This window comes from Sorghum bicolor, chromosome 4 (assembly GCF_000003195.3).
Source record: "Sorghum bicolor cultivar BTx623 chromosome 4, Sorghum_bicolor_NCBIv3, whole genome shotgun sequence".
NCBI classification, from domain to species: domain Eukaryota; kingdom Viridiplantae; phylum Streptophyta; class Magnoliopsida; order Poales; family Poaceae; genus Sorghum; species Sorghum bicolor.
The window spans coordinates 62,642,105-62,713,739 of NC_012873.2; the positions used below are offsets into that span (position 1 = coordinate 62,642,105).

The 71,635-nt window shown below is 45.4% G+C and overlaps 4 protein-coding genes and 1 long non-coding RNA gene across 9 annotated transcripts in view; 3 read left to right on the forward strand and 2 right to left on the reverse strand.

The window, feature by feature from the left end:
* LOC8076040 overlaps window positions 1-154 on the forward strand; it is a 676-nt gene extending 522 nt beyond the window's left edge. The window contains exon 1 of the mRNA XM_002452717.2: window positions 1-154. This exon is cut by the window's left edge and continues 522 nt beyond it. Within this exon, the coding sequence (XP_002452762.1) occupies window positions 1-8 (8 nt within the window). The 3' untranslated portion in view covers window positions 9-154.
* LOC110434953 lies at window positions 4,208-8,267 on the forward strand. 4 transcript variants are annotated; one of them, XR_002452553.1, is made up of 5 exons: window positions 4,208-4,837; window positions 5,006-6,206; window positions 6,851-6,962; window positions 7,467-7,571; window positions 7,933-8,267. It is a non-coding gene; the product is annotated as an uncharacterized LOC110434953 (long non-coding RNA). The 4 variants fall into 4 exon arrangements; XR_002452555.1 differs by lacking the exon at window positions 6,851-6,962 and having other exon boundaries at window positions 4,211-4,837; window positions 5,006-5,405; window positions 5,507-6,206; XR_002452554.1 differs by lacking the exon at window positions 6,851-6,962 and having other exon boundaries at window positions 4,214-4,837; window positions 5,006-5,096; window positions 5,432-6,206.
* On the forward strand, window positions 23,026-26,298 carry LOC8076041 (dof zinc finger protein DOF4.6). Of its 2 annotated transcripts, none has more exons than XM_021460174.1 (2): window positions 23,026-23,748; window positions 24,778-26,298. In XM_021460174.1, the coding sequence occupies exons 1-2, from the start codon at window positions 23,485-23,487 to the stop codon at window positions 25,885-25,887; spliced, it is 1,374 nt and encodes a 457-aa protein (XP_021315849.1). In that variant the 5' UTR covers window positions 23,026-23,484; the 3' UTR covers window positions 25,888-26,298. The 2 variants fall into 2 exon arrangements, with proteins under 2 accessions (XP_021315849.1, XP_002452763.1); XM_002452718.2 differs by lacking the exon at window positions 23,026-23,748 and adding an exon at window positions 23,755-24,450.
* On the reverse strand, window positions 31,031-35,930 carry LOC110434916 (ORM1-like protein 3). Its single transcript, XM_021459896.1, has 3 exons — window positions 35,403-35,930; window positions 34,444-34,592; window positions 31,031-31,540 (listed from the first exon to the last, which is right to left on the reverse strand). The coding sequence occupies exons 1-3, from the start codon at window positions 35,586-35,588 to the stop codon at window positions 31,402-31,404; spliced, it is 474 nt and encodes a 157-aa protein (XP_021315571.1). The 5' UTR covers window positions 35,589-35,930; the 3' UTR covers window positions 31,031-31,401.
* On the reverse strand, window positions 38,303-43,406 carry LOC8076042 (transcription factor bHLH157). Its single transcript, XM_002454446.2, has 10 exons — window positions 43,085-43,406; window positions 42,185-42,274; window positions 41,807-41,912; window positions 41,521-41,562; window positions 41,328-41,387; window positions 39,554-40,921; window positions 39,370-39,471; window positions 39,098-39,277; window positions 38,887-39,012; window positions 38,303-38,803 (listed from the first exon to the last, which is right to left on the reverse strand). Exons 1-10 carry the CDS (start codon window positions 43,165-43,167, stop codon window positions 38,627-38,629), a joined length of 2,334 nt encoding a protein of 777 aa, XP_002454491.1. The 5' UTR covers window positions 43,168-43,406; the 3' UTR covers window positions 38,303-38,626.

Below are 71,635 nucleotides of genomic sequence, written 5' to 3' on the forward strand. Positions count from 1 at the left end.
GTTGGTGAAGCTGAACCTGAAGCTTGTCGCACGCGCTTGCCTTTGGTATTGTGCAAGGTGGAAATGTACGCGTCCAGTCACTTGTTTCTTTTTTTCGAAAGATCCGTTACCGGCTTTCATTGATAAGTGGAGAGAATAATAGTTACAAGAGCTATTTACAAGTTTTTGTAGCCTCGCAGTTTCTGGAGGCCATAACACCCCTACTAATTACAGACTAGATTACAAATGCAGAGGAGCCTGCATAGCGCGTTTGACGGTGTGTGTGTGATCTGAGACAGAAAGTACGAGATATATGAGCATGGTATGACCGACCTTAGCTTTGTCATGCACGCGTCGTTTGGATATATTGCGAGAAACGCGAACTAATTGAATCGTGATCAACATATATAGCGTCGACTACGTGACCATGTTTATCATCTGAAACAGGGTGTGTTTCCGTCTTGCACCAATGTTGTTCTTCTTATAAACATGATGCTAACTGTCTAGCAGTTTGACTTGTTAGCTGTTTGCTACTATTCGATTTCATTGTAGGATCTTGCCTACAAATAATTCAAAGGTAATTAAATGGATCTATAAAATGCATGTGGATGCCTCCTTTATTTTAGATCAATTTGAATTAAGCTACTGGCATCTTTTTTCTGATTGTTTGATTTGTAGGTTTTTGACAAACTCCTTAACAACCTAGCAGGTCAAACTCAAAATGAACTCAATGAAGTTCATACGAACGTAAGGTCCATTCTTTTCTTGTGCTTGTTTGCCGACGCAGAGTTTGTTGGTGGCACTGCTGTCTTGTTCGTTTCCTTTTTCGTGTGTATACATAGTCTCAGGACTTGTTTCATAAATATCAGCGGCCACAACAAGTCTTCGCCTAATCCACGAGGAGTCTCTCAGGACTTGTTTGATAGATTAGGCTGTTCGGCTGAAGTACTGTGCCTAAATGTTTATACCAAAAACCAAAAAAAATAATTGAAAAAAAAATCATTCGATGTCCGCTGATGATCGATCCGAAGATCTCGAAGGCACGAAACATTTTTTGAGAGAACAAGGCACGAAACATTGCTGAGCTTATTATTATTGTGTACAAGTACGGCACCTGCTCGTTTCTTCTTTGATCGATCGATGAAACACTAGGTCCGGTATGTCTCAATTCCCCAGCAAGTGAGGGAAGAGCTGCTGCCTGCAAGAATGAAAATTACAGAGTAGATCTTTGATTTTTTTAAAAAATTCTTATCCATGTCTATGAACTTTTCAAGTGATCATCTGGATTTTAAACTTTTAAAGTGTTCATTATAAATCACTCTAGGTCTAATTAAGTATCTGGACTCACATTTCAAATGACCATTTGAAAAGTTGAAGCATGTGTATTTCAGTCAAAAAATAAAGATTACCCATGTTTAGTCTCGGCGGAAATTTCCTGAGAATTTCATTTGCATTTAATAGCCTGTCATATATGCATTTTTTATAAGTTTCAATGAACAGAGAAGAAATAAATTTTTATGGAGATGAAATTCTCTTGGCACGGTTACCAACTCTCTATGAGTCTTAGAATTAAATATATACTCTCTCTGTCCGAAATAACTGTTGTTCTCATTTCCCGAAAAATAACTTTGATTAAATATATATTAAAAAACATTAACATTTATGTTATATAATTAGTATCATTCATTCGAAAGATACAAATGTTGCACGTATTTTCTACAAATTGAGTCAAATTTGTGACACAAAAACTGAAAATAACACTTAATTTGGGACGGAGGGAGTATGAAATTATAAAACGAAACTTTGTATTAAGAATGAGTGTTTTATCTAAGTTTTATTTTATTTTCTATGACATGATAGTTTTGAAAATAATGCGATGATACAATTTTTTTTTATATAATCAATGATACTATCTATTGCCGTGGCCATATTTCGAGAGAGTTGGTTTCTTGATTGATCTAAGGTAAGTCGACCTAAATGGATTGATTGCGCTAAGGTAGACGGCCAAATGCATTTTTAGGCCCACACTCTAATAAAGATCACCCACCTTATGATAAGAAAAGTAGTGTGGCAAGTGAGTCGGTCTTCATTGGGCTAAGGTAGGTCGGCCCAAATGCGATATGCCCACGTCCAATCGTGTTTTACTTTGAAGCACCTGTTTGAAAAAATTCAGGTATTTTTTCTCTTCATTGCTAAACAAATGCTCATAGAGATAGAGTTTACATATGTGTAATCATAGAGGTGAGTATACATGCGTTGTGAGTGACTATGTTATACCGTATAATTCTAAAAAAAAGAAGTTATGTTCTCTTCTATATACAGAACTATGGGGTTGTTCTCGGCTACAGTAGCTGAACATCCCCATACATTCATAGCAATGATTAAGGTCCGATTAACTGTGACTTTTTATAACCTCTGTTAAGGTCCGATTAACCGTGACTTTTTATAACCTCAGTTAATGCTTTTTGTCCGTCTCCGTAAAGTTTTTGTGTAGTAGTATATGAAATGAAATTAGAATTAAACACCAACCTTTAATGGAGTGTTTCATTCTATGGTTTCAAAAGCATTTAGTTTTAAGACTTAGAGAGTTAGTAACTATAAAACTTATTTCTCTCTTTCATGTCATAAAAATTCCTATATGTTAACCTATTTATAATAAATAAATTAAATTCCTATTGAGACTAGCATTATGGTAACCTATTTAATAAATAAATTAAATTCCTATTGAGACTAGCTTAACAGCATTTCATTTTCATTGTGATTTGTAGGGCTTTACCCTGGTTAGAGGGTAAACCTACCAAAAATTCTGCCGCTCATATATACAAGCAATTTCATTGTGATTTATAGGGCTTTACCCTGGTTAGAGGGTAACCCTTCCAAAAATTCTACCACAAAGGGGGTTTGGAAATAGTTTTCAACCAGCAATTGACGCGCCTCGGTGCTACCTCACTAGCTGCGTCATTGCCCCAAGCGCAAGGACGAGTTCCAACGTTTGGCCGCAGCCTATTTTTATGTTTTGCCTCGTTCCGTAAAATTGACAATCCAGGCGATGTGGTACGAAACACCAACCGACCTAGTAGTACACGACCAGGCAGGCAGGCATCGTCACGTCTCACGTCCGCCCACCCCATAGGCCCGTATAGAGTTTTTTTTTTAGGAGAATAGGCCCGTCTAGAGCTGGCTGGCTGGGATCTTCCTTCTTCCACGTTATGATGATCAGGGGCTTGGTTGTCTGGCCCAAGTAACCACGGGGTATTCTAATTACTTTACTAGGACTAGGAGGATTCCTCACGCATTGCCACGGGTACGAAGAAGCAATATAAGAGCTTGTTTGGCACAGCTCAACTTCACTAGTAGAGCTGTTTTTTAAAAAAAAAATAGCTTCATGAGTGACTTTCTAGATGAAGTTGAGCTGTTTTGATAAAAGTGTTTAGTAAAATAGCTTCACCAACTATTTCATGCATAGTTGAGAGAGAAATGGGGGAGAGAGCTGCAATAAGCTACTTTTTTCAGCTTTATTCCAACTTATGTCTTTGTGAGAGGAGGAGAAAAACAGCTTCACCCATGAAGCTGTTTTGGAAATAAGTGTTTGGCAAAAAAAACAGCTCACAACAGCTCATGAAGCTGTTGTGAGTTGTACCAAATAGGCCCTAAATAAATTAGAATGTGTATTGTCTAGTTGTACAGCTTGCATATTCATAAAATAGTTGATTTGGTGACATGGACATTACAATTGTATGAGCTAGTGGATTTTAATTATGTGTGATAGTAGATTGCCTAGATAGATAGCTTATATAATAAGTATCGTAACTCAAAGTGGTCACAGAATGTAGCTGGCTACAAAATAACTTATTCTGTGGCCACTTTAAGTTACGATACTTATTATATTAATTTAGGAGATTATAGTAACTATATACTAAGTGGTTTATTATAACGTTATGGTAAATATCTCTATGTGTTATAGTAACCCAACTATTGTAAATATGTATTGATATTATCGTAAATTAGTATATAAAATTATCGTAAATGGAGGTGGCTACAGAACAACTTATTTTGTAGCTGGCTACTAAATATACTCTCTCTCTGTATATATATATATATATATTTATATTTATATTTAATATTTATTATATTATATTATATATATATATAATAATATAATATAATTAATATAACCCTACAAAGCGGAACGCGGGGCTGCGCAGGTAGCTGGTCCACGTTGCCAAAAAAATAACAGCCATCTGATTCTCAGTTTGATGGTCCGGATTTACCCAAACATAGGCAACTGTTTACCTCCACGTGTCTACTTCTAATTAGTGCTAGAGAAAAACAGTTCCCCGACCCAATCCGTCACCCCTCCCGTCCTCTTTCTCGATCCCTCTCGAAATAATGCCGGTCCGCTCTCGCTCTTCTCCTTCCCTCTCTCCTTGTGCAGGCAGGGCGACGGCAGCTTTACCTCCATTCTTCCCTCCCCCACCGCACGCGTCGCACGGGCGGTGCACCGGCGATGCCCGCCCGGTCGCTCCCTCCCGAAGCGAGCCGCGGCTCCCTCTCTCCCCCACGCAAGCGGCGGTGATGATGACCTTGGGATGCAGCGCCCCTACGGTGGGTGTCCCCGTCCCCGGCCATGGAGCGACGCGACCAGGCCCCGGCGGTGCCACACGGCGCGGCTTCCCCTTGGTGCTGCCTCTGCGCCCGCCTCGCGTATGCTCGGTGAAACCCTAGCTGCTCTTCTTCGCCGGCCATGAGTGTGGCTCCGCTCGGCGGCCGCAACCGGTGGCCGCGCCCCCCGCGACGGCAGCAGCGGCCGTCGTCCCCACGGGCTCCCCCGCGCTGTGGCGCCACCGGCACCCACCAAGTACGCCCACCCCTTCTCTTCTTTGCTTTTTGTGTGAAGCCGAGCACCCAGACCCTAGCTTTCCTCAACCTCTCATTTTCTGTGGCTCCTCATATTTCCATGGCTTATACTCTAGGGTTTCTATATTCATGCCTATTTATTCTACCCTTTCTATGTTTGCGGCTTCAGTTGCAGGTAAACCCAGATTTGGAGATGGAGCTAAACTCGCAAGGATGATCTAGGACATTTCAACGATAGTCAGTAAGATGTTTGGGAACTGGTAAGTTCATCCTACAGCCATCAAGTCAAATTGATTTAGAAACAATCATTACTCTGTTAAAAGAGCTATACATGGTGAGAAAAGATTGCATTGGAGAATTTGCGAACAGTCAGGATTGAATTGAAAATTTAATGTATCTGATTGCATATGGCTGCTATGTGACCATGTTCAGGATGAAAATAGATGCCTCTTGTATGAAATCGTCTTACAATGTGCTATTGTTTAGTGTTTGTGAATTCCTAACTGAAGCTACTGCAGATTTAATGCCGCTAGCAAAAAAAAGTTTTCGCTACTGATGTATTTACTAATGTAAGCATTTTTTTGGCTCTTGCAAGGAGTAAAAAATTTGACGATGCTTGGACGAGTCTATGCTACCATTCTCTAATTTGATTCGATTTGCAATTCTGCAGGACGAGCAAAATCTATCAAATGTGGTAACATTGCAGATTCAGTTTTTTGGACTTACTTTTCCAATCAAGAGCAACATCATACATTAGGATTTTGCTTCATTTTAGTTATTTTCTACCTGTGTTCCTCTTTTCCCATCATAGATTAGGATTTTACCACCCGATGGATGATAATATGCTCAGTATGTTTTCATACTTTGTTGCTATATATGTTCTCTTCCAGTACGTGTAGGAGTAGATGTCTATTACCGGTGCACCACCTTCGTCTCATATGTGTCATGCTTATAGTCAGACTATTTTACAAAAGACACATTCAGTTATTTATTTCTTAGCTTCTGTACTGAATTTACATACTCTTACTCCCTAAATGGTTCACCACACATTTACTAGGTGCTTTAACTCTAATAGTTGTTTATATCTTGGACTCTAACAGCATTCCCAGCAGTTCAATGATACTGTTGACATGCTCTGATTCAAATAGGGTATATTTCAGAATTATAGTTGTCCGTCCATGTTGCTTTCTACGTGCAAAAGAGCATATGACTGAACTCTGTTCTTTTATTTTCTTTATTTCAAAGACAAAAGTACATGTTGCCTCATCTTTGATTTTGTTACCTGCATAAACCTCATGATATTTATACAGCAGGACGTAGGATATGCAGGATGCTTAGGAGGCAGGGTATGCAGGATGCACGGCGTACAGGTAAATTAAAAAATCATTATGAACAACTGATTCTCTTCCTTGTCTTTGTGTCTATAATAGTTCTTGTTCTAGCCTTATAGGATACCACATCATACTGTCAGGTCCATCTACTATTTCTCAGTGATTTGTGCTTTGTTCTGGCCTACTTATTTTGTTCTCGAGATAATTCTAGATAACTTTAGATCAGTTATACACTTTACATTAATAAGGTTTCGTCAATGGGTTCTTAGCATGTCTCCAAAACTAAAACATATGTTCAGATGACAAATAAGAAGCATCTTGCAGGGTCATGATGCCTGAAAAATTTGTCCTTACATGTTAAAGATTTCTACCTCTGCATTTTTCTATGTTTTGTCCGTCGCAGGTCTATCAGGTTTCGTATATGTCTAAATCGATTTTGAATCACTATGGTTCACGTGCTTTATTTGTGGTATAAGTATCTTTTCGTCATAGGCCACACTGGTATAAGTATCTTTGATGCAGACATGTAGTTGTTGCAATGAGTTCCATATTTTACTGCTGTCTAAAAGTACTCTGGGGCACTACTCAGCTATTTTCAATTTTTATGATCTAACCCTATATCGATCCTATAAATAACTTATCAGAGCATCCTTACCTTTCCCCCTATCGCATTTCGTCTACAGATTATAAACCACGGACAGACCTTGCTGCAAACTGATGTTTCAAAATGCTTTATCAAATGCTCCACAAATGAAAATTAGGACGTCACTAGCTATTTTGGTTTGTACCTGTAAGGTATAGTGTCCCTTTGGATTATGAAGCTTTTGGATTTCCATTTCACGTTATATTGAGGTCACTAGCTAATTAGGTTTCTACATGTAAGGTATAGTGTCGCCTTTGAATTATGAAGCTTCTGGAATTTTCCATTTTATATTATATTGCTATATTTCTGACACCTGATTCAATGCTCATGCTCAATTTTTCTAGGCTTAGAGGCATCCTTAATTAATTTAGACTGAACTATTGGTTCAGATTATTATCTGCTACTCTATATTAATATGATTTGATAAAATATGCAACGAAAGTCCACTGCCTTATTAGAATTTGGTTATTTTATTCTAATCAGTCTTATTCTGGGCTTCTGTACATAAGTCTGCCACTGAGTTCCTGAATGATGTCTTAAATGCATATAACTGAAACTATATACTCCTCCATATTGTATATGTGTAGTCTTTGTATGCAGACATGCCTCGGTTTAACATGGCTATATTCATTTTATTTGCGTATAATTTTCTGCAGGACCATGATTGTTTCTGGTGTGTTCGTCTTTGTCACTGCTGCAGAACTGCCCAATTTCCTGATTCTTGTTTTCCCTGACAAGCAATTCCAAACGACTAACAAAAGGTGAACACTACATACTTCAGCTACTATGTCGATAACTTTGTTATGTTGCTTTAGCTCTCAAACTCAGTTTATATATCCACAACTCATTAGGTTCAGAGATTCTATTTTCCTAACTTAAAGATAATTAATTACTCAGGCTATGTAACTAACTGACCCCCCTTAGCCTACACTTACTACACCATACTCATCAAATAAAACTCATTAATAAATGCCTGATAAAACAATACATTGCTAATTTAGTTAACCTGTCGCACTCTACAGACCTCGGGCCCGTAAACTTATATATTATGCTCGTGAACTATTATGAGTGACTAACATTGTTTGATTTGTTCAATCCATAACTCAGTTCATTCGACCGCAGGTTCATGTCGCAGACACACAACCACCTCTGCTCCTTCACACAATAGTCAACGTCGAACCCCGCAGTTGATGAAACGCAGCAACAACATAGTACAACTAGCAAAGACTACTTCAATAGGAGCCTGTTGACTATGTAATATTTAGGCTAATATACCTACAATCATCCTTAGTGACTTAGAACCAATAGCGTCTATCTCAGACCAACAACGTGTATGTAATATTTTAGGCAAACAATGTCGGATCAATGGTCACAACCACCCCAACAATCTAATTATGTTCTGTAATATAAGAGCCGACAACCACCCTATATTGCTCCTATATGTTCAAGAAAGCCTAGCATGTATCGGACATAAAATGAATGGTCGCTCTATCTGCAGCCTTTCCTGGACGCGCGCAGGGGCGCGCGTTTCCTACTAGTATATATATATTCATATGTGGACCTCTACTCGGATATGGGCCTTAGGAAAAACCCAGCCCAGATATCATGACATAGTTTCTGTACCTATCAAATCATATATAAACATTGCTAAAAAAAATCATATTTAAACTACGCATAGAAACCATCATTCTAACGAAAGAGGCAAGTCAGCAGGGGACAGTTAGCAACTGAAGAAAAGCTCGCCTTATTGAAAAACTTAAGAATGCCCGAGCCCGCTCCGATAGCATCGAACTACGAACAGTAAATCAGGAAATAATCCAATAAATAAAAAGCCATGTACATACCCAAAAAAAAATCACAGTAAGGTAGAAATATGCCAAAGAGTTGACCTTAACAGAGGAATTACGTATTACTCCGTATTTGAGAAAGGAAGAAACACCTATTGCATACTAGTACAGGCATGGCAAAGTTCTAATGGAGAATAGAGAAGAGGTCCAAGAATCGACGACAAATATGCGGAGCTATGAGAATGGCCAAACAATGTTCGAGGTCAGAATCCCACCTGAGACATTTTATGCAGATAGAGACAATGTTTGTCGTGAGAGGCTGTGAAAATCAGTCCTTTTTATAGATGTTACTTAAGAACCGCCTATGTAAATATGAATATTTTTATAATGGTTGGAGAGGCGATGAAAAGCGATTTACGTGTCTATGGTCGGTGGGCCCAGAACATGGGAAGCGATGGAAGGCGATGACAGTAAGGCGATGGGAGGCGATAGGTGTGTCTATGGTCGGTGGGCCATATGCATCACGTCGTCTCTCATCGCCTTCGAAATTGAGGGGGATTAGGACCCCAAATAAAGAAATGGTAATTCCTTTTTCGTATTTTTTTGGTGAAGGGTAAAAGGGTAAATGCATAATTGCAAAAAAAATTGAGTACTAATTGAAGTACTAGATGAAAATGTTTTTTTAATTAAAAAAGAAAACTCGTTCTAGGGTTCCAATCACCTAACCCATGGGCGGCGGTCGACGCACGGCTGCGGCAGCGTGAGAGAGGGAAGGCAAGGACGAGGGCAGCTATGGCAGCGTGCAAGGGCGAGTCGAGGGAGCATGTAGATCCGGCGGCGACGCTGCCGCGGCGGGGCTTCGCTGGGCGGGTCATCCACCTCGACGGCTCGAGCGGCTCCTTCCTCGCAGATGTACGCCGGTGCCCTCCTCCAAACACTAGCCGAGGAGTCATGCAGGGAGCCGGGACGCAGGAGCAGCAACCGGCGCATTGGGGATCGGTCGTCGCCGGCCAGACTTTCGGCTCGTTTATTTGCAAGTCGTTGGAAGCTAGACGACGGAGATGGAGCTGGATCTGAATGTGGCCGTGGTGGCGCTGGAGAAGCCGGCGGCGGCGAGCGACTCGGGGTCATTGTAGTCGTCGTTGAGCTCTGCATCATCTCCGATGAGGCCGTATGCTTCCTTCCTTGCCTGCCTTGCCACGCTCTGCCATTTGTTGTTCAATTGTCAGCAACGATTGCCATTTGCCAGCATACAGTGGCGAAGCCAGGTCTAAATTCATGGTGGTGCACAGCTAAGGAGACATTCATAGTTTAGTAGAAATACATGGTGAAAATTTGTCTAGCTAGTGGAAATTTTTTTCTTACCGTGGTGCATTAGCACCAGGCAAGCTGAATGTAGCTTCGCCACTTCCAGCATACATCGTTCAATTGAGCATACATCGATCTACTAAGAGCTGCGCTAGCTTGTCATGCTGTCCAGTGTCAACATATAAGTATGCCAACAACACTTGAAGGTGAGGGCAGGGCGTCGCTGTGGGGCGAGGGCGAGGGCAGTGCGGCGTTGTGCGAGGACGACGGCAGGGCTGCGGCGGCGCCAGCCAAACACGCGAGCTGCGTGCGATTTGGGAGACCGGCGAGTTCGGGCGTGGGGTGGTGGAGTGAGAGCCCTATGCGAAATGACTAAATTGCTCTCGGACGAATTAAATCAAGAAAAAAATGATATTTAGCTGGGGCGATGAGAAGCGATTGGAAGCGATTCCAACTATTGTAAAAGGTCTCAATATGAATATTTATACTAGCAGTATTCTTAAGAATGTCACCAGTGTAAATTGATCTTAGGCAGAACGTCACCGGTGTAAATTGATCTTACTCAAACCACCAGTGTAAAGCATTTTCTAGAATTTGTCAGTTGACCAAAAACAAGCATTTTTTTAATCTAAAAGAGATCTAGCAGCCAACCTCTCCCATGGTCATGCAATGTATTTTAGTATTACGATTTTGGTATAGATCATTTCTCCGTCAAATTATTTGTACTGGTGTCAGGTTAAGAAAATCATTAGTAAAAATCATGTATTTACACTAATGGTTCTCTTAAGACTATCGTTAGTGTAAATCTTACACTAACGGCAACCGCTAGTATAAATACATAATTTCTACTGGTGTCATAGGCTTAAAAAACATCAATAAAAATGTGTTCACACGCGTTTCAAAGCCAAGGCCCAATAATTCTATTTCTACCGGCGTTTATACATTACGGGTCGCTTGTAGAAAAATAATCTAAGGTGTCAACAAAAAAAAATTCTATACTAGTGGATACCTTGATTTGCATTTGGTCTCGGATATAACTCGCACAAAGGATAGGAGAGGAGAGGAGAGGCAAGAATAATAGGAAGACGAAATAGTTTTAAACAAGGAATTATTTGAAGATAGATATACGAAGTCGTGAAAATGAATGTAGATGGGATGCGAGGAGGGAGGACAATTACACTCATACATATAACTCCCAAATAAAATAAATGTTACTACTATGAAACAAGCTTCTTTGGAACGCAGTTTTTTACAGGATTAATATAGGAGTATTTCTTTGACAAAAGATCGATATAGGAATTTTATCGGAATGAGTTCAATTTCATGTGAAAAACACAAGATTCGGGGAAAATTCCCGCAAGGGGACCTAAACAACCCGTGCGCTATAATGCTATTTGTACGGGTCACTTTAATTACTGCTCCAGTTGATAGTAGGTGCTACCACGGTCTGAATCATGCCCACCAACAAATTAGCAGCAATCGTTCTGAAAGGTGCTGTAGGTAGTGATAGTGGGTCTCTCCGTCCGAACACATACATGGCCATTGCATATGCCATGTCGGTTAACAGTTAACATTCAGGAATTGGGCTCTTGACTCTCGGTTAGGCTGCTGACCGGCATTTCAACAGGGGACGATGGTACGAACGAGACCCCCACCTGCAGTTGTCCTGATGCATGACTTCTTCGTCAGGGCACCCGACTACAGAGTCGTCTTCCTGTCTCGTCCACATCACAATTATCTGCCCTAAAGTCAACCGTAGACACAGTAGTATGCAATGGTCCTCCACCCAACCTGCTTCATTCCAAACCTAGATCTGATATACGAAGATGCTAACAACTTTGTCCGTACTCATTATGTGCTCTAGGCCTTGTTTAGTTCCAAAAAAATATCAAATTGTTTTCAAGATTTTCCATCACATCATCTTTAGACGCATACATAGAGCATTAAATATAGATAAAAATAAAAACTAATTGCACAGTTCATCTGTAATTTGTGAGACAGATCTTTTAAGTCTAGTTAGTCTATGATTGAATAATATTTGTCAAATACAAATGAAAATGCTATAGTACCCGAAACCAAAAAAAAAATTGCCAACTGAAGAAGACCCTAGTCAGTGTATGTTCGCATCCGAATCATGTGAAATTTTCTTGTTCAAAACGGGGTTTACAGTTGCTGATATGTGCTTTACAACTGAGCCACTGTTAAAATAGGGCCCTCGGTCGGTTCTCCTTTGATCCAACTCTCCGGGATGGATTGAGCGGATGGCCTGTGGTTACGCACTCATTCAGGGCCCTTGACTTGTAGACGGGGGGGGCCTGTGGACAGTGACATATTGGGTGTTCATGGCCCCCCGGCCCCCGGCCGCTTCTGGAGTTGGAGGTTTCGAGCTGGAGCTGTGCATGTGAGTCTTTGGACCTACTGAAAGAATGTCAACATCGTTCTTGACCTCTTTAGGTCATGCTTCACTTTGCACTCTGTGTGGAAGGAAGACAACTACAGCATACCCCATTCTAGTCATCATCCTCATGTAGTCCAAAATCACTTCATTTTTATCTGTACAATAGATATGCATGGTAGCTAGCTGCACACTGTACCATCAGTTGTATGTATATCTGCATATATATATAGATATAGAGGCCATTATATTGATGATTGATCTGTCTGGCCTGGTACTACTATACATGCTTCGAACGTACGTCTCTCTGCCACTGTGCATGGTTGGCGTGCATGGACTTTTAAATGGAGTTTTTAATTTTGTTTTGTTAGCTAGCAGCAGTATGATCTATCATTATTTCACACACTGGAAAGCAAGCAGCAGTATGCATGATCCCATAGGTCGCTGCCTCGTGGATGACGGTGCCCCCACCCTCCACTAAGATTTTGGGCTTGATGTGTACACCCGGCGACAGTGATGGCTCGTTTGGTTTTTCTCATTTGGCTGCGCCTTCGCAAACACGAGAGGTTGGAATTATTTTGTCCATCATGCATCAACAACAGCTTTAGCCTTTACAAGAGAAAAAAAAAAAAGAAATCCTGCTGAACGATAAACTAATGTAACAGCTAGCTGCTTCATTCCCACATGCTGCTCTTTTTTGGTTTTGGACAACTAAAACTTTCCAATAACTTGATAACAAGCTAGCTTTATTTGCTAGTTGCAAGATCAATGGGTCGATCACATGCATGTGTAGTACATATATAATGCAAGGTAGCTAGTAACGTTGTCTGCCGCGCGCCCCTGGGTCAAATCACAAGTTGGTGTAACTGCATCGATCCACACAGATCGATCGATAGGATCGCCGATCAGCTAGAGAGCAGCTAGCTGCTGGCCTAGCTATACTAGAAGAGACTTGGGTTGGGATAACACATGCCTGTTCATATGCATCCATGTTATGAGAGCTGATTACAGGAGGAGGTTATGAGTGCTTGTAATGATGGATTATGCCATTGGGTATGCGTGTTAGGTGAGCCAGATATGCGAGCGCGATTTGATTTGACCTAGCTCTCGCAGGGCTGCGCACGCCGGCTGTGTGTGTCATTCTTTTCTGATGCTCCTCAGGACCAAGTTTAACTATAAAATAACATGAGTAGTGGAGATGGTGAGGAATGAGGAGGAGATGAAGGTGACACTCGGAGACTCGTGTTGGAACTCGCCTGTCTCAGTTTCGGCCAAATTTCTTGCCATTCCACCAACGGTAATAAAGGTTAAAATAAAATAGGGAAACGCCTTTTCTTTGATAGGGGAATCCAAAAGGAAGCTGCGTATGCTTGCAATGTCGAGAAAAATCCTCTTGGACATCTACCTGTCTATATTTCATTGGTGCAATGCTTGTTTAATCTGACTTTTTTTAGCATTATTAAACAGAGAAGTATGCCTGATCGATGCGGTTAGAAGGAGCGTTTGCTGGGTTTTTACCTTGTCCTTTGCAGCCGCAGTACGTTATCTGAACCGTTTGCGTCTGAACGTTAGAAGGATTTTTATCGTGTGATACAGATCGATGAGACCACGCAGGCACGCACAATGGCTTTTTGGCAGTGCAAGTCTGCTTACATCTATTTGTCCCGACCAAAAGGAGGCGATGCAGCGTAACGTGCCCACGAAGCTACCGTAGCGAGCCTGGGGTCATGCATCAACCAACTCGTCGGTTCTCTAGCTTTTACAAGTGGAATGCGCGACACGCGAAATTGCGTCACTCCATCATCCTTCCAAAAAGACGAGGAGTTGCAAAGGGAGGATCATAGCATATAAAGCAAGTAAAATGATGATACACCATGCCTTCTCCTACATCTTTTGCTCAAACTACCAAATAACTTCCCCAGCAACATCAACCACATACCATAGGAAAAGCCTTTTACGAGCTTTTTTTTGAGCCAAGAAAGTTCACTAGATTTTGGCAGTACTTGCTTCCGTACCAGTACCACGTTCGATCTCAAGATTTTCGGTGGTGTCGCGTTGCGCTTTGCTAGAAATAAAAACCGCTTCAGCTACGGCCGGCATGCTTTCAGAGTTCAAAAGACATGCATGCTTTGGACAAAGATGAACGAAAAGGCCTCGAGCGCATGCTTTGTTATTTCAAACACGTGTCTTTTAGTAGTACAACGGTAATTAAGGAGTGATCGAGTACCATCAGTAGCCCTTTTTGGGTTTAAAGTATGTTCAAACACTTTGTGGCACGTATTCCAAAGCAGATATATATGTGTTCTTCCTGATTCGACAGCCGAAAGCTTTTGGAGCAGCTGGGTTGCGACAGTGTTTTGGCCATAGTATTTCCGAAGCTCGTCCTCGATCGGAAGCTTGTTGCTGCAGGTGTTTGCTTTGGCTCTGGTGTCCTTTTTCTGTTCGGTCTTGTTTAGATGCGAAAAGATTTTGAATTTTGCTACTGTAGCACTTTCGTTTGTTTGTGACAAATATTATCCAATTATGGACTAACTAGAATCAAAAGATTTGTCTCGTGATTTACAGGTAAATTATGTAATTAGTTTTTATTTTCGACTATATTTAATGTTCCATGCATGTGTTGAAAGATTCGATGTGACAGGAAATCTTAAAAACTTTTTGGTTTTGAGAGTGAACTAGACCCGCATGCATGCGCGGAGAGAACACAGTAGCGCTTGTGCTGTCAATGTTCGCCTGCAATCCAGAGATTGACATATGGACCTCGTTTTAAAGATTTACCATCACATCGAATCTTATGACATAAGCATGAAACATTAAATATAGACGAAAACAAAAACTAATTACACAGTTTAGCTGTAAATCAGGAGACGAATTTTTTTATCCTAGTTAGTCCATGATTGAAAAATATTTGTCACAAACAAACGAAAGTACTACGGTAGCGGAAACTTTTCACTTTTCGCAACTAAACGAGGCCTCGGTCGATCGAAGCGATTCGCTGAATATTTTCAGAGCCATCGAGGATCGCCACCTCTGGCTGTCTCGCTGGAGCACGCTTTTGACCTTTGGACATCCTTGTTCCAGCCGTCAGTCGGTCGGTCAATCAGCCCATGAGAGAGTTAAGGCCTTGTTTAGTTCGCAAAATTTTTCAAGATTCTCCGTCACATCGAATCTTGCGGCACATGCATGGAGCATTAAATATACATAAAAACAAAAACTATTTGCACAGTTCATCTGTAAACCGCGAGATGAATCTTTTGAGCCTAGTTACTCTATAATTGGACAATGTTTGTCAAATAAAAACGAAAGTGCTACAGTGCCGTTTTCACAACTTTTTGCGAACTGAACAAGGCCTAAGATTCGATCCGCCTCTGTACAACTTTCCATGATTCCATTGTCTCCCTCTCTCAGCCCCCCTGTAACTACGCATGTTTATCTGCAGTTTTCGGAACCAGTAGAAAATTTGGGCAACTTGGGTGAAGTTGATTGACCTTTGTTTAGACCTGCTTGACCTCTTGGCCGAGGGTCACGTTTGACCAACCACCATTTTCCCAGCAGCTAGGGCAAAGCAACCACTCTTGTCCTTTCTCGCTGTTGAAGCCTTGCAACGCCCCAAACCGCAACAGACAGCCCCAGAGAGCACGGAAGAAACACAGAACTCCTAGCTGACAACAGTGATGGAGGGAGCGATGACTACGAAAAAAAAAAACGGGAGGTGAAAGTGGCAGTTGGCCTGCCTGACAGAACAGGCTGCTGAGGTGAAAGCGGAGTCGCGCGGGGGTGGTGATGCGAGAATCCACTAGCGCAGCGCAGGGGAGGGAGGTGGAAGCGTGCACCTCACGTCGAGGTGCCGCGGGATTAGACAACACCTGGGACCCTCCTCGGATTTCGCCGCCGGCCGGATCCACCCGCCCTCGAGTCCTCGACGTCGACCGCCGCGAACGTGAACGACGGGACGGGGGCTGGTGTCGTACGCGGTGAAAGTGAGAGTGAAACCGAGGAGCAGACGCTGCCGATCCCTCAACACGACACGCCTCACCGTCGACGAGTAGTCATTCTAGGCGCGGCGGTTGATTTCTTCCAGTTCTGGCGACGACGTTTATCTCAGAGAGCTAATAGTGTTGCTAATTCTAAAAGCGAGACGAAAACACTCACAGAGAGCTAGCATGGGCACCGACCAGTGGGGAAAAAAAAAACGGCTTGGGAGGACGTCTTCGACCGAAATCTATGCGTTTGGACGATTTCTCCTTTTGTGGCAAGGAATCGCAGGATGGTGGCGAGCAGCACAGCAGCCTACCTGGTCCTGTGGTCCATTCCACCGAGTGACGACTCACACCGTCTCCTCTCCCGACCTAACAAAGCGCACAAACAAGACAGCCGAACCTCACGTTTGTCCCACACGAGAAAACGCCTGTAAATAGGTTGACTTGGGCATGCACTAGGCTACAAGCCGCAAGTTTTAAGTCAGAAGCGGCCGGCACTCGCTCCGACCGACCTGGATATGGCAAAACCACCGCTCGTTGCCAAAGGTTCGACGGCTTATATTCATTGATTGACGTGAGATAAAGGCGAGAGGGAAATAAAAGCCTAATAGTACATATGGTCATTGATGGATTTTTTCCCCCAAAGTAATCATTGGCCGGAGTTAAAGCCACTAAAAGAGAATTTTTTGTGTTAACTAACCGGTTTTCACGTTCTCCCTGCGATACCACCGACCGTATAATATCCACACCTAATTTTCATCTCCATCCTACCCCCACCCCCTCATCCGTAACCTTAACATGTGATAGCTTCACTTCTACTTCGTACATCAACTATAGCTGAGAGTCAAAATCTAAATGGGTATTTTGTAGGAGTCGATTGTGGTACAAATCCATATACTTTGAAAGCAGATGAAAAAATCAACGACATTAAGACGACTCTAGAGAGATTAGGATGCATGAGAGATGGTGTGTCCACGAATGAGTACCGGCTCTATGCCCATGTGAGGCTTGATGTCTAGCGCGTTGCCACGTTCCGGTGGCTCGCACAGCCGGCGGAATACAATGGGACCCCACCCAAGGCAGAGAGAGTGAGGCTAAGACTGTCTCCAACAAGGAACCTAAAAGGCTACGCATACCTAAAATACCTAGTGTACGGTGAAAAAATGTCCTCCAACAGACAACGCAATGCAAGCACCCATTTTGCGCCGGAGGTGAGAGGTAACCCAAAATTGCGTCGCTCTCTCTCCTCGACCTAAATTTGCACCATCGACAATGATGGGCCCACGACAAGGAGCTGCTGGCGCGACCACGACGGACCCGAGACGGGGAGCTCCGCCGAGGGGAGGTGGAGAGGAAGGCCGGCGTGGATCTGCTCCAGGGAAAGGCTGCGATAGGAAGGGAATAGAGGAGGAGGAGGCGGCGACAGAGTCCGAGCTCAGCGCTCGTGAGAGGAGGAAGGATATCTGTTGCGTCTGTTGTTGAAGAGGAAAAGTTATGGGTCTCACACCCTTTTACTGTGCTTGACTCAAATTGATAAATGTGTCGTTGGTATGGGCTCACACTGTTGGAGACAGTCTAAGCGAGGTTTATTTCTTCTTCATTTTCTCTCTGCTCGCTCTCTCAGCGCAAAAATCGAAGCTTCAGTGTTGAAGATGAGCGGTGTGGGAGTGTTTTGGCTGAATCTGCTCGCAAAGCGGCTTGTGAAGCCAAACGTTCCTTAACAAGTGCAGCCGTAGTGCTGTAAATAAATGCAAGGCTCTATGACTATGTTTGATCAAAATTATTACGAAAATTAACAAATTTGGAAACAGCTGTGTACCAACTATATATGTCTACGTACTAATTTATGATGAAATATATGTAAGCTGATTTGGTTATATCTGAATAATCATGCCAGGTACATCAGTCCATGCTAACCCGGCCTGCTGCGTACTCCTACGCTCTTGATATGATGCAGGAGTTGGACCAGCCGGCGCCCCTAAAAACCCTCTAGCGACCGTGGTCCTAGGCCAGAGTTGCTGCACGTACTGTTGTCGTCTAGCCTTGGGGCATCACATGCACGCGCCTGAACCCTCAAATAAGCACAGTACAGTACCACGTATGCACGCCTGCGACAGGTCCGCACTCCGCAGACACAGGCGCACAGCGACACGCCTACAGTTGCGTCGCGTAGCCAGAGTAGCCCCCCACCCCTATCGACGGCTCCGCGCTCGGTCGTGGCGCGATGATAGCCTGCACTGCACTGCGCCGGCGCTAGACCCTACTCCTAGAAAGCCGTCCTAGGGTTGGCTACTTGTACTACCACCACACACACACACACACAGAGGACGAGAAGCTTTTCGCTCGCGTGGCAGCAGGCTTCATTGAATTCGTAAAGATGTCAGCGCTTGGGCTCTCCGGCCGACGAGACGATGTGGTCCGATCCCCCCTCTGGCCCCGGCATAGTGGAATTCAGTGCATGCCCTGCCGGACCTTTGCGCCGCGCCACCGCGCCATGCATGCATGATCCATTCCCTCCTGTCCTGCTGCCATGCATGGCTTTCTTGCGGTCGCAGCAGCCTTGCAGCGGTGTCGGGGGGCACTGCCGGCTGCTCCCTCCGGCGGGCGGGCGGCGGCCAGTATACTACTACAGCGCCGTAGCAGTTCGTCGTTGTTTTTTACCAAGGGCAAGATGATGTACGCCGCCATCAATTCGATCTCTCGCGTATTGTGTCGCGGGTGGGCAGGAAAGTTGGCCAGCCTTGTCGGTTGCTGTTGTTTACGTTGCCGCGCCGGAGCGGAGCACACTGCGATGCCCTTTTGCCGTCCACGCGAGGAGGGGAGAGTATGGCTCAGGTGTACGTACGGCAGGGACGAACGTGGTGCGCTTTCACCACACGTTCAATCCATCCACTTAATCCAAAAAACGCAACAACGCAAAAATGATGGCTGATGCCTGATGGCAAAGTGCACCCGCGACTTGCGAGCACCACAATGACAAAAAGATCGCTGTGCAATTCTATCTACTTTACGGTGCGACTTGCGCAGACGCGAAACGCTAAACAAACCAGGCAAAGTTATTCGAATTTTGGTCGATCGGGTTATTGGGAGTTGTTGGGACCGGACCGGAACGGCCGCAGTACGTATTTGGGCCACGTACGTAGAGGAATTTTCAACGCGGCCAAAGTGGCGAGTTATTATACTGGAGTATGTGCTATTAAGTTACTGTATTAACTAATCGATGACCTAACAGATATCCTAGCCCTAGGCTCCATGCATCAAGCTACTCCAAAAAGGGAACCGTCCTGCGTAAATAGACGGCACAAGTCATGATTAAGGAACGAGATGATTGTCGCCGGGGGGGGGGGTTAAATTTAAATGTAGCTTATCCTCTCAACAGGAGCGGGGGTCAAGTCACCAAAGCAAGCGCGTAATCGGCGGCAGCTTTATTCCCTTCACACCAGTCACCACCTTTGCGACTAACCGGCCTCACGCATGCATCCCATATAATACTATTACTATGCGGCAGTGGCACTGAGCGCAGCATGCAGGCGAGGCGATGACAGGCGAATCCGTCTCAAAGCGAGCGAGGATAACCTGCGTGCGATCGTTAATTCTCCAAATTAAAAGTGCGCAGTTTCGTCTGCTGGCGTAGCTACTGCCTAGCTTTTGACAAAAAGCAGAGGCTTAATCGTTCGATGACCCTCGTACTTGTCCGGAAGCGCAGGCGCGGCTGATTATTACGACGACTGCTCGCTTTGCGTCGCGTTTGTTCCGGTCGGCGCCTTCTGCGACGAGACGATCGACGACGTGCGCCGTGCGCGGCTGCAAGGAATCGTGCTCCCAGAAAAGACAGCGAAAAGAGAGAGAGAGACGAAAGGGGGCGCCTGAACTTGAATGAACTGACGAGATGATGATCCATGGGCAAAGCAAAGCGAGGTTTATTTTCGTGTCTTTACCCAGATGTGTCATATCGTCCTTTTCCGGACCCTGCCTTTTGCAGTACACACGCGCTAGCTGAGGCCCCGAGGACATGCTACAGTATTTATGTAGAAGAGCACAAGGCCGTGCTTTCCGAAGCGAGCGGCCGGTCAGATGGATCGATAGTGTAGATTAACGGACGCCGGAACCGGAAGCTTGCAGACCAGAGGTGGTGCGGGGGGGGGGGGGGGGGGGCTCTCTGGACGATGGATGATGCAGATGCTGTGAGATGCAGTTGTTTGTAGTACTAGGTGAATGGATGGAATGGGGACACGGCAAAGGAATTTCGATGGATGGATCGCCGTTGGCAGCCGGCCCGACAATAATGGTACGTGGCCATCATGCGCCCCACCAGGCCAGTGGCCACCACACCTCCCCATCGCGCGTTCGTTCGGCGGCCGCGGCCAGGCGCCCAGGGCCCAGGCAGCCTCTCCCGTCGGGCGCGGGGAGCAGCAGCCCGCAGGGTGGTGGTGGAGTGGAGGCCGGACCGCCGGGACGGAGGAGGAGGAGCGGGAGCAGTTGCCAGTCAGTCCCAGTACTCCCACCGCACCCGACCCGACCGTCCCCACCCCCGCGCGCGCGCACTAGCAGGCGGGCCCGGGCAGCCGGGGGTGGGCGGCCAGCCGGCCACGCAGCGCGCAGGCGTGCGCGGCCACTTTTGCGCTTGTCGGGGGCGGAGGGACCCGCGCCCGCGCCGAGTAGGGCCGTTCAGTTCTTCCCCCCAGGGTTAGTGCGATCTCCCTCTGGCCTCTCCCCCGTGCGGCCACCCGCGTTGCACCGCGTGGTGGTGGTGGCGTCGTCCGCTGTCCGCAGATAGGTTGGGGGGTGCCGCCGCGGGCCCTCCGTTCCACTGCCTGCGCTGCGCCTTCACCACACCACACCACCGGGCGCCACCGCGCACCAGCAGCCCGCGGGGCTCCGCGAGGCCTTTTTTGACGACGCTGGTGATTGAAGCACACGGGTCAGCGGGAACCGGGAAACGGAACATCGACCAGGTGCCGAGGACTGGGATGTGAACACACGGACACGGCTCATGCAAAGGCATGTGTACAGGATCCGTACTCCGTATCGTACTTAGCCGTAGTTCGTTTCTTAATGGTGCATCAAAGCTGTAAAGAATCTGATTGGATTATAGTATTATTAGGAGTATATAATTGCCTTAGATTTGAAGAAAAATCCGGAGAGGCAAACCTCGCAAGCAAAAGTTTTAACCTCCACAACACACCGAGGACCGAGCTCCTCACTCTGGCGTCTGTTGCACCATTCCTTCGCCTTCGTTCACATGCACACGCGCCTGCTATGCCCTTGCATCTATCCTGCACTGCCACAACAAACACTCACCTGACACGTCCTCCGGTTCCACTGCTCCAAGTAACTAATGCCCGACCCGGCAACACCCTAGTCTGCTAGTAGGCATTTGCACCTTTCTCCAACCAACCGATGGTACGCATTGTACGTGGCGTCTCTGCTGTACGTAACATGCAAGCCACCCTAAGCTCCCTGTTGTGTCACTCGGATAGCCGGACACATCAAAGAAATGCCTTCATGTTTGAGCAAAACGTTTTTTTTTTTCAAATTTCACTGACAACATCAAGAAGCTGCTGGGACCGTGACAAAAATTAAAGTACCATTAAAGAAAAATATTACTAAATAATGGCTAATAGATTCGGCTGTATAAACTCAAATGAACAAACTGCAAATTAAAATTAATGGATAAGATCAGAACTAAGTGCGCTAAACTGTTCACCCAGTTCTCGAGTTAGAGTCGATTTTTTTTTTTTTGACTTGGCCGCATAGCTTTGATTTTTGATACCGGTAACAACATTCAAACATCTGCCAGTGTCTCTAGGGATTCACTAGTGATTGTGCCATCATAAATATTCTTCCTTCCTCTCAATTGCTTGGCGATGAACTTAGGATTCGCATGCTGTGTATGGTTGACGCCAAAGCTCTCCAAGTAAAGCCAGTTTTAATTATTGTTTTGCATACATACACGAAAAGGCTCTATGTTTTGCTAGCCATCTTCTCCGCACGTGGTGTCAATGCAGTAGGTGCCGCATCAAATGGATCCTCATTCACCACCACTTAGGACAGAAATTTTGTTGATGTTGCTCTAGAGAGAGACCAGGAGGGGGAATGATGATGAAAACACCGATCTACTCGCCGTTGACTGTATATGAAAAGAAATAGCAGGCTATAATGGTATTATTAGTGACTCACATATTAGGATCTGTAAATAGACGAATGTATCCGCTATGTCTTATAGAAGTGCGACTAGGTGCATGTTAATTTTACATATACTTAGGCTTTGTTTGGATATACGTCTATCCACTTCAATCTACATGTGTTGAGGATGATTAAAGTGAAAATTACTTTAAATCTTACTTCTATTTAATTCAATACATATGAATTTAGGTGGATACATATGCATCGAAATTAGGCCTTAGTATATGTTCAAACAAATACAAAACTCTCATTTAAAAAATTTAACTCGTTGGAAAATGAAACGTGTATTTATTTTAGGACGAAAGTAGATGTAAATACATGATTACATGTACAAGTAGCTCTAGGCCTTGTTTAGTTTCGAAAATTTTTGGAAAATGGACATTGTAGCATTTTCGTTTGTATTTGACAAATATTGTCCAATCATGGACTAAGTAGGCTCAAAAGATTCGTCTCGTCAATTTCGACCAAACTGTGTAATTAGTTTTTATTTTCGTCTATATTTAATACTTCATGCATGTGTCTAAAGATTCGATGTGACGGGGAATGTGAAAAATTTTGCAAAATTTTCCCTGGGAAGTAAACAAGGCCCTAGAAAGATTGCAACAACGACAAGAATGACCGTAGCGTTGTTCGATCATGAGTCCGTCGTTCTTGAATTCAGAAACCAGGATGTGTTTAAACACTAAAAACACCCCGGTTAGTTGCTGGCACGTGGCACGGTTCCCTACGCACGTGCGAGGCCCCACGGACCATCATTCTGAGGGTTGCGCCGCTGCCCCTCTCTCTGGGTTGACTGCTGTCACCGACTGGTTTTCTGTAGCTCCGGACAAAGCGCATTTCCGAAAACTCGCTACTAGACGCACAAAGCGCACTTGGAAGCCTACACGGACGAAATTTGACGCATTTCCAAAAATTGCCAGGGCACCAATTTCCCTTGCTCTTCCTCCACCCTTCGCCCGTAGCCTAGACGCATAAAAAAAATTGCGGAAAAGAATCGCACTATCTCATCTCATGACATATGAAGGAGAAGACTAGAGAAGGGGCGGGGAGCAATTCCACTACTCAGGCCATCCACAGGACATTCCTCCTCCCTCGCCCGTCCCATCCAGTAGTTCCAGCAGTAGGCGGCTCCTCCTCCTCGTCCTCCTCATCCTCGTCGCCAGTCGTCGTCCTGAGCTCATCGTCTTCCTCGCCCCTCGTTGGCAAGCGCAACACGGGAGAATCGCTGGCGAGGAGCGGAATTGGGATCCTTGCATGCATGGATGCGGCGCAGTGGCATCAGGTAAGCTAATAATAATCTGCACAGCCATCTCGATCGATCGAACGCAGGCGCTACCTAGCTGCAGCATGCATCGGGGGCCATGAGCACGAGATCTCTCACCTGCCGGCTTGGATCTTGATGTCTAGTGTCTTCTTGTTCTTGGTTACTGCTCTATATTAATTGGTTCTTCGTCGTCTCTGGCCTGCTGCCTTGGTCCTGGAGCTTTGGTTTGCTTTCTTATAGGGAGTACTCTACTCCTATGTGGGCATGACGATCTCTCTACCTCTCCGGCAGGCGGCAGGCGGCAGGCGGCAGGCTTTGTTGTTCTTGGATACCGCCATGGCGAACCTTTTATTCTTTGTGTAGATCTATGCGAGTATCGTCATCTGCTCTCTGTGTGCGTGCCTGCCGTCTCTTCTCCATTGGCTTCGAGCTGAGGGCCGGCCTTGTGGCCTTTAATTCTCCCCTTGTCTCCTCCTTTTAATCCCTTGAAAGGAGCACACGACCGCCTTTATTTTCCTTTGTTCCTGCCTTTCTTTCCATCTTATCCCGCTTTCCAAGCTCTCATCCCTTTTATCCCTCCTTTTTTCCCTTCTCATATAGGAGTAGCTTTACTCTCTTTCTCCCACACCTTGTTGCATCAAAAGAGCAGCCATGTCTTGGGTGATGGAGTAAGTAGCAAGTGCTACGCCACAAGCGCAACCCTACAAGAGCACACCCAAAGTTGAGTTTTATGTGATGCTTTTGTTTCTCTCTCATCTTTTCCTTGCTTTTTTTTTTCACCTTTTTATTTGCCTTTACCCTCTTCTCTTTAATCTCACTTTGTATCCATTTGCTTGGTTCTTTGTTGCACCCCACTGCACTTGCACCTTAAGAATCCAAAGACCCACCACTACCCTCTGCTATGTTGCTATTCATCTCTTCATTGTTCTCCAATTACTACATGTTCTTCTTGCTTCGTAGGAGTAGTTGTTATTAGTTAGCTTAACATTCATCATTCAGGTTTGCAGTAGTAACATCTAACGATGAGCAATATGTGTCCATCACCAGGGGTTAGGGCTAGGGAAGCCCATGGAGGAGATGCTCATGGCTGGAAACGCAAATCCAAACCAGAATCCAAACCCGCCACCGCCTGCACCGTCAGCTCCCGGCGCCCAGAGGGCTGGCGCTCCGGCTGCGGGCGCGGCAGCAGCGCCTAGCGCTGGCGCGACCGGAGGGCCAGCGGGGGCGGGCACGGAGCGGCGGGCGCGGCCGCAGAAGGAGAAGGCGCTCAACTGCCCGCGGTGCAACTCCACCAACACCAAGTTCTGCTACTACAACAACTATAGCCTGCAGCAGCCGCGCTACTTCTGCAAGACGTGCCGCCGCTACTGGACCGAGGGCGGCTCGCTCCGCAACGTCCCAGTGGGCGGCGGCTCCAGGAAGAACAAGCGCTCGTCCTCGGCCGTGTCGTCGGCGGCCGCCGCCTCCACCTCCGCGGCGATGTCCGGCACGGTCTCCGTGGGGCTCCCGGCCAAGAACCCCAAGCTGATGCACGAGGGCGCACACGACCTCAACCTGGCTTTCCCTCACCACAACGGCCGCGCTCTGCAGCCACCGGAGTTCCCGGCGTTCCCGAGCCTGGAGAGCAGCAGCGTGTGCAACCCCGGAGCGGCGGGCATGGTGGGCAACGGCGCCGCTGGCAGGGGCATGGGCGCGCTCTCGGCGATGGAGCTGCTGAGGAGCACCGGCTGCTACGTCCCCCTGCAACACGTTCAGCTCGGGATGCCCGCCGAGTACGCGGCCGCGGGGTTCGCGCTGGGCGAGTTCCGCATGCCCCCGCCGCCGCAGTCTCATAGCGTGCTCGGGTTCTCGCTGGACACGCACGGCACGGGCGGAGTTGGCGGCGCCGGGGGTTACAGCGCCGGGTTGCAGGACAGCGCGGCTGGCAGGTTGCTCTTCCCCTTCGAGGACTTGAAGCCGGCGGTGAGCGCCGCAGCTGGTGGTGGCGGTGCAAGCAACGGAGCCGATCATCATCAGTACGAGCACAGCAAAGATCAAGCTGCAGGCGACGGCGGCAGCGGGCCCAGTGGCGTCACCGGTGGCCACGAGACTCCAGGGTTCTGGAGCAATAGCCTGATCGGGAATGGCAGCAGCAATGGCGGCGGAGGCCCTTGGTAAGGCGGCGCGCCATTGCATGGCTCATGCACGCGCCGTTGTCAGCATGTGGAGATAGGGGATAGAGACAAGGATCCGAGTTAATAAGAGGGTCGAGGAGGTGATTAGTGTTCACATATGGCGTTTGATCTCTCTCTGGTTGTTTGGCTTTTTTTTTTCTTTTTTTTTTCGGTTCTTGGTGTTCGTGTGTGTCAATCGACTTGGGGGCTAACACAGCAGGATATACAGATTGTTAAGGTGGTGAACCGATGATTTACAGCTTCTCTTAGCCAATCCATCTCTTGTTTCTGATTGTGTAATCCAATATTAAGGAGCAAGCTGTCAATCATGTGTCATTGTTGTGCATTGCATGCATGTAGAGTACTATGTATCAATTGAGCAGTTCTGTTATATACAGTGTTTTAAGTTAAATCACACCGTACGTTCACGCTTCACGTAAGTAGTTTTGTGACTTGCTGTGCTTTTAAGTCTTGATAACACACAAGTCTGTTATTAATCACGTTGATGTGTATTGTCTTGTTTAAACCTCTTTCTTGGGTTTTTGTTTTGTTTTTTATTGCAAGTGTGCATCATTCAATTCATCAGTGATCACATTGTGCTACAGTTGGTTAATTGGTTTTGTATAGTGAAGAGTGCATGCTAGATCAGTTCATCATGTGAGGGAGCATACAATGCTGTGCTGATCTAACTTGGGGGTACCCGGTAACAGTCATATTTTGTGGTTGTCTCATTTATGTTCTGTTGTCGTATCATCGAGCCCTTAGACCTTATACTCCTCAGTTCTTTTTTTTCTTTAGAGAGAACAAAGTTCCAGCCTCTACCAATCCTCCTCCGTTCTAAATTATAGTTTCTTTTAACTTTGTATAAGTCAACTTTCTCTGATTTTGATCGAGTTTTTCAAAAGAATATGTTAACATAATAAGTACACTATCAGTACAGATTTAAAACAAATGCACTATCAGTAGATATTTAATGAAGAATTTACTGAAACTAGCAGATAGACATTTTTTTCTATAGTAGATTTGATTAAAGTTTAGAGCAATTTGATTCAAGATAAAAAAAAACTATATATAATTTGGAACGGAGAGAGAATACTTTGTGTCTGTATTTTATTTTATTCGTGATATCCGTCGTCTCTGCAGACCGATCTCCATTTCTTTTTTGCTAGCTAGCGCTCTGGTAGCTCTGAGATGCCATATCTTCTCGGCGCCATCATCACGATTCACGAACCCAAGAATCTTCCAGCCATGAAAAGCACTACGAGGAGGAGGAGGAGGGCAGGCCGTCGTGGAGAAAGGGAGAAGGAATATGTATGTAAGGCAAACACCATGCTTTATTTTGCACCTGCTGTCTGTCCACATGGTACTATTATCATATGTTAAGAGCCATCTGCAAGGGCTTGTGCAGGCCATTGGTATAGTTTGGTACTACTACAACTCATAGTATTTTCTAAACCAAAAGGGTGCCCTTTCCTTCCTCGATCATCACCATTATGCTGCTTGCCCTCTCCTGACCTCTCATGTCAAGTGTAGTATATGAGATGAATACTGCATGCCCTATTTTTTTAAGCTAGTTCGTTGGTCATTCACTGTTGCAAAGTTCAACTGCCCGCACCAGAAAGTTGCCATCAAATTATTCTCTCACTCACTTGACCATTATCACGTAGATGGCAGCAGCCTGGGGCCTGTGTGTGTCTTCTTCAGTGGATGGCCTGTTACAGCAACACTTTACCGCATAGAAGCCCTTCTTAATCTGGTGGGCCCACAAAGATATTCTCCTATGGAGGGATAGGTCCTGCCGACTGTGCCAACCGGGTGCAACTCCGGATGTTGGCATTTGGTCTTGTCACCCTATATAAGGCCTTGTTTAGTTTCCAAAAAATGTGAATGTGCTGACAGAAACTGGTCATGATGAAGTCAAGTCATGAAGATAAAAGGTATATATGCTGAACTTGGAATGTGTGGGCAAGCGTGGAACAATGCCCTACAGTCGTAGTAGCTAGGCCATTGACTCATCCCCTGTTTTATTTCTTCGACATATATAGTTAGTTAAGATAAAAACTGAGTCGAGATCTTACGGTATATTGTACCTAGCAAAAATACATGTACGTTGCAACGAGAGAAAAAAATCTATCAAATCTATATCTATATCATGCCCGTGCGTTGCAACGGAAGATAAAAAATTTCAAACATTATAAACAATAGCCACAAAAATAGTAAGTACCTACTTATTATGTTTTACATATAATTATATAATATTTGAAATATATAATATATTTTATTTATGTGACTATGGCAGACAACAAAACGAAAATGTTTTACTAAACAAAAAAAGGATGAAAATAAAAAAAATAGCTGAAATTTTGCCTTTTTAGTATGAGGTGCTCTCCGTGTTGAGGAGGGAGCAGATTGACTGGATAGCTAGCTATCTTGATAATGAACTTGCCACCTCCTTGATTTCCCGGACCTAAATGCATGGTGTTGGAGTTCTTAGTGATCCTCCATTGGTGGCAGCGATTGTTGAAAGATAGCCCGTTTTCAAAATCAAACCACAAGAAAATAAGGGAAACACATATAAGAGTTTTTATGAGGTTGGTGACTTGGTGAGGTACAAGAGCCTTTTCATTGCAAAACACATTGAGCAAACACCCGGGAAACAGAAATAGCAATGCTCGAACCGGACCACATACAGTTAATAACTTGTACTCCCGCCCAAAAAGATGCCGTTCTAGAATAGTGATATGTTTTAGTATGTCATATATTTGACTTTGTAAAAATACAAACATTTATCGTATGAAATAGATGTTATAAACATTAATATTTTTGTCTACATATCTGGGCCTTGTTTAGTTCTGAATTTTTTTTGGATTTCTGTACTGTAGCATTTTCGTTTCTATTTGACAAACATTGTTCAATCATGGACTAACTAGACTCAAAAGATTAATCTCGTGATTTACAGGCAAACTGTGTAATTAGTTTTTGTTTTCGTTTATATTTAATACTTCATGCATTATGCCGCAAGATTCGATGTGACAGAGAATTTTGAAAAGTTTTTTGTTTTTGGTAGAAACTAAACAAGGCCCTGGTTGAAGTTTAGACACTGTAATCAAGGATGTATCTAGGATTGCATTTTTTAGACGTAGGTAGCAGATTGCAAGCACCTATTTGGGATTGCTTCACAAACTACATTGTCAAGCAACTCCACGAAAAATTAGAGTTTTTAGAGCATTCTTTTATGTGCTCTCACACTAGAGTGGACCTGCACCTGTTTAGCTGAAAAACATAAAATGGAGCTTAAAAACGTGCAGCTAAACAGTCTCGCACGGTAAGGTCTTGTTTAGTTCCAAAAAGTGAAAATTTTTTGGTACTGTAGCACTTTCGTTTGTTTGTGACAAATATTATCCAATCATGAACTAACTAGGATTCAAAGATTCGTATCGTGACTTACAGCTAAACTGTGTAATTAGTTTTTGTTTTCGTCTATATTTAATGTTTCATGCATATGACGGAAAATTTTGAAAACTTTTTAGTTTTTCAGAGTGAACTAAACAAGGCTAAAAAAAAGAACCGGCTGCCATACGGCGACGGTACTAGCTAATGTGATAGAGAGCGAGCAACGTTGTTCCTGTCAGGAAGGACTGGCGTGCATGAATATGTGCCGGTGCATGCCACTGCTCTACATGTCAGCATGTTCGACATCGTGGCAACAAATGGCTGGAACAGTACAATCATGCATGGAACCTCGAGAGTCAGCTGTTATTGTGCAGACGCTGCACCTTTTTGCGGGAAGTTCCAGTAGCCAATAAATTCTCGAATATATGTGGAGCTTAAACTTTTATGGTGCTTTTGAAATATAATAAAGCACGGAAACCTCCTTTTCTAAAAAATATATAATGTTTTAACGAGTTAGCTGGGTCTCCAATCGATGCTGGCATGCTGCAGTCACATAGTCAAAATATTGTTCGCTAATTTATTATAAGATAAAAAATATTGCTGAATGGCTAACAGATGGGGAGCGTGCTTGCCTTCGGGGAAGGGGGAAAACAGCAAATACACTGAAACGCACGCTTTGCCAAAAAGAAACATGTTTCATGCGCGCACTGTATACTATAGCTACGGGATCAGACCAACTCGGCAGCTGATGGGCATGCCATGTACAGGGGTTCGGGGGGAGTAGGTGCAGGGAATCGCGGGCGATGGCAATGTTTTCACCGTCATCCGCCCTCGCAGACAACGAATCCCGGCGGACCCCTGCAGGCAGCGGAAAAGCCCTTCCATTCACCTAGCTAGTAGGTCTGCCGGCCGGGCAATTTGTGATGGCTGATCGATGAAGCGAAAACGAATACAATTTTGCTAGCCAGTGACGGCTGAGAAGCGTGAACCAGCAGCCGCCCGGGCTCAAAACACGACAGCGAAATCGTCTGCGTTGTGTACGTAGCACGCGATTCTTTGCGTGATACTGTTTGCATCGTTCCACACGAGTATGAGCTAGCAGCCCCTAGCCATGCGATCTCGATTTCCTCTTCGTGGCATGGCCGTCGCTTGGCGAACTGGTGGAGCCGTGGAGGCCGCCGAAACAGCAGTCCGTACCAGCAGACGACCAAGGTCCACGGACCACCTGGTGCAGGTGTGTGCAGGTGTCTGCGTGCGACTTTGGATGCTGGCAGTGGATGTCACTGTTACCGCGTGGCGTGCGTCACTCTGCTCGACTTCTCTTCTGGGACTGGGAGGAAGCTGCCTTCTGAATTTTTCTGATGGTAATAACTGACTAAACTGGTGACTTGCAGGTAGTTCTACTTTTTTTTTTTTTGGGAAAGGTAGTTCTAATAATTGATAAGCTTTACCCCAGCACAAGAGTTTTTTTACTTTTACCGTGAAGGCGTGAACCTGAGTCCAACCGTCAATATAGCCGGCGTTGAGTTGCTGCTATTCAGCCTTTATTAGTAGCCCGAGTAAAGACGATAAGCACAGTTAAGACAGACTAGCCCCAAGGGTATTGGATTGTCACCAACAATTCAGAGTGGACAGTGGTACCCCGTGACACACGATTCGGACACATAGTTCATCTTCAGACGGTCGGTCATGACAAATTGCCAATGTCAGGCAAGCAAACAGTTTTCCCACCAAGAAACGTATATCTGACGGCCTGTGCAAAACTGTTTGTAATGATTTTGGTATCCATCACACACAGCCAGTACTGTATTGCTACCTTGGTACTAGTATTATGGTACCTGAGAAAACATTGCTCTGCAGAGTGATGCTGTACATATAGCAACTGACAGATGCTCACAACAAACCATATAGCAACATTAAGAGTGTACAGCGTCTGTGCACATCAGATGTACAGCAGCGACATTTCCAGCCTCTGAGCATTTCTCTATACAACGACCAAGGCCCATCTGCTAACAACTTTTAAACACTGGTACTCTGATGAGCCCAACTAAAGCACTAGAGGGAACATACAGACCGTTCTGAAAAGCATATATATAGGTAAATGTCTGGTGACAGATGACGCTGTTTAGTTCTCAGCATTTATTCCAAAAATCCGGACCTTGTGCATATTCGGTAGTTTGGCGACCACAAGCACACTAACGGCAAGGGTATTGAGGAAGAGCATAGGTTGTTGGTAGTCTGTGGTGTGCAAAGCTATCAGATACCTGTTGATGAAATACGGAGGGAAAAGCAAGCTACCATTAGTAACAAAAAAATACTTGATCAAAAAAAGATGCGTAGCTGAGAGTATCTTTATGCGAATCATGGATAAAAATAGTGTGATTCTGCATTACATTCATAACGAATCAGGCATGAAAAGTAGTTAACTTGTTTTTAAGGATTAGCTATTGTCTATCATGCATGTTCACTATATGCCATGTGAACCTGATGGAGTGCTTGAAAAGATTAGCAACAGCAGAATGCAGAAGTCACATGAAAGATCAGTCTATATTAATTGCTCTACAGCTCTACAGTTATAACACACTCAGGATAAAGAACAGTCAGCAATGTGTACAAGCTGACAAATATCTGTCTACTGCAGCATTGCACTACCGTGAACACCATTATGCTATGCAAGTGCAGGTTATTGCAGACAAACTCTAATGTCCATGCTACAAGGTGCTCTACTACCTACATGGCAATAGTCAAGGTTTATCCCACATTCCCACTAAGCATGCCATTGATAATAACGCTTATTCTAAGACAGCTAACTATAGCTTACTGTTAATACTACACATGAAGCAGTTTTTTTCAGTGCAGCTTGTTGCTTTCTTGACAGTGAAAGAAAAGTGGGATGTGTTCATGCCTGTAGATCCAGTGAGTGGTCCCAGAACAACATAAGCAACTTACATAGCCTACTATAGAGTATAGACATTACTTGAAGCAAAAGGCAAGTTTCCACAAATTGAACAGAACTCAGAACAGAGAAGATCACAAATATGAAGCAGCCAATTTTTCCAGGGAACTGTGGCTATGGACAACCCAGAGAACTGTGGGTATGGACAACCAAATTCAGAGCAGAGGAAACAAAATCAATTTGCTACACTAGGCCTTCAACATTCAATATAAAGTGTGGCTGCTACACAAGTGAACATTTGATTGCTTACACTATCATATTACTAACATCAATGTTAACTTCCTAATTGATTTTAAAAAGGCTCTTTTCCTTTTAGCAGCAAGCAGGGGCAATATTCCTGAAATCTAAGTGCACGGTATCATCAAATGGCATGAAAATGTCTTCAATGATCAAAAGACAATGTTATCCAGCTTTCCATCAGGTATTCTTATTGAACTACTGAAGCCATTAAAGAGACAAACTGCACTACTTTTTTTCGTGATGACCGAATAATGCTGTAACAGAATCAACAAGATCATATTTTCACAGGAACTGCCCTGACTATCTGCACTAAAGCTATACTAAGAGTATTTAGTTTCCAAAGGGCAAAGTTGTATCTGTTTCTTTGACAAGACCATCAAAGAGGATTAGATTGGCGATCATGCTTTCATTTCATTCCTTGAAAACCATGATAAAAGTCATATGCATGAACAGGTAATACCTTACACTCAGCAATTTTCTGCATGGTTTATTTCTATGGTAATGCTCTTAAATAAGCCAAGTACACTACCTAAATGAACAGATGGCTTCCTAGTTCCCATATAACCGGCCAAGTCACTACTATGGGGTGTCTGACTACCCTTCTTTCGTTTTACTGTCACGGATAACATTCAGGGGCCATTTGGCAGCGCTCCTTGGAGCAGCTTCTATGTGAGAATCACTCAGTGAAACAGTGAAAACCGCACAGATTCTGATGGGAGTAGACAAGAATCACTTCTCCATTTACACTAGAATCTGGGAACTTAAAAAACAGGCTCCTCACTGCTCCCTATTCAATCCCCACAAGAATCACTCTTAGAATCAATTCTCATCTGCTCCCCTACCAGAATCAACTACAATCACTCCATCAAAGAATCAAGGAGTGGACGGTGGACCTCTATCAAACAGGCCCTCGACTATCAGGGAACACGACTCCCTACATAAAGTGAGTTTTTATTTTCTACAAAGCAAGGATAGGGGTTATGGACCATATGTCAAACCTCCAACAACACAGTTGATGAGGATAAACAGTGAGATCTCACTCAATAGTGGACTCATTTGCATTTCTAAATATAAGATATTATTGACAAGTCCAAAGTCATACAGATTATGGTTCCAGTGATTAGTAATGGCCATTGACCTAACAGAGTGGTAAACAGTGAGCTTTCCCACAATAGTGGTCTCAAATGAACTGAAATATAAGAATCATTAAAAAGCCTGGGTTGATACAGATTACAGTTTCCATTAAAAAATACAAGCAATAGAATAATTCTGAATGGAGCATATAGCTGCACCAACTGCAGAATCCTTCTTTAAGAAAAAGCACATGTAGTGGACTAATATACAGATCAAGATGCTACGGAGGATTATGGAATATTCTAATTAAGTCAACCATCACAAAAAATAAGTACACATCAGGGATCAGACAATTCAGCAGTTGCGAAAAAGGGGGAAAAAAAGAACAAGGATTAGGCTACAAAAAACAGAATACTTATATGCATGATCTAATACAATTGAAAGAAACTATACCTGTCATTTAGTATTAATGGAACATAACCATATACTATACTCCCTCTGTCCAGAAATGGTAGTCATATTTGACCAGAGGAAAAGTCATACAAATTAGATTCTAACCTCGATTTCTCATATATGTAGTCAATTGATAGAAAAATTAATATCATCTCAGAGGTACTTTGAATGCAAATCTATTGATGCAAGTTTTTATGCTCTAAACTTGCATATAATTTGACTAACTACTGATCAAAATTATAAACTTGGACTTTTCTTCTAGTCGAATACGACTATCGTTTCTGGACAGAGGGAGTCGTTTAGCGGTTTCAAATATCTCTCATGATATTGCGTTCTGGGTCGACAAAACATTTTGAGTGTAAGTATCACATAATATTTCTCCTAAACATAGCCATAGAGAATGAAAATGAAATTGAACAGAGAAATACGATGGGCAGCACTTACAGGACTACAGGAACAACAATGAGGAACTTCCTATTGCGAGTAAGCTGTTTGCCATTGTCCATTTGTTCCCACCAAGTCAATCCGTTGTACATTCCCTGGTCATCAGCAAAAGGTGTTCCTTTCTTCCAATGGAAAAAGTGGTATGTGATCTGAAAAATAGGATTCACATTCCAGATGGCAAGTGTTATTTGGACAAAGTTGCTTAGAGACATGTTTAACAGATAGTACAGGAAAATTCAAGAAACCAAACCCTGTACCAACAGTACCTAATATGTTCCCTTTGCTTTAGTTTCAATGAAGATAGGGAACATTAAAAACACATATAGGCTAACAAAGTGAGAGTCCTGAGATCAATTTGCAATGTTATTAATCCTATAATGAGGAATTCGTTATCTGAGGCAAAAACATACTAAAAGTGATATGTCAGAGTACATACTACTAGGCAAGCTAACAAAACATGTAGCAACATCATCGGTGCTGATATTCGTGTTATTTGGCCTTCAGACATTACAAATTTACGAACTATGCTTGTATACGATATGCTTTACCCGATTGATGTACACAAAAAAATATATGGTTCTGTTGTTAGCTATATGGTCACCAGAACTAACCAAACTTGAATGCTGAAGTATCCTGAAATTCATATAAGCTAGCAGCCAATGTTCAACTTTACGCGAATTTTGGTGAAGCAATTCTGCCAAGTGGACGCACCGAAACTAACTCCTATCTATATATTGGATGTCCTATCAGTCCAATTGAGGGAGCACGAAGCAAAGCTTTGTACGCAGATAGCATCAGCACATTAACGCCCGCGCTGGACGGACCGAAGCATTGTTTACAGCCTCTGGAGGGGTTCAGATCCATGATCAGAATTTCAGCAGCAAATGGGAACTCCGCACGCACGTACGAGGCGGGAGGGGACGGCTTGGGGCTTGAGAGGAATCGGAAGAGGCGGTTACCGCGAAGTGGAAGAGGTTGACGACGGTCCACGCGGTGCCAGGGGTGCAGCCGAAGACGGAGAGGACGAGGAGCCAGGAGAAGAAGACGATGAGGATGTAGGTCGTCCAGACGCCCGGGTACATGAACCACTCGGTGTTCTTGTTCAGATCCGCGGGCGGGAACGCCTGCACGTACAGCTTCGCCATCCCGGGGCTCCCGAGCAATCCCTAATCGCCGGCCCGCCGGCCTCGACGAACCCTTCCGCCCCCGGCGACGGGAGAACGGCAGGACACGGTGGGGGGACAGACGGGAGCAGCAACGAGCTGTGTGGTTGCGTGCTTGCGGTCCGCTGTGGCGGCTGCGGTGGCGGGATTTATAGGTGCGGGATCGGAGGGGACGAGGAGGGAGGGAGGGAGGGAGGTTGGAGCCGCGGCGTTCAAAGATGGGGGCGAAAAATTAACGAGGCGGTGAGAGGGACGGGTGAGATGGAGGAAGGAAGAGGACGGCGAACAGGAGCGGGCGCGTGGAGAGGAGACTGCCCAAGGAAGAAAACACGACGTCGTCACGGACGACTGGGTCAAAGATGGAGGGAGGCGACTGATTATGGGCTCTCGTGGGCCGGGCACGGTTTCGGCCTGTTTTAACGAGGAGAGATTTACTCGTATGGGCTTGAAAAAAAATGGCTCTTTTTTTATTTTTGAACTTAATCTTGAAATAAATTTTTATTAGTTCTACGGGCTTCCGTCTGTTTTCAGTAGTTAACGGTGTTAAATGAACAATAAAAAGACTGTTCTGCCCCTGGCGTAAAAAATTTGAAGAGTTTTGTTTGTTTGTTATATATTTGGAGTAATATTTAGCAATAAATTCATATATAATAGTAGCAAATATTTGGCTAAAAAATTGTAGAGTTTTGTTTGTATATTAGACTATCTCCAACAATCATCACCCAAAATACAAGACCTATTTGTCCTTTGGGTAGCGCTACAGGTAAAAGGTTCCATAACTATTTTTAATCTTCTCCAACAACAAGATCTAAAAGACAACACTCTCTGCAAATGTGTCTCGAGGAGAGAGGATACCCAAATTTGGGTTATGCCTCTCCTGATACCCAAAATGGGTTTTCTGTATAGGTACTCTGTTGGAGACTATAGTTATTGTGTTGGAGACCCATTTTAGATTTGGGTTCCCAAATAAGTCTCCTGTTGGAGACAGCCTTATGTGTGAATTTATTGCGTGGGGCCGAGGCTGGCACAGACGCATTGGTAATAGAATTTTTATATTTATAAATGTTTTATTGTAAATTCATCTTTCAAAAAAATAAATAGTCCCAACAGAAATTACAGAATTAATACACCCATGCTAATTCATATGTCCAAGTGAACGGATGTAATTTCTTTCTTGCTGTTAATTTTGACGTGCTTTAAAAATTTTAAAAAAAATCCATACGAGCTCGGATCAAGATTTTAGAGAACGATAGAACTACAACTTTATATTTTTATAAATTTTCGTTTTGAAACCATCTTGATTACCAAAAACTCAATATATGTCATTCTTAGAATCTAAACCTTATACTACATCTATTTTAAATTATAAGATATTTTGATTTTTTTAGATACATTATTTTTATTATATATCTCTACATATATGTCTAAGTACATAGTAAAAAGTATATATTACAAAAAAATCTTATCACTTGAAAAGGAGGGATCATTAACTGTTTCGAGTCGAAGGCCGTGGGCAGCGGATGTTTTGATTAAGGGATGTTTTGATTTTTCTATAACTTTTGTTATATACTTAAATATATATATTATGTCTCGTTATATAGCAAATGCTATGAATTAGAAACATCAAAACGCCTTATAATTTAGATTAGATAGTTGTGTCTAACTGTCAGGCCAGTCTCGGTAGTCGCCGAGGCCTAGTGTCATCAAGAATTCGAGTCTGCTCCCTCCTCTTCTGCCAGGCAAAGTTGTCAACCGCAGCCGGTTGATAGAGTCAAGAAGGGCCAGCCGCAAGCGACACTAAAAATATACGGCTTCGTTCCATAACGGTGGGACGGACTATGGAGACTAGTCTAGGTCAATTTCTGGACCGGTTCCTGGACTCTGACTGCCACCAGGATTCGGGCAATGCGTTGATATTCAGTACAGTGCAAATAAAACATTAGTCTAAACCACCGATGCATTCAAGTGGTAGTGAGAGCATCATCGTCTTCCTCCTCATGTCCCGGTCCTCACCACCAGTGGCCACGGGGGTGACAGATTCAGGTCTTGTTTATGGTTTGTTTGGCACATTAGTAAAGTTGTTTTTTTAGAAAATAGTTTTATGAGTAACTTTCTAGATGAAGCTGAGCTGTTTTGGATAAAGTGTTTGGTAAAATAACTTCACCAACTACTTCATGCATAGATGAGAGAGAGAAATGAGGGAGAGAGCTGCAATAAGGTACATTTTTTCAGCTTAATCCCAACTCATGTCTCTATGAGAGAAGAAAAACAGCTTCACCCATGAAGTTGTTTTAGAAATAAGTGTTTGGTATGTTGTGAGCTGTACCAAACATGCCCTTAGTTTCACACCTAAAATTTCTTTACCCTTCACATCGAATCTTCTAAATTGAACAGTTTGTCTATAAATCACGAGACAAATCTTTTAAACTTAATTAATTTATGATTAAATACTAATTATTAAATAAAATAAAATTACTATAGTAGTTAAAACTAAAAACTTTTTTTTTTTGATCAGAACTAAAAACTTTTTGGAACTACGAGAGAGGATTCCGGGCAGTACGTGGCCAGCGCTATGCCGCCATCTACTTCCGCCTCCCGCTTTCTTTCTTTTCTTGGGCCGGGTTTTGGACTGAATGTGACGCTAAGCCCACTAGGGGCGTAGTTGCCGAGTCTTCCCTAGGCGTTCAGCTTTTACGTTTGCACCAAATAATGTGTTGATATTGTTTTTTTGACACAATAACATAAGCAACCTCACACCAACTAAACAACATAATAAGCAACCTCACACCAGTGTCCAAATTACAAGCGAGAACATCAATGTTCCTAAACCCATTACATGAGAATCTGTACATCTTCTAACTGAATTTTCTTCAGACACCGCAATGTGTGTTTGCTACATCCTTATCAGTTGTCACTTCTATCAACACTTGAAGGCCATCACCAAGCACTAATCAGAGCTCCAAGCTTTATCCATTAACATTTGTTGAAATATGGTCTACAAGAATTATTTGTGGCAATTGCTATCTCCCAGCAAGGCCAACCGGAATTGATACAGGAGGTTGTTGGTGCTCCGCAAAAGATAGAATGCCATTGTTCATGACCTTAGTTAGCTGATCCGAAGATCGATTGAGGCTGTTCTGCTGCAGTAACTGAACAAGCGATAAAAATATATCCATTCTCGTCACGTTCTTGTTTGCCTGTAAAACCACCAACACACAAAGACTGTCAGCCGAGAACGCGCCATAAAAGTAAAAACATCCTAAAATAAGAGTTCCTTTACCTCAACAAGAAATCGAGCCATTATCTTTCCATCACGAAGTTCCATCAGTCCCTTCAATATTGTAAGTCCAAATCCACGTATGGTGTCAGCTATCTCTAGAAAAAATCCGCGTTCCTCACAAAGCATCTGTTAAATAGCAAATATATCACTTCAAACTTCTACAATGTGTGAAAAGAGCGCTAGGTCATCACCCATGATTTGGGAACCATACCTCGACAAGCATCTGACCAGGCGGTGCAAGATCCTCGACAATTATTGGACAAACCATAGTCTGCCCTGCAACCTCATAGGCCCATGTCGCACCTCCATTGCATCCACCACTTGGATCATCTTTCAACACAACTCCATTTGAGTTATCATTCAAGACAGCACCACTATCCTTGCTTATCATCTATATGAATGCAAATGTCAGCACAAGGAATACTAAGATGGAAGTTTCGGTTGTACAAGATTTAATTATATGCATACGCCAGCGCGACATACCTTTGGTTCATCGGCTTGCTTAATCTTTTCTGCATACTTTGTCACGCTTTGTAGAAAGAGCATATGCTTGATTGTTCGATCCAACAAAGCATCAATGCTACACTGTTGTGCAGAAGCAAATATAAAAACTCAGCCACAAACCACCAGCTTAAACACAGAGAAAGATGGTGTGGTCAATTCTTACCTTTGCACTATTTGGGACTATCTCACGTAACTCCTTTACGCGCTCTTGTATCTGTTGCCGGTCCTTTGGTCTTGGCCGTGTACTTTCACCTGGCCTAGATCTTTTCTTAACAACCTTCTCTCCTTCATGCTTCTTTACCTGGCTGACCTTGGAATGTGCAGTGTTCAAACTGCCACAATCATCCATAGATAAATTCTGCAGTGACACTGGGGTTTCCTTTGATGATCCAATCGGAACATTTTCGGATGTACAGCTACTGGAAGGGAGTATCAATGGTGGTACTTGTGCCTTGCACACTGAAAATGAATCTTGAAGGTTGTACCTTGGCAAATGACAGCCCGAGACAAAACCAGCTAATGGTTCAGTGTTATCCATAGCTGGGCCAACATTGCTGTCAAAGCCAAGCAGCTCCTCAAAGAAAGATTCTGAAAACAACCCTCTCTCTTCAACTGACAATGGATCACTACTCGCCTGTCCTGAAACAGAGTTCATGGCAGTAGCACTCAGATGTGAAGTGTTTCCTGCTAGTAGGGCAGTGTCATCCCACCAATCATTCATGACTGGATCAAATGCTGTACTTTCAATAAAGCCATTATTTTTATTGACTCCTTTTATGACTGGTTTTGTTGTCCCTGTGGCGGTTTCTCCCCATATTTCGTTCGGCAATTCATGGAGCTCACAAGCACGAGTAGATCCAGCAGTACCAACCTCTTGGATCACATTATTCTGAACAAATGGAGTGTCATTGTCAAACAAAGTGGATTTCTGCTCAGCATCTGTAGAAACTATTGATGAGTGCGAATCCAGGAAGCTTGATGATTTTTCACTTTGAAGGCAGTATCGTAGCTTGTTAGGTGTGCATGACAGCCCGTGCTCTATTCTTTGAAGATTGGTCAAATTTGAAAAACTTGTAGCTGCACTTGCCCAACTAGAATCAGGCTGTTTAGCGGATTTGAATTGTTGAGCACTTTCTGAAATAATATTGTGCAGCAAATTGCTGTCACTTTGAAATACTTTAAGAGTACTTATTGACTTGGAGTTCACTGGCATGGCCACTATGTGAGGATTCAGACCACTGAAACTTTTATTGGATGTGTAACCATTAAAACAATGCAGAGAGTGATTATTTGAAGTAATTGCAAAGTTCTTCAGAGAATCTACGGATATTGCGTTCTCCAGCCTTGAGTTTTCTGGTCCAGCCTTAATACGTACAAGACCCTCTGTAGAGCTTGGAGAATCGACTTGAAATTGTGGATTGTACAAGAAAGCATCTTTCTGAGCATCTTTGGATGAAGGAGGCCATGAAAGACTTTCCATCAGAAATGTTGCACCTTTAACTTGATCCAGAAACTCTAAGCTTTCAGAAACCTGTAAATGTAAAATTTTGAGTAATGCGCATTATGATTCCCTAGTTAAAAATAAAAAAAATTGTGTTCACACTGCAGATATGATCACACATTATAATTTTCTTTTGAGTAATCATGAGAATGTATGCACATTATGATCACACGGTTTCTTAATGATTTCCTAGTGCAGACTGCAGACAAGACAACATTTTCTCACAATGTGCACTTTCAGAAATTTTGATTATTCATTGTGAAACCATGATTTAAAGTGCAATTTCTCGAGATCTGCTATGAATCTAAAGATAGCATCTTAAGGGAAATTCGTACAAAATTGTTCTTGTAAGAACCAAAATGAAGACATCATGATCATGGGTAGTCTTTTCTGCTAGAATCATAAGAAAGTTGCTTTCAAAAACTAGAATGCTAACCTTTTGCATGGAACCGAACTGTGCCACACCAAACGCAGGCATAGGTACAACTGCAATAGTCTGTAGAAGATGTGTACTTTTCAGTAATTGGTCAATACTTTTGTAATATTTTAAGTAATGAACTGGTTTCTGCTCTAAGTTTGTATAGAGCAAACTGTTTATGTTTACAAGGCAAAAGAAATAGAGCAAAAACCTTTATTCCGCTTAGGAACTGATGTTGCCACCAAGTATAACCCTACAAGAAGGTAACCCTCCTCTGTTAGAACAAGGAAACTTCTTACTTTGTCAAGGCGTTTTCAACATATAAAATCTTTAAGGAAAATGGTTATCTTTTCTGCTTATACGTAATATTTTCTTTTGTTTTTCCACATGCTTTTTAGAGTTCTCGCATGTGGGGGTATTAGTTATAATAATATATACTAGTAAAAACTGCAGTCAGAAGAGAACCTAATCAAGGGAGAACCAAAGGAAATATGCACCTGACATAAACCTAGGTTATCTGCATCGCTTATCTGAGAGAAACTGAAGGGGATGTCATCAGAAATCCATTGGAACTCCCCACTTATTAGAGCCCTTCCTATGAGGCTGCAATAAAAAGGTGTGATATTGTCAATATGCAGTTGTAACTTTGGAAGTACATCCTCAGTAGAGGAGAGAACATTCAAATACCATTCAAAAAAAATCTAGACAAAATAATTGCCCTGAATGATGCAACAGGAAAAAATGTCCAAATAAACCTGGGTTTGCACTATTCAAATTATGCTTAAAAAAGCATATAAAGTTGCAGGCACCAAGATATATCAACCAAGAAGATTCGCAAAAGATCAAAATCAAGCATGGAAAAATAATTGCCATACCCTTCTCCGACGACATGGACCTGATTGACCATCTTCTCAACCACTTTTGTTGCTTCATCTTCACAGTGGCATTCTCCTACAGTAAGCAACCTAATATGCCAAACCAAGCATCACTGCATCAGTAAACAACTCGCAGATAAACATGACAATAAACGAGGGGAAAAAAGAAAGAAAGAAAGTGATTGATCATGGACAACTTTTACCTACCGATGTGCCAAAAAAGAAACATATATATTATATACAAAAGAGGAGACAATCTTTCTGTCATTATTTTTAATGGAGTTCAGAGTCCTTGTGTAGGAAAGAAACCGTTTACAGAGCAGAGGATTTCAATTCAGCTCGTACAGTTGTAAGCGCTGCAACGAGTAGGTTTGAAGCTGACAGGCGGATGTATTGATAAGGGAGGAAGATGCGTGTCATCTCTGCTAACCAAAGCAAGAACGAGCAGAGACAGAGAGGCAGTGGAGTTCAGATAGATTTCCCTTGTTCCATCTCTTGAAGGAAACTGAAAAACGGATCCATTCTAGTACAAAACTAAACTGCTGTGTGCTGGTTTGAGAATTGAGATCCCAATGCGCACTTCGCAGGCTGTATCGTCAGCTCGTAACGCATAAGTTTGGGTACTCGTTATTCAGACCAACGAAAGGAAAACAGGAAATAAAAAAAAACACAGCACTACTGTCTCTAGTACTGCTATACATATAGTATCACGAAAAAAAGCTAGCATAGCAGCATACACAAATGCTGCAGCAGTTGATTCCTCAAAAACAAATGCTGCAGCACTTGCAAACAAAACGAAACTGGGTATGCTTCTCTCTCTCGGTCTCTCCCTCCTCCCGTCTCCGTACCCAGCAATCCACCGAAAAGCAGGGAGTGCAGTGCAGATCTACTGTCACTCACCGTGGGTCGCGACGGTCGGGGCGCCAGATCGCGCCGTAGGACCAGCCCCCGGCGCGGCAGAGGGCTTCCAGCGCCCCCGCCATCGAGGCAAGCAGCAAGACACACCACCGGTCGTCTCGAACTCGAAGCAACAGCAAAGCGGCTAGTATAGCAGTAATCTGCGGGGAGTGCAAGGGTTTAAGCGCGGAGCCGCGCGGCGCGATAAATAAGCTGGAGCGATGGGCTGGACGAGCCGCGAGGTGGGACGTGCGAAGCCTGGGAGGCGCTGTGCGCCTGTGCCGCAGCTCTTTAACGAGTAGTGGAGGCGTGGGGCAGAGTCACAGGATCCCGCGGGGCTACGGCGCTCGGCCCGGGTGAGCCGGTGAGGATGAGGATAGCGAGCGAGCGAGCGGGCGGGTAGGTCTGGTCGTTTTCCCGTGTTTTTCGGGGGTAAATCGCCAGCCAGCCCGAACGGAGTAGGACGGTGCCGCCGTGCCGGCCAGTGCGCTTCCGTTCGGCTGGCCACGACTGATCGACTGCCCTGTTCCCTCTGACCCTCTCCGTATAGAGCGTTTCAGGTGCGATCCACTACTACTTTATGTATCGAGATCGTGAGACACTACTTTATGTATCGAGATCGTGAGAATGCTCCTTGACTCCTTGCGAACTATGTTCATTTGATTGATAAGTCATGAAAGAAAGTATTGTTAGCTGATTTATTATGAGAGGAAAACATTGCTGAATGACTGACAGATTCGGCTGATAAGTCCAAACAAACAATCATCGCGACAGGCCGCTCAGATTTCGACCACGAAACTCTGACGAAATTAGTTCAATTTACACATTTCAATCACAATTTCACAAGTTCTTGCCAGTCCCCTTCGTTATTGTTGTGTGGTTATAGTAGACTGAATGTGTTGCTCTGTTTGCTTCCATGGTTGAAAGTATTGTTCGCTGATTTGTTGTGAGAAAAAAATATTTTTAAATAATTAGCAGATTTAGAAGATAAGCTTAAACGAACAGGTTGCAGATCTCGGTAGCTTAATTGAATGATGATTAAAATGGGGAAGAGCTTTTTTTTTTCTCTCTCTGAAAAGGACAGGTCACTGATGTACTATAGAATTATCAGTACAGTATGTGCTTATTTACACCCTACTGCCGGTAGTCGGCAACTTTTCCAAAAGAACGCTGAGTTGATTTCGACAGTCCACCTTGTGTCTCTTTCAGTTTTTTCTTCTAAGATCCAGATCGATAGACCTATATCCATCTTTTAGTTTGTATATGCGGTTTATAATTCCAAATTTTCAATGGTATTTGGTTATTTAATTTACCTGTGTCTAAGCACGTAGCTGCAATTAGTCATGATCACCGGCGTCATTTTCGTCGCCCACACACTCAAAGAGATCTGGAATGGATCATGCAAGTATAGTACGGATTAAGTTGGCATCAACCAGTGGTTAGTGCTAGCCATAGAGACCAAAATTAATGTCCAATACTGCACCATGACGCGTACCTGAGATCAACATGTGGCAAGCAGGTTTCTATCGGCTCCATGAAGATTAAGTAACGTGTGGTAAAGCCGGCAAAATAGGAACTGACAGATAATTTATAAGTATGTACTCAATCCATCCCAAATTGTAAGTCGTTTGACTTTTTTAATATCAAGTTTGACCACTCGTCTTATTCAAAGTTTTGTACAAAATATCGTTTTTTTGTTGTGTATTGGTTTACTAATAAAAGTTCTTCAAGAATGACTTAAATTTGACTATATTTTCATAAATTTTTTGAATAAGACGAGTGGTCAAACTTGGAGTAAAAAAAGTCAAACGACTTACAATTTGGGATGGAGGGAGTAGACATTAATTAAGGCCTTGTTTAGATAAAAAAAAGTTTTGGATTTTGATACTGTACCATTTTCGTTTGTATTTGACAAACATTGTTTAATTATAGAGTAACTAGATTTAAAAGATTCGTTTCATGATTTACAGACAAACTGTATAATTAATTTTTATTTTTATCTATATTTAATATAATGCTTCATGCATGTGCCGTAAGATTCGATGTGACGAAAAATCTTAAAAAGTTTTTGGTTTTTGAGGTGAAGAACTAAGCTCAACAACAAGCGAATATACAAGCATAATGTCTTGTCTCATCTGTACAATGGAATGATGGATAGATAAAAGTAACCGAAACAAGAACATGCATGCTTTATTTTGCATGAGAGATTATTACGGCATTTATTTTTGTTCCTCCTATAATTTTTAGACAAATGGAGATTACATGCTCTTGATTGTCATCGTCATATACTTCCTCCGTTCCTTTTAAGGGTCATTGTCATATATCGAGAAGTCAAACCTATTTAACTTTGACCAAACATATAACAAATTAATAGTATCTTTGATGGTTAATAGGTATCCTTAGATTACTCACTGAATATATTTTATAATATACTTATTTAGAGATACACATGTTACTTATGTTTTTTTATAAATCTAATCAAATTTAATAAAATTTTGTCTGAGAGATTATTATGCCATTTAATTTCGTCCCACTTAGAATTTCACAGACATCTATAACTCTTATAAAGTTAAACCCCACTAGATGAATTCTCTCTTCATGCAAGGTATCTGCATCATTCTCCACTAAGTGACCCACTAAATATGTTATCTCTTCATGCAAGATGTCCACATCATTCCCCACTAAGTCCATGTCATTTCATATTAATTATAAAAAATAACCATGTCATCTATATCATGTGAAATACTTTAAATCTTTAATATATTCGCATACAAGTCATGTACATACACTATTTGTTTCATCACCAATTAATTCCTCTATAATGTAACCAAATATTAATTTTTGTTTTATTGGCTTAGCAATTTTACTAGATCTAATACAATAAAATACATACAAGTCAAATTCATATTTGTACATACATAATAGACTACATACCATATAGTAATACTATGTATATAATAATTTATTTTAAAAAAAAATTCTACAGCAACGCGCAGGGAATTCACCTAGTATATATGGAGCATGTACCACGTACTGTTTTGGACTATATATATGCATGAAACGGTATATCTACGTAGTTTTTTTATGCTATATATACGCACTCTCCGTTTTACAAAGGGTGTTATTTCCATTATCTAAGAAATCAAATAATTTTTATTTTAATCAAATATACATATATGAGATTATTAATATTTATGATATATAATAAATTTTATTAAATTAATCATTAAATATATTTTTATAAGAAAATTTTTAGAGATATAAATATTGCTAATATTTTAGATAAATTCAGTTAAACTTAAGAAAGTTTGACATATATAAAATCCTAAGGGCATATACAACGGGTCTACTGAGCTTGTCTCTACGGAGTAAATTTTATAGAAAACACCCCGCCGACACCAGGAGACGGGGTTGGTGTCGTCTCGCGAAGCGACGATGTGGGCGTGTGCTCCCTGGTTGAAGCGCCGACCGCGAGCAGCGTTGTACAGACTGCATCGTCTCCAGATGAAGGCGCGAGATCCAGATATGGTTGGCGCGATTTTGCTTGTTGTTGGGCGCGGTAGGAGGGGAGGAGGGATGTGGAGGCGTGGAGCGTGTGGCCATCGACGGCGAGGACACCGCGCGCGGCCAGGGCCGGGGCAACTAGTCGGCGGCGGCGGCAGTCCGCTCGGGCTCCCATCTGGCATCGCGCCGTCCTCGGCGACCTCAACTTCATGCACGCCGTGCTGCTTCTTCTGTCGTCTGTTCCTGCCGACATCCACAGCCAAGCACATAAAAACCATTCCTCTCGCGCGTCAGCCTGACCATAGGTCGTCAGCATCCGTGTCGCAAATGTACAGGCCAACGGCTAGCTTCTCCTTCCGTTGTCTTTGTGTGTGTGTGCAATTGTTCATTTAGTCTGTTGTTGGTTCTGGCCATTGGAAACTTGTTTGATCTCATATCTTGCACTGATGACTGATGACGGATGACTGTTGTTTAGTTATGGTTTTCTGCAAACATTGGTAGAATCTGAAGGTTCCCTTGATCTGAGCTGATGCTATGAAATTGGCTATTGATCCATTATATATTTAGTCAGCTAAGCTTACTGCTATTTTGCTGAAAACCTGTGTGCACTGATTATGGCCACTAATATTTTCTGAATGTGACAGATCCTATGTGATGCCATTTTCTGAATGTGCTGGAATAATTATTATATTGGTGGTTCCTAAAAAAATATTATAATCATGTTGCTCTTATTTATTCTTGATATATTTTCTATCAAATAGCCATATAATGGTATAAAAAAATGTGTTTATATAGTTGATCCTAACTACATGCAAAACATTAAATAACTTAGAGACGGACCTCGTTTGTGGATTGTATGATTTGTCTTTATATCTGTCTGTATAATAGATTCAAGGCGCTTAGAGATTGAACTCCGTCAGTGGGTTGTACATGCCCTAAGCGACTTTCAGTTTGGGAGTTGGGCCCAAGGGGAGTGCAATCGTTTTTGGACATGCAGTATTTGCTGCATGTATTACAACATTGACGTCCTGTCTACAATGACTACAATATAACACATGTGTCTAGCTAGGACAAAGTACATATATAGCGCGCACAACAGCATCATTTCATACAGCAAATGCCTGCATGTTGTCTATATATAGGACATGAGCACATTGCATCCACTACCTCAAAAAATCCCCACTGTGGCAATGCAAATACCACGTATTTGTAGGAATCTTGACTAAGATGACGGCTTTAGGAGTAGCTCGTAAATCGTAACGAATGCGCATTCCTACAAATCGTTATAAGTACGGCATAACTAAAGAACCGCTTAAACAAAGTGCGTGGTAACTGTCCCCAATCCAACAAAACACATATGTTCTTCCTTTGTTTAAGGTGAAAAGAGGGTTTTCGCCGATTTCATTAAGGTCCCGCGTTTAGATGCGCATGTATATATCTTAATCCACAAGTATTGCGTGCATCTAAACAAGATGTAAAGTGAAATTAAGCAGGTTTAATTACAGATTTAAGCTTAGTACTCCATGTAAGCATCAGTTAGCACCCACCGTGTTTTGCTATATACGGAGTATATATATAGTATGACCCATGCATGTCAGCAAAAACCTACTACACATGGCGATATGATTCATAAAGTTTGCCAGAAGAATAAGAATTATTGTTCTTCATCTCGCTGTTCCCTGGTCTACATGAGAGCTGGACCACCAAAGTTTTACAGTAGTACACTGTTGCTCCAAATCCAATGATAAGTTTGGCCACCTACGAGGCTACGACAGAGAGGCTGCTATCAGGCTACCAAGAGAATATTTCTAGGGTTCCCTTCCTTCCCCTGCTTTTGAGGTGATATATGCCTGCGACTTCATGATTGTCCTCCACGCATACCCTAACCATTCCACCATCATCATCTTGCTAGTTGGTTGGTAAGGCAAGAGGGAAACGATAGGAGAGAGGACGATGCAAATCTCCTTTTCCAGCAAGCGTCACTAAGGCCTTGTTTAGTTTGAGAAAAATTTTGGATTTCGCTACTGTAGCACTTTCATTTGTTTGTGGCAAATATTATCCAATCATAGACTAACTAGGATCAAAAGATTCGTCTCGCGATTTACAGGTAAACTGTGTAATTAGTTTTTATTTTCGTCTATATTTAATGTTTCATGCATGTGCCGCAAGATTCGATGTGACGGGGAATCTTCAAAATTTTTGAGAACTAAACAAGGCCTAAGCGTGCTGACAGGAGAGAGAGGAAAAGTGCGGAGGGACACATAGGTTGAGAGAGGGATAGGGGCTGCTGGATTTGGAGACTTGAAATTATAATTTAAGAGGACATAGAAAATGGGAGTCTAAGTAAAGGTGGGTTGGAGTTGATTTTTTTTATCAAGTCCATAGATTTGGAATAGGGATTTATTTAGGAGGTGGGCTGGACTTGCTTTAATTAAGCTCAAAAGATTTTATCTTATAATTTATAGATAAAGTATATAATTAGTTTTTATTTTTATCTATATTTAATGCTTTATATATGTACCGTAAAATTTAATCTGACAGAAGAATCTTAAAAGTTTTTGGTTTTTTTTTAACTAAGGTCTTGTTCAGTTCGCAAAAAATTTTGGATATCGATACTGTAGCATTTTCATTTTTATTTGACAAATATTGTCCAATCATAGAATAACTAGGCCTAAAAGATTCGTCTCGTGATTTACAGATGAACTGTATAATTAATTTTTGTTTTTATATATATTTAATACACTATATATATATGCCACAAGATTCGATGTAATGGAAAATCTTGAAAGTTTTTGGAAGTAAATCCCTATCATATGTCCGACAACGACCGAACTGACGCGTACAGCAAGCTGACAAAACGCGCCGCAATTACCTGCAACCGTAACCGGCGCGTCGCCGTCAATCACAGGCAACCCACAGTAGCCCACACGGCAAATTGAGCGATCGTCCGATCGATATGTACTGTATGCATGGGTCGACGACCCTTTTTGGGTGGCGGGTATGAGGCCCCGTTTAGTTCTCCATCCGAAATTTTTTCGTCCATATCATCGAATCTTTAGACATATATATGAAACATTAAATGTATATAAAAAAATAAACTAATTACACAGTTTGATTAAAAAAATATGAGACGAATCTTTTAAGCCTAGTTACTCTATGATTAGCCTTAAGTGCTACAGTAACTCACATGTGCTAATGATAGATTAATTATGCTTAATAAATTTGTCTTGTAGTTTCCTGATGAGCTATGTAATTTGTTTTTTTATTAGTTTCTAAAACCCCCACATCCTTCCGACACATCCGATGTGACACCCAAAAAATTTTCATCTCCAATGGCCTGAGTCGCACAGCAGCGCCCTGGAGATAACGTAATCAGCGTTGGTGTGCACCCGTGTTTAGACTAGAGATAAAAAAATTTTGGATGTTACATCGGATGTGTCGGAAGCATGTCATGAGGGGTTTTTAGAAATTAATAAAAAAAATAAATTACATAGCTCGTCAGGAAACTGCAAAACAAATCTATTAAGCATAATTAATCTATCATTAGCACATATGGATTACTATAGCACTTAAGGCTAATCATGGAGTAACTAGGCTTAAAAGATTCGTCTCGTGATTTTCAACCAAACTGTGTAATTAGTTTATTTTTTTACGTACATTTAATGTTTCATGCATGTCTCCAAATATTCGATAGGATGGATGAAAAAATTTTGGAGAACTAAACAGATAGCTGGCCGGGGCTGGGCTCGCTAGCCTAGCTAGGTATGTTCAAGCATGTCGGCTGTACGTCGATTGCATCCAAAGACCAGCAGCGGCCGCGAGAAAGACGGGCGGCCGGCGGCCGCGCTGACGCTAGCTGATCCGGGCCGGCGGTCCGCTCGCGCTGGACAATAGCGTATGGACTGCACTACAGAGAGAGAGAGAGAGAGAGAGAGAGAGAGAGAGAGAGAGAGAGAGAGAGAGAGAGAGAGAGAGAGAGAGAGAGAGAGAGAGAGAGAGAGAGGGGAGGTTCCATTCCATGGAGATGGCTACTTCCAGTACGCGCTCGGGCTCCGCGTCGCGACGCGGACCTGCTGGCTGGGTCAGCTCGGCCGGGCGCGCGTACATCTCGCTCGTCGTGCTCGTTTGGATTGGGCTGCCGCGCGCTTATTCATACATGGCGTCATGGTGATGAACTGAAAGCGACGTAGGCCTTGTTTAGTTCCTCGACGAAACAATTTCGTAGCACTTTCGTTTGTTTGTGGTAATTATTGTTCAACCATAGACTAACTAGGTTCAAAAGATTCGTCTCGTCAATTTCGACCAAACTGTGTAATTAGTCTTTATTTTCATCTATATTTAATACTCTATGCATACGTTTAAAGATTTGATGTGACGAGAATCTTAAAAAATTTTGGTTTCTCGGTGGAAGTAAACAAGGCCGTAGTAATACTAGTCTAGTGGCGAACGAGTAGAAGTAGAAAGTGGAATGGTGAGCATGTACATGCTGCATTGCATTATTGCCAGTGGAACAGTGCAAGTGATAACTGATGATGTTGTTTCTGTCTTTGGCTGACGGCTGGGGCATAGGATAGCAGAGACATACCACTTGTCTCAGCCCGGAGCAGCCTCGGACGCACAGTGGGTGGGGGGCTAGGGATTTTTTCACCGTTTGTCTGGCTGTGAGGGTGGGGACGGGACGGGACTGCTCACGGTCTTGGAGCGCTAGTGCTAGCTGCGCAGTGGCTCCACGCCTCCACGGCCGGACCACGGGCCACCAACGAACGCTGCGTGAAAAGAAAAAAAAGGCAGCAAGCAACAGGGACGTGGCGAGGCCTTTTGGCCGGACTGGCTGCCCAGGCATTGTGCACTGACCTGACTGGACCACCCCCACCAAAATGGAATTGGTGTCCTGAATATTCCTCGGAGTACATGGCTACATGTGCATCAGACGCGTGCTGTGTTGCTGCTGGTGGTGCTGGGTTTCGTTTTTACGTTAGTATAGATCGATCGCTTCCAGTGTGTTTTGATCCCGGGCTCCGTTCGAGCTAGGTTACGATGATGCGACGACGTCGTACTCCGTACTCCTCCTCCTCTATTGCATTGCATTCAGCGTGGGTAGCGTGGTCCTCCATCCCCCATGCAGTGCAGCCAGCGCGGCCATGCAACCGGCCGAACCCCGATCCGACCGTCGCACCATACCCGCGACCCACCGGCACCTCGGTTTCCTCGCCACAGACACCTCACATGGCTAGACTAGAGCAGCCCATCACCGGCCGGCCGCCGCACTGTGTTGCCTCCGCTGGCCGCTGCCCGCCTGCCTCGCCTCGTTCGGCGCGCCCGGCCGTCCCCGGCGCCTGTCGGCCACCTGCCGCCCACGCTGGCCCATCCGCGCGGTGGCATGCACGGCCGGCCAACACGTACCCGCGCCCATCATTTCCGCATTTCCTCGGGTGTGGTGCGATAGATCCGCGTGCATTCCGGCGCCTGTTGCTGGTGCGTTCCCGTTCCGGGGCGCTGGGCTGTTCTGTTCACTTCCCTCTCCTCTCGTCCACTCCCCGCGCGCGCATCCTTTTCCTCTCTCTCGTTTGGCTGGAGCTGGACCGCTGGTGCGTGAGCGAGCCGCCGGCTGCATCATGGCAGTTGCGGCGCGCCCTCCACTCCACGCCTTCTCGATCGGTACTTCTCGGTGGTTGGCGCATGGCGCTTGGCTTTGCTCCGTTACGTCGGTATCGGCGGTGCTGTGGCCCGTTCAACGTTACGGACGAAATGAGTACGTGTCTCCGCGAACTGTTTGGACAAATCTTTTTTCGAGTTCCACGACATGCCAGAGGAGAAACGATACAGAGTGCATTGTACGTAGTCCAGCTTAGGAGTACACATGCATGTACTGATGGACCTAAAATGAATGTGCATCCACGTTACCTGTACTCGTACTTGAGGTTTTGGAGCCATGCGCGCCCTGCTCTATCGCTGTTGTTTAGATCTTTGGAGATCGTTTCATCAACGTCTCAACGATCTTCAAAGGCTGTTGTCAAAAAAATCTTCAAAGGCCCGACGAAGTAGTGACGAATTCGCGCCCGCTGTTCCCTCGTAACATCCGTTTTCCTCCTAGAAACAAGCCGCTGCTAGAGGCCCAGGAACACTCGTGCAATGCAGCCATAAGCCCAATGTGGCAATGCAGGCCCAATGATTATTTCGTGAGCTTTTGCAGATGTAAAGCGCAGTGGAGTTCCCCACGTAACGTAAGCTTTCTCAAACGAGGCAATAAAACGAAGGTGAATACTGAGGCCCCTGAGCAATAGGCCTTATATACCAAAAAGAAAACCGCCTTTTAGCTCCGGGCATAAATTGGCTTTCTTTTCTCTAGCCTCCTCTTCTCCATGGCACCATGGTTTAAGCATGGCATGACCCCATTTATCCTACTCGTCTTCCTCGTCTGATGTCTCCTCACCGTCACACATCCACAGTCATCTCCTTCCATCACACACCAAAATGCTACTGTGATATGTCTATCTCGACATTGGCCCATCTGTTGTCCTTCATCGCCTAGGCCAGCCGTGTCACCCCCACTCTTTCCTCAGTAGCCCATGTCTACCACCCGCTGTGCTTCTACCTTTAGATTCTCCAGATTCCTTCTAGAGGCCGTCGACTTCAAACTAACCCCTAGACCCTAAACTCTGAACACTAACCCCGCAATAGTCGTTGCTAGAGTTGAGATGATAAGAAGATCTTTTTCTTGTTGTTTTTCATCATCTCAACAAATAGTTGCTTTTTCAAACAATAAATGGCATACCTAGAGGGGATCGCTGGAGCTGCGAGGTGGGCAAGGGGATGGGTTGTTAGTTCAAAGCCTAATGAAACCTCATATATCCTTATCCCTCATATTCTAGTTTAAGTGCATATTTGCTTGTCTCCCACGAAAGCTTGTCTAGCACCAGAGTTGCTCCCGGGTGTGGGGGTATAAACCCCTATACCCTTACGGCTAGACTTCAGCCAGGAAGCTTGGCCCACTACGAGACGAGTTCAAAGCTTGATCCGACAGCCCGAGTTTCGCGCAAGGAAACAAGACGTGGAGATCAAGCAGGATTCTAGTCGGTTAGAATAGGAATTGATATCGAATTATCTATGACAATTGTAACCGACTAGGATTAGTTTCTAGATCTGTAACCCTGCCCTCCAGACTATATAAGGAGGGGCAAGGGACCCCCATAGGACATCATATTCTCTCAACACAATCCAATACAACCAGACGCAGGACGTAGGTATTACGCCAACTCGGCGGCCGAACCTGGATAAAAAGCTTGTCCGTGTCTTGCGTCACCATCGAGTTCGTAGTTTGCGCACCGTCTACCGATAAACTACTACCGTGGGTATACCCCAAGGTAGACTGCCGACCAGCTTTCGTCGACAGTGGCGCGCCAGGTAGGGGGTGTGCGTGCAACTTTTCCGGCGAACAAGATGGTCACGATCCCAGCTTCCGCGACCGTGCCCGAAGGCCTCACGTTCACCGTCGGCCAGATCACGTGGACGACGTGCAGCGGCGGTTTCGCGACCACGGTTCCGAAAGAGATCCAGATCCAATCTGAGATCACGCCGTCTCCGACCACACGCATGACGGCACCAAGCTCCCGACCACCGTTCCCGCTCTACAAGGGAAAGGAGATCGACTGCTCGGACCTCCTCCAAGCGCTCGATCGCGCTGACTCCAAGCTATTCGAAGCTTCCCAACTAATAGATGGAGTTCTGCGCCGGCCCGACCAAGCTGCTCGAGCGGATTTTTCGAAATTCCGCCGGCCAACTCGTGTCGCCACACACGAACGGCTGGGAACGTCCCTGACGATAACCTCAACCCCCTCAGGACGATCCGTCGAGCTCAAAAAGGAAGACTATCCCTGCGGCCTGAACAACTCGGCCTCTGTTTACTCACAGCATGTCCAATCCGTTTTCAGCAAAGCGGGCTGGTCGCCGACAAGGAACAATCGTCACCATGTCAACATGGTGACCATCCGAGAGCTACGGGACGGCCAGGTTTCCAGCACCAACTCAAGCACCGGCTCCGTTCCCACCGAGGTTGTGAACACCGAAGACGAGGACTACAACCTGGATTTTCCTTCACACCCTCCGGGTTTCGACCGATTCCCGATATTCCCCCCCCAGCGAGGGGATATTGTATTCAATGTCAGCGCCGACGAACTGGCTGTTGACGGAGAAACAGACGACCAGAGGCAACTCCGCGAACAGCGTAACGCCGAGCGCGCCCGACGGCGTGCGGACGAGCAACAACAGACGCCACCAGGTAACCTCAACGATGCCTTTGACATGGTTGGGGACCAGCCGGTCTACAAAACGCCAAGCGCCAACGTGGCTGTCGCCATGGCCAACCTGGATCGGCTTCCTGACACCCCCGAATGCCAGGGAGTCCGGACCAGTATCCGAGCACACCTGATCGCCGCAATGGGACAGACAGCCACTCTGCTCAAGAGAGTCCAAGACGTCTCTCATACGGAAGCCGCCTCCGACCAGACTCATCGTAGCCGGGCCTCACCCAGCAGGCGTCGCCGCAGCCGCTCCCCCGACAACCGTCGAGGGGACTCACGGCGCGATGATGGTGGTCGGGACGCCGATGGCCGCCGCCAGCGGGACCGCGTACGCGGCCAAGAAGAAGAAGATCAACACAGGGATCTCCGCCACAACATCCCTCCCAAAGATGCCCGGGACCGCATCAACAGGCGCGCCGCAGAGAGAGCAGTCCACGAAAACCTGCGCCGCATCGAGTACGACGCGACCCACGGTCCTCCGGGCCTAAGGCAGTTCTCCTCACACCTCCGCCAGGTCGTGTGGCCCCGCAATTTCAAGCTCGAAAAACTTAAAAAATACGACGGCAAGGAAAATCCAGAGAACTGGATCACTCTCTATGAAATCGCCGTCCGATCAGCGGCAGGAGATGAGCACGTCATGGCTAATTACTTCCCCGTAGTCCTCGACCAGGCTGGTCATCAGTGGCTTCTCGGCTTGCCCGAGGACTCCTTCGACTCTTGGGAAGAGCTACGACAGGCTTTCATCGACAATTTCATCGCCACATGCGAGCAGCCCGGAAACAAGTATGACCTTGAAAGGATAAGAGACAGGAAGAATGAACCTCTGCGCGATTACATCCGACGATTCTCGGATATGCGCCTCAAAATCCCGAAGATTTCTCATGACGAGGCCATATCAGCCTTTATCAAGGGTTTGCGTTTCCATGAAGCGCTGAGGAACAAGCTGTTGCGTAAGCGCCCATCAACGGTAGCAGAACTCCTCGCCACGGCTAAAAATTACGCCGATGCTGATGACACAGAAAAACTAATCCGAGACGATGCGAGAGGCCCCGACCAGCCCTCCCGGCGAGATGACGGTCGTGGTCGCTACGACAACAGAAATCACCGCCGCTCCGACAACCGCGATCACCGAGAGGGTTGGGATCGGCGGCGCGACGGCCGCGACGACTTCAGAGGAAAGCGCCCTCGCGAATACGACCACGAAGTAAACACGGTCAAACGTCCCAATGGACGACGGGACTACCAAGACGACTACAATAAAACGTTGAAGGGACCGTGCCAGCTACACCCAAAGTCTAACCATACCATGGAAGAGTGCCGCGTCCTCAAAAGTATCTATACACGGCGGGCCGCCCAAGAAGACACCGCCAAGAAAAGTAACAAACGCGACGGGCACGACCACGAAGATGAGGATGAGGACCAAGACAGGGACCCCCGACACCAATACGTTAGCCCCACCGACGTGGTCCACTCCATTTTCGGGGGCAAGGTCTCCACTGAGTCCAAGCGAGAAAGAAAGCTGTTAAAGAGAGCCTGCCTCAACATAGACAGCACGGACGAGCTGATCGCGGATCCGAAATTTCCCGCCTGGTCCCACAGGGAGATCGCGTTCAGCAGGAAGGACCAGTGGGCCGCTATCCCAGAGCCGGGTCGTTTCCCACTGATTCTTGATCCTTGCATCAATAGCATCAGATTCGAGCGCGTGCTCGTGGACGGGGGAAGCTCCATCGACATCCTCTTCCGCAACAGCCTGCCCGCCCTCAAGGTATCACCGGCACAACTAAAACCTTACGACGCCCAATTCTGGGGGGTTTTGCCAGGTCAAAGTTCGGTGCCCCTCGGACAGATAACATTGCCTGTTCAATTCGGCACACCCGATCACTTCCGGACGGAGTTCATCAACTTCGTAGTCGCGGACTTCGACGGGACCTACCACGCCATACTGGGCCGCCCATCGCTGACAAGGTTCATGGCAGTCCCGCACTACTCATACCTAGTGCTTAAGATGCCCACGGAGAAGGGTGTCCTGACCGTCAGAGGCAACGTCTACACTGCGTACACCTGCGAAGAAGAAAGTTTCAAGATCACCGAGGCAATCGATCTCTCAATCCGCATGGCGGAAACAGCAAACCAAGCCGCACAGCTGCCCCCCGACCAGCTCCGATTACCTGAGCAGGAGACAGCCAGAAAGAATTCGAAATCCAAGGAGTACAAAGAAGTGCAGCTGGTCGAAGGCAACCCCGAGAAGACAGCCCTCATCGGGGCTAACCTGGATCCAAAATAGGAAGACGCGCTCGTCAGGTTCCTAAGGGATAACGTGAGCGTTTTCGCATGGAAACCCGCAGACATGCCCGGTGTCCCACGAAACCTGATCGAGCACTCCTTAAACGTCTCGAAGACCGCAAGACCAATCAAGCAAAAACTGCGACGGTTCGCTCGTGACAAAAAGGAGGCTATTAGGACAGAAATAACACGGCTTCTAGCAGCCGGATTCATAAAAGAGGTGTATCATCCCGATTGGCTCGCCAATCCGGTTCTTGTACGCAAAAAGAATAATGAATGGAGAATGTGCGTTGATTACACCGATCTCAACAAACACTGTCCTAAAGATCCTTTTGGTCTTTCTCGCATCGACGAGGTGGTCGACTCAACGGCCGGATGCGAACTCCTCTCCTTTCTAGATTGCTACTCTGGTTATCACCAGATCTCGTTAAAGGAAGAAGATCAGATCAAAACATCCTTCATCACACCCTTCGGCGCATACTGTTACACTACCATGTCTTTCGGACTTAAAAACGCCGGGGCCACTTATCAAAGGGCCATCCAGCAATGCCTCCACGACGAGATTCGCGATGACCTCGTCGAGGCCTATGTGGACGACGTGGTCGTAAAAACAAGGGACGCGAGCACCCTAATCGACAACTTAGACCGAACCTTCAAGGCACTCAATAGGTACAAGTGGAAGCTCAACCCCAAGAAATGCATTTTCGGCGTTCCTTCCGGTCTACTGCTCGGCAACGTCGTTAGTTGCGACGGCATACGACCAAACCCTTCAAAAGTCAAAGCCGTACTCGACATGCGACCACCGAAGAACGTCAAGGATATTCAGAAGCTAACCGGATGCATGGCCGCCCTCAGTCGTTTCATCTCAAGGCTGGGAGAAAAAGGCCTCCCTTTTTTCAAACTATTGAAAGCGTCAGAAAAATTCTCCTGGACCGAAGAAGCCGACGCTGCATTCACTCAGCTTAAGACCTTCCTCACTTCACCGCCTGTCCTCACAGCGCCTCAGCCCAATGAAGACCTGCTCCTTTACATTGCTGCAACCGACAGGGTTGTTTCCACAGCAATAGTGGTCGAGCGAGATGAACCAGGTCACGTCTTCAAGGTCCAGAGACCCGTTTACTTTATAAGCGAAGTTTTAAACGAATCCAAGGCCAGGTACCCACAAATACAGAAGCTCATATACGCCATCCTGATAACGTCAAGAAAGCTGAAGCACTACTTCGACGGCCATCGAGTCCTGGTGACAACCAGCTTTCCTCTCGGGGACATCCTGCGCAATAAAGACGCCAATGGCAGAATCGTGAAATGGGCAATGGAATTATGTCCATTTTCCCTGGAGTTCCAGAGTCGCACCACTGTCAAGTCCCAAGCCCTGGTCGATTTCATTGTCGAATGGACGGATCTCAACGAGCCTTCCGTTCCCGATGTCTCAGACCACTGGTCAATGTTCTTTGATGGGTCCTTGAACATCAACGGTGCAGGCGCTGGGATATTGTTCGTATCACCCAACAAGGACAAACTCCGCTACGTCCTTAGGATCCTTTTCCCGGCGTCAAACAACGTCGCCGAATACGAAGCATGCTTACACGGCATACGACTAGCCGTTGAACTAGGGGTCAAGCGCCTCTATGTCTACGGCGACTCCGCTTTGGTCATCAACCAGCTCAACAAGGAGTGGGACGCAACCCACGAGAAGATGGATCTCTACTGCAAAGAAATTCGCAAATGGGAAACTAACTTCTATGGCATAGAGTACATCCACGTGGTCCGGGATAAGAACCAAGCAGCAGATGCGTTGTCAAAGTTAGGCTCATCTCGGGCCCAGATCCCGCGGGGTATTTTTGTCCAGGACATCCATGAGCCAAGTATAAGCCCTCCCCTGGTCGACAAGCAACCCACCGAGGCAATGCTCATAGATGACGCCACTCCGACAACCGGTGGGCGTGACTGGCGTACCCCGTTCATCAAATACATATCAGACGGGACAGGCTATCAGGACAAAACAGAGAACGAGCGCCTCATCCGACGATCAAAAAACTACATCCTGGTCGACGGAAAACTCATGCGGAAAAACGCAAGCTCCGAGGTACTGCTCAAGTGCATACCCCAAGATGATGGTATCAAGCTCTTGGAAGACATACACGCTGGATCCTGTGGCAATCACGCCGCATCTAGAACGCTGGTCGGAAAGGCTTTCCGAGCAGGTTTTTATTGGCCAACCGCGGTTGGCGACGCAGAAAAACTGGTTCGGCATTGCGAAGGATGTCAGTTCTTCGCTAAGAGGACCCACGTACCTGCCCATGAAATCCAAACTATCCCGTCGTCTTGGCCCTTTGCTTGCTGGGGGCTTGACATGATCGGACCATTTAAACCAGCCCCGGGCAATTTCAAGTTTGTCTTCGTGCTAATCGACAAGTTCTCCAAGTGGATTGAATACATGCCCCTGGTCAAGGCAACCTCCGAGAAGGCTGTGGAATTTCTCAATCAAATCATACACAGATTCGGCATCCCGAACAGCATAATCACCGACCTGGGCACTCAGTTTACTGGCACCACTTTTTGGGATTTCTGCGATGACAGAGGCATAGTCATAAAATATGTGTCAGTAGCACATCCACGTGCCAACGGTCAAGTCGAACGTGCTAACGGAATGATCGTTGACGCCCTAAAGAAGAGGCTGTACACCGAAAACGACAGAGCACCCGGTCGATGGATGAGAGAATTGCCGGCAGTAGTCTGGGGCCTCCGAACCCAGACCAGTCGAAACACAGGGGTGTCTCCCTACTTCATGGTATACGGTGCAGAGGCGGTCCTGCCGTCCGACATACACTTCGGATCTCCTAGAATCGAGCACTACGACGAGGCGACTGCCGACAACGCCAGAGAACTCGAAATCAATTGCATGGAGGAAAAGCGTTTAGTTTCATGTCTCCGAACAGCAAAATATCTCGCGGCAGTCAGGCGATACTACAACAGGAACGTCAAGGACCGTTCCTTCGTGGTCGGCGATCTGGTGCTTCGATGGAAAACAAGCCAGGAGGGAATGCACAAGTTATCCACTCCCTGGGAAGGACCCTTCGTGGTGACCGAGGTCACACGACCTACGTCCTACAGATTGGCATACCCAGACGGAACACGAGTGCCTAACTCTTGGCACATCGACAAACTGCGACGGTTCTATCCATAAAGTTTTAATGACTTTCTTTTGTAAGTATCTTATAATTTTTGATAATGAAATTCTCTATTTTTCGCATACACCTTGTCACACACAGCACTCGGCAAAACTCCTGCAATGGATGCTCTTGGCGACAACCAAGACAAATACGGTGACACGTCACTCAGATATTTTTACAGCGCTCAAAACAACAGTCATGACAAAAAAGAAAACTTTATTACAAACTTTACATACAAAGTTTACAATAAATACCCTGACGGGCAGATACTAGTCTATTCCTACAGACTACTTTATTGGCCTAGCTGCTCGGGCTGATCACCCGCCTGGCCCTGCTGCCCGGACGAAGGGGTCGGGGCCACCGGCGCCTGGCTGGTCGAGACCGCAGGCGTCGACCGCCCATCTCCAGCAACGGACGCGCCCGACAACTCCCTGGCCGACCTATCTGAGCTCGGCTGGTCTGGAGGAGTGGCCGTTCCGCACAGGTTGATGTCGCCGATCACTGTCGACGACAAGTCCAGCAGACTACCCCGAAGTTCGTCCGCTTCCTGAGGGCCGACTTCCTTCGGGTACCCCTTCTCCAGCCTGCTCAAGTCAACCAGGGGGTAGTGGGCGCGTACCATGCTGAGGACGTGCGCGCCGGCAAACTCCCCGGCGTCCTTCACGAACTGCTGGAGCCAGTCCCACGCCCGTTGCGCCTTCTCGACCGGGGTCAACTGCGGCGCGCAGGGCTGGCTCTCCGGGAGCTCGGAGCTGATCAGGTCCAGGACCGGGGACACTCCCTTCCAGATCCTGCAACAGTTGACCTTCCAGGAGTCCCGGTCCTTGATCAGGTCATCCAGGTGCTTTTTGGTGTTCACCTTGAGCACTGCAAACGAAACGAAACGTTACTTTCGGCATACCAGACAAGCAAAGGGGCAGGCAGCAACCAACAAGGCGGCACCCATTACCAGCTAACTCCCGGTCTTTTCGACCCAATTCCTCTTCCGCTCGCCGCCCGGACTCCTGTGCACTGGCGAGCTGTTGGCCGAGCTGCTCCTTCTCTTGTTGGAGGCTCGCCACCTCCTCCTCCAAGTCTGCGTGAATACTAAACTGGTCAGCAAAGCAAACTATACAAGTACGCGAAACTGCTCGGAGCGTGTGACTAACCTTCCTGCAGCCGGTACTGGTCGGCCAGACGACGAGCGAGGTCGAGACGACGCTCCTTTTCGGCGCTCATCTCGACCACCTTCTCTCCGACCTCCGCCCGCAACCGGTCTACCTCCGCGGCAAGGGCCTTGTTCTCGGCCATGACGCCTTCTATCTGGTCAAAGCACCGTTTCCGGTACTTCGCCGTTTTCATTACGTCCTACAAAGCAAGCATACAACGATCAAGCAAGACAAGGCAAAAGAATGCGCAGCAGTACAAAAAGCCGCTTACCTTGACTTCGTCGACAAGGCGCTTGGCTGCGCGCTCCACCCTGGCGGCCTCTTCGGTCTCGGCGACCTCCTCATGACCGATAAAGTGATCCCCGCGTTGGCGCCACACATACACGTGTTGGCGGCCATCACGGGGACGACCCTCGATCTCCTCCACCTCGTCGTCGGAGGCCGCCCGGGTTTCTTCCTCCTGTGCTGCGTCACCCCCGGTGGTGGTCCCAGGCATTACTGGCCCTTGGACCAGACCTGGGGAGCCCGCAGCCGAAGAGGCTCCTGCTCGGGGCGGCGGGGGGGCTTCACTCCCCCCGGCAGGAGGAGCGGTCGGAGATCTCCCCTTCTCCGAGGAGTCAGTTGGGGGAGCCTCTCCAGCCCTGGTCGGGCTGCTTGTTGTCGGCGCCGCGCTCGGGAGCCCCTCGGTGCTCCCAGGCGCGACTGCAGCTGTTGGCTGCTCTGTGGTCTGGGGGGCTGCATCCCCAGAACCGCGGGCAGGCTCGCCCGTTCCCTGGCCGGCAGTTTGGCCAGGGTCGACATCCGATGCCGCACTACAGGAACTAAAGTTAAAAAAAAAGAAGGAAGGAGTCCAAAATACGTAAGTCGAACACTTACAGGTCTGACCGACGATGGGTCGCGGTGAACCTCCTCCTCGCCCGGCCGGTCGGCACCTGTGCCCCCACCTCGGCAACTTGCGGGGCAGCGGCGCCGCTGGCCACTCGATCAGTGGCGACCGGCGCAGTGTCTGGGCGGCTCCGAGGCCGCCGGACCAACAACGGCGCAGCCTCGTCGTCGTCGTCGTCGTCGTCGACGATCCGCACGAGCCGACGACGTTTCGGCGCTTGGCTGCTCTCCGCCGGTAGGTCTGCCGGCAGCCCCGGTGTCGGCAAGGGATCCGCCGGCAATGGCCTCTTCCCCGCTACCCTCTCCTCGGAGGTCGGGACGGGGCGGGCTCGGTCTTCCTCACTGCTGGAGTAATGAGTACACCGAGCAGCATCCTCCTCTGGCGGGACCTCTCCCACAGGATCTTCCATCCCCGGTGCCAGTGATACATACACCACGCACCGGTCGACATCACCGACCTGCAAAAGCAACAGAGATGAGCCAACTGCACACGATATACGAATGATCAAACGGAGTCTGCTACATACCTTTGGTGCTGGTCGTCCTAACTTGAAGGCTTGCACCCGATCACTGCTACGGGTGAAGCCCCCATCCGCGAAGTTAAACAGCTCGTTCAGCAGCTGTTGTACCTCCGCTTTCTCCAAGATCTCCGACCGCATCCTGGTCGGGTCTGTGCTTCCGGCATACTCGTACGCCGAGTGCACCCTCTTCTGGCAGGGCATCACCCGGCGGCAAATGAAGTTGCCGACCACGCCAAGCCCATCCAGGCGCGACCAGTCGATCAGCTTCATCAGATCCGCCACTTGACCGTCGAACTCTGGGCGGTCGGTCCAGCTCGTCCTCTTCTCGGGAACGTACCCCACGTCGCAGAACGTGGAGCTGCCCGGTTCCTCCCTGACGTAGAACCACTTCCTGTACCATTCGGTCAAGGAGGTGTTCCATGGGCAGTGCAGGTAGCGATTCTTCATCCCATCACGAAGGTTGAGGTATACTCCACCTGCAACCTTGGAGCCTCCAACTGCTCCCTTCTTCCTCAGACAGAAAAGGTACCGGAAAAGATCAAAGTGCGGCTCTATGCCAACATAGGCCTCGCACAGATGGATGAAGGTGGAAATAAGGAGAATTGAGTTCGGGTGCAGATTGCAAATCCCGATCTCATAGTACAGAAGAAGACCTTGAAGAAAAGGATGAACAGGAACACCAAAGCCTCTCTTGATGAAATCCTCAAAAACGACGATCTCACCGGCGCGAGGGTCGGGGTAGCTCTCCCCCTCCGGCGCCCTCCAGCCGCCGAGCTCTGCGCCGTGCAGAAGCCCCATGTCGACGAGGTCACCAAGAGATTTTGTGGTGCTGCGAGACTTCTTCCACTCCTTGGCCATCAGTTCGGCCCTCTTCCTGGAGTCGCTCTTCGCCATTAGAGGTGCGAATGTGGGCTGGAGTTAGGAAGATGCAGGAGATTGGAGAAGATGAGAGCGGAAGGTTTGAAGGCAATGGCAGGAGAAGCGGTACAGGCGGTCCTATTAGGCCCTTATAAACCCGCGACCCCACCTCTCCCACTTCCTGTATTCTCGGGAAGTGGGCAGGCCATGCGGCGGACGCGGCGTTTCGGTTTACAATGATTATAGACACTTAATGCGGCGGAGTTTTCGTACCAATTGATGGTTTCCTTTTCTCAAACCATGAAAAGAGCGGTTGTACAGTTGCCAGGTGCAGCTTTTCATGCATCCGTCTGACATATCGTCAGGAGACCCCGTCACGTCAACTTTAATTGGAAAGATCTTTTCAAAGGTAAGAAGACACATACGCCAGTGAGTCAGCAATCCGGGGACTGCACCGACCACCGAGCACTCGACGCTCGGGGACTGGTCGCCCAGTCTATCAGCTCGGAACTTCAAGGACTGCACCGACCACCGAGCACTCGACGCTCGGGGACTGGTCGCCCAGTCTATCAGCTCGGAACTTCAAGGACTGCACCGACCACCGAGCACTCGACGCTCGGGGACTGGTCGCCCAGTCTATCAGCTCGGAACTTCAAGGACTGCACCGACCACCGAGCACTCGACGCTCGGGGACTGGGTGCCCAGTCTATCAGCTCAGAACTTCAAGGACTGCACCGACCACCGAGTACTCGACGCTCGGGGACTGGTCGCTCAGTCTATCAGCTCAAAGCTTTAAAACACGCATCAACCACTGAGCACTCGATGCTCGGGGACTGGTCGTACAGTATAGTAACATGTAATTCCAAGCAGCACACTAAGTGCCTGGGGACTGGTCGATTGGTCTTTTCGATTACAGACGAGCATGACATGCTCGGGGACTGGTAAATTCAATTTTTTAGACCTTGCTACAAGGCTCATACTTCGCCTTCCAGCAAGCTCGGGGACTACATCGGTACGATGCATCTAGCGATGCATCTCAGTCTCAAAACTACTTTGGGGAATTTTCTTTTGACCCTGGCACCACGTGCCTACGCCACCTACTACCAGGCTCGGGGACTAAGTGGGCACACTTCACCTAGCGGTGAATTTGCTTGCTTTTTTGATGCTTCTACCTTTCAGAAAGGCAAAGTGGGCACACTTCACCAGGAAAGAAATTTTTTTTAGAACACCATGCATTCTTCGAACAACCTGCTTCTTCGATGTCAACATTGATCAACTGTCTTTCGAGTTGGTCAAGGAACCGTTGCAACTGTTTGGGCGATTTCCCCGCTTATTGAAGACGACAAGCCTCGCTGATCGAAGAAGCTCAAGACGGCGTGTTGCATCACAATACATGGCGCTCGGGGACTAGCTGTGGGGGTATAAACCCCTATACCCTTACGGCTAGACTTCAGCCAGGAAGCTTGGCCCACTACGAGACGAGTTCAAAGCTTGATCCGACAGCCCGAGTTTCGCGCAAGGAAACAAGACGTGGAGATCAAGCAGGATTCTAGTCGGTTAGAATAGGAATTGATATCGAATTATCTATGACAATTGTAACCGACTAGGATTAGTTTCTAGATCTGTAACCCTGCCCTCCAGACTATATAAGGAGGGGCAAGGGACCCCCCTAGGACATCATATTCTCTCAACACAATCCAATACAACCAGACGCAGGACGTAGGTATTACGCCAACTCGGCGGCCGAACCTGGATAAAAAGCTTGTCCGTGTCTTGCGTCACCATCGAGTTCGTAGTTTGCGCACCGTCTACCGATAAACTACTACCGTGGGTATACCCCAAGGTAGACTGCCGACCAGCTTTCGTCGACACCGGGCGTCCGATTTCCTACGCTTGGGGCCAGGATTGCTGCCTGGCGAGCAACTTTCCTAGGGGCATGAAGCAAACACACCCTAAATAACCGCTACGGTCATACTGAGATGGCATGAACCATGAGTTGTTGTCAATGATGTTTCTCTGGAGCTCAGGCTGTGAAACTCTATTAACGTAGAAATACTTTGCTTAATTTTCACAAAAGAGAGAGACAAGAAAACATCCTTCTCTAAAATCATGTTCTGAAACACATCAATATATATATACATATACTCTCTCCGAGCATTTTAAAGAGACTTTCTAAATCTCACTCTTTAATTCATTACTTGAAGAGTCATTTGCATAAAAATCGCTTTCTACGTCTTTTTATTTTTTGAATAGTTTTTCTATATCTCAATCATATTGTAGAGAGTTATTTTCATCTTCTCTTTTTGGCTAGCGAAAAATCTAGAATAGAAGATGACTATATTTAGATAACCACTTAGAAAAGCTATTGGAGAATAGTTTTTCACCTAAATCTATATTTCTAGCATTTTGAAAAAAATATGGGCTTAACTATATTTTTTAGTTTGTCCCAAGATACAAGGCGCGTGGCTCTTCAGGTGCATGCAATGTCAGAATTTAATGTGGATTGTTAGAACTTCTTGTTCTACTCCCATCCGTTAGATAGGCTCCATCAAAATTGTATCTGCATGTATACATGCGCGGGGAGCTTGGCGAGGGGTGGACAAACGTTTAATTTCATGCAACTAATCTGCTCCTTTTGGTCTTTGCGTTTTCTGAGTTGTAGGGTATCTTGAGGCGGAGGGAGTAAAGTCTAAAAAGATATAGCTGAAAGTATTATTTGTTAATTTATTGAAGAAATTAAATACGTTACTAACTAGTAAAAAAGTACAGATTTAGAAGATAACCGAACGGAGTCGTACGTGTGGAAACTGCAAAGTGCTGCAATCCAACAGCGATCTCCTTCGGCGAACGAGGAGCGCCGGAGGCGGGAGCCCCGACCGGCCGACCCCGAGCACGCAGAGCACTACTCTATCTAGTCTAGGAACGTAATGTGCGCATGCACGCGCCGTCCGCCACTGACCGGCCTTGTACGCCGGACGGCGAAGGAGGCCAGATCGACGGGTCGCCATCACGCATGCCTCGGACCTCCTTCCTCCCCTGACCTGTCCTTGGCTAGCTACTCGCAGAAACGACGTACGTACGGCACGGCAGCATGTAAAATTGGTCGTGCACCATTAATTTCCATTTTTCATGGTGATAGGAGACCTGGCGTCTCATCAGACGAAGCTACACCGGTCGACATGATAGCGTGGTTTCCACGACACGATAAGTGCGTTCTCCTACCTGCGATCCACAACCATCCGTCCACAGGCTGCGCGGCGGCCGCTTTTTACTTTAACCGGGTCGTAATAAAAAATTTTGCACGATGTGGAAGCCGGCTTCACCGCATAAGTAGGTTGGGCTATGCCGTTTGCTTTTCTTTCCTGCTGATAGAGGAAGTTTAGGTGATGACCTAATTCCACCACCATTAGTACCAGATTTTTCCTAGCCAGGTTATTTTTTTAATAACCAAGATAACTTTTTCATGGGATGAAAATGCTAAAAGGCGCGTGCTTCCAAAAATAACCAAAGGTACTCGTGTATATATATATATATATATATATATATAGACACACACACACACACACAGATATACTACAATCGTTTGGTCTGCATGGAAGGAGCAATACGAGAGTGAACAATCTGGGCTTAACGTACGATGCCTAATCGCATCAGCTGACGCTCATAGTTTTCAACAGGATAACTAAAAGTCAAACGACGCCTGCCATATATCGTCGTCGTTTATCAATTGCGAAATGGTAGTTGCCTGTGGTGGTTCAGCTGGTTGACATGGTTGAGGTTGGTGAAGGAATGGAAGGAGGGCAGACAATGCAGGAATTCCTTGAGGGGTTCGGTCCTCGCCCCAACTTATCCTGAGGTCAGCCAGGGTTTGACACCGTACACGTCAAAACTTGCAGTGGTGGCTATGAGGTGCGGCACCGAGGAATGTCCCCTACTACCATCGGTCCTTTTCCAAAAGATGGTCTCTGTGAAAATTGTAAAAGGGGACTCGTCCACTTCAGGCTACATGGTCTAGTTTCTGTGTACGGAGAAGCAATGTTTAGATGCCAGCCTTAGCTTGGAATCACCCATGGTAGAGCTTCCTGGAAACATCATCGTGTAGATGCTTTGTACCTTGTACTACCACGGAGGTTATGATCAGGATTCAGGGGGCCCTCTCAAAAAAGCAAAAAATACAGAAACAAAAAAATATACTCCCTTTATTCTAAATTATAAGTCATTCTAAGAATCTTGGAGGATCAAACTATCTCAAATTTATATGATAAAATAATAATATTTATAATATTAACTAAGTATACTGTTACATTCTTCGTTAATTATATTTTCATATTGTGTCATAGGAACCACACAGGATTTTTACCAAGAGATTTGAGTGGATACTAAATTTCCTGTAGTTCTTCTCCAAAACAGCATTCAAAGTAAATTCTCCTGCACTATATTTCTATGTCCCATTCCAGTGAACCAAAGGCATGAACAATCGCAATTCCTATTAGTATTCTCAATCTTATGTTTTATCTCTATTTTCCCTATAGACCAAAGGAGGCCGAGACCTGATTTTTTTGAGTAGTCATTTTTCCTTTTTCATTTTCTTCTCTTCTCTCAGTGGATCTAGAGTAGCGGTAAGTGCTGCGGACCATTTGACCAGTTTTTGTTTCTTTTTGTTTTTTCCTCTACTAATAAAAAAATGCGGCAAATTTTTTGCCATATGTTCAACAAAAATATGATATCTAAAAGTTTTTTGTTTTGTTTTGAAGCCTCTTTTCTAGATCTAACTTTATTATGTGTTCATGCACATATGCATGTGCATACCTCACTCACGCATATACACACAAATAAATTTATAGCTATACTTAGATCAGCCACATGCATCTTTAGAGAGATGACCAGGACTATCAATGTCTCTGCGGGTAACGTGTATCCTAGGAATTCTAAGACTTACCATATGATAAACCAAATGATGCATGCAACCCTTCTTGGCTACCATATTTGGGGTTAGTAGTACAAATTATTGGTAGGTATATACATGTGAATGTTGTCTTTTTAAATTGAACTAGTAAATATGCCCGTGCGTTGCAACGGGATATATAAGTTTTAGTATTGGAGAGAACAAATGACCATAAAATTTTTTCATTATTTAATAAATAGTATAGTAGGCTACCATAGTTAAAATTTATGGCACTAAATCCACAATACTAATATAAGTTGTTTGGGCGCCCTTCCTAAAAATTATGATGTTTCTAGTTTCAAATTTTATTACCTTGAATGAAGGTAATCAGTTTTCTAATTTTTTTTAGTAGCATCTCTATTTGCTTTCATACCAAAATTGTGATCTTGTGGGTCTCCACATCAATTTTTTTCTTTGGGAAAAACTGCCAGCTCAAGCGATTCTCGCTGCACGTGGCACATGCGACCTGATGCTGCTTGGTCTGGCATGGGATAGCTCGCTTGAGCTCGCTGTGCGCAAGCTGCGTGAAGCGGTTTGAAGCTCAGGTGGATTCGATTTTTGGAACGTGGTGCTTCTTCAATTCAGGGCTCCAAGCCTCGTCTCCGGTTAAATAGCAGAAGTATGCTCGGTGTCTCTGTCTCGTCTCGCCACTATCCTGTTCCGCACCTAAAGTGATGGCACCCTCGTCCTCTGTCCGTCCGTGTGCTGAGAATCTCGGAACCCGTGGTCATGTGATGTGGGGACGAAGAACCCAGCCAATAGCTTGGTCAACTTGGGCAACCACGCACAGCGTAAAATCGTCCGTGTCAGCCCGGCTCAGCCCAACTACAGCCCACTATCCCACCAGTATATAATGCTTCATCCAAAATAACCCTAGGTCTAATATTTACTCACCAGCCGCCGCCACACCTGTGCACGCACCTGCTCCTCTTCTCCTCCACCCATGGGCGTCCTCTCCATCCCTGCTCTAGTGAGGTTGTGTGGAGATTGCCCCAAAACTTTGCTGGCTTGGATCTCTATGTCTCTCCACCCTTGCCTTGCTCTCTGACTTGTAGCTCCACTCATGGACGATTGGGGCTTATCGAGCTATTGGGCAACACGCCCATCACCGTGCTCTTGTGCCACGCCGGCGGATCCCCACGTCGACAGCCAGCGGCGTCCTCGAATTCTCCCTAGCGCCACCTAGAAGATCTCCCACGCCATCATCCTCATCAAGGGCGTCGACAGCTTGCTACTATTTGTTTCGATTTTTTGCGCTGTTAGATTTTATTTCTACTTGATTCGAGGGCTGATTCCAGGAGTGCTAAGCAGAGAGGATTTGTTATTATATAGAAAACATAGGTAGATCCAAACGAAAATCTTGGGCTTCTTTTTCGATTTGTAATTCTTTTTGTTATTTGACTTGTTGGATTCTCCTTCCTTTACTTGTTTGCCCTATTACTTTGTACATGTATAGGTTCTACATGAACTTTGTTTTCAAGCTCTACTGAAAACGTATAAGATTAGGTAAAAGGAGGCTTGGCCGTGAGTCGAAGCCGGTACAGGCAAGATGCCAGACGAAGGCGGACAGGGCGAGCGGACAGAAAAAAGGGCAGAAAAAAAAAGGCAGACTAAAATTTTGGCTCTTTATAGATAGGTATAGATTGGAGGGTTAGTTTACATAGGATCCCTTATAATTTAGAATAAATTCTAAACACTTAGATACCTTATATTGCAGGACAAAGAGAGTAGTCGTTGCTGGTAGAGATGGATAAGTTTTTGGAAAACAAAATAGATATTACTAAATTGATGGTTAGGTCTTTATGTTTTTTGGGAATTTATAGGATCTGTTTTTTATCACATCGATCTGACATGGTTTGATAGAGCCTTTAATTAGTAATAGTAATATGACATTAATTAGTAATAATAGCAAGATAGAATCCTATATCTTGTTGAACATGAAATTTGCTACTACTGGACTATATTAATCTGAATTCTAGGGGCGAATTTGGCCATGTTTACCAGGGTCCATCGACCTTAATAACATATGCAAATCATTTGACAAGATACTAGTATAACAATGAAATTAATTTTGATGGCTGTGGTGATGTTTTTGGCTAGATTTACCCTGTTCTAACTTCTAAGACAACGTAGTGACCATCACTAATCTTGAATTCTAAAACAACAGAGTGGCGGCCACTGAGATACATCTATATCAGCACCGAGCCACGGAGTGCGGAACCCGGGTGAACGCTCTTGTGCCGCGACAAATGCGATCATCCTTTACGCACTACTACTCCATTACCTGTCACTTAAAGAGAAAAGATTTCAAGTACAAAAGCGTACCTTCCTGCTGCCTTTTCTAAGGCTCTCATTTAATTTCTCCGGGTCATCATAATTCTAGAACCCTAGCCCCTCATCTTGGCAATTACATATTATCACATTTACCCTGCTTTAACCAACTTTTAGGCTAATCCATGATTAAATCCAGGATCGCAGAGAAGATGACCTAATGATCTGGTGAGTGAGTGAGTGAGTGCGCTGGGCTCGTCGCTCTCCTCTCTTTTCCCCCGGCATGATAGAAAACGTCGATTGAAACCCTTGTGCGCTTACCAAATTAGATTTGGTTACATGACAGAGATGCTCTGTCTGATAAGATATCAGCGGAGGAGCAAACACACACCCTCGCCTTTTCCTGCGTCAGCGTCACGGTATGCGCACCCGTTTTGATTGCTTTTCTGGCTCTGTGGTGACCGAAGCTAAGACCAGAGCAGCGCTGACGTGTCAACAGATAACGAGCTGGGTGCACCGACGTGTCTACCGCTAGTCACTCTGTGAGGCTCCACGTCGGAGAGAGAGCATGCCATGTCAGCCGATCGAGCAGGAGGATGTGCCTGTGCCTGTGCCTGTGTCTGTGTGGATTCAGATTTTGCTGGGATTTAGGTGGAGCCGTGGAGG

Bases quoted from the DNA above. Each gene is read 5' to 3' on its own strand.
- LOC8076042 (XM_002454446.2), bottom strand. From the start codon at position 43,167: ATGGCGGGGGCGCTGGAAGCCCTCTGCCGCGCCGGGGGCTGGTCCTAC. The intron at 39,472-39,553 runs GTAAGAATTGAC...TCTGCACAACAG, and splicing joins TAGTCCCAAATAGTGCAAAG to TGTAGCATTGATGCTTTGTT. The intron at 39,278-39,369 runs GTATGTCGCGCT...GCATTCATATAG, and splicing joins AGCAAGCCGATGAACCAAAG to ATGATAAGCAAGGATAGTGG.
- LOC8076041 (XM_021460174.1), top strand. From the start codon at position 23,485: ATGAAGGAGAAGACTAGAGAAGGGGCGGGGAGCAATTCCACTACTCAG. The intron at 23,749-24,777 runs GTAAGCTAATAA...GTCCATCACCAG, and splicing joins ATGCGGCGCAGTGGCATCAG to GGGTTAGGGCTAGGGAAGCC.
- LOC110434916 (XM_021459896.1), bottom strand. From the start codon at position 35,588: ATGGCGAAGCTGTACGTGCAGGCGTTCCCGCCCGCGGATCTGAACAAG. The intron at 34,593-35,402 runs GTAACCGCCTCT...CCTATTTTTCAG, and splicing joins TCAACCTCTTCCACTTCGCG to ATCACATACCACTTTTTCCA. The intron at 31,541-34,443 runs GTAAGTGCTGCC...TTTCATCAACAG, and splicing joins ATTGTTGTTCCTGTAGTCCT to GTATCTGATAGCTTTGCACA.